General features: G+C 46.3%; 1 protein-coding gene and 2 long non-coding RNA genes across 4 annotated transcripts; 1 reads left to right on the top strand and 2 right to left on the bottom strand.

Annotated features, from left to right (window-relative positions):
- The first annotated feature begins 10,992 nt into the window (after nucleotides 1-10,992).
- Nucleotides 10,993-54,936, top strand: LOC140604638 (uncharacterized). The gene is made up of 2 exons (XR_012007457.1): nucleotides 10,993-11,168; nucleotides 54,489-54,936. It is a non-coding gene; the product is annotated as an uncharacterized lncRNA (long non-coding RNA).
- Nucleotides 18,642-26,636, bottom strand: LOC140604644 (uncharacterized). Of its 2 annotated transcripts, XR_012007464.1 has the most exons (3): nucleotides 26,278-26,636; nucleotides 25,564-25,823; nucleotides 18,642-21,107 (listed from the first exon to the last, which is right to left on the bottom strand). It is a non-coding gene; the product is annotated as an uncharacterized lncRNA (long non-coding RNA). The 2 variants fall into 2 exon arrangements; XR_012007465.1 differs by lacking the exon at nucleotides 25,564-25,823 and having other exon boundaries at nucleotides 18,674-21,107.
- On the bottom strand, nucleotides 45,208-68,002 carry LOC140604539 (cell adhesion molecule CEACAM21-like). Its single transcript, XM_072775767.1, has 9 exons — nucleotides 67,834-68,002; nucleotides 66,672-67,031; nucleotides 63,455-63,730; nucleotides 52,245-52,520; nucleotides 47,875-47,995; nucleotides 46,642-46,694; nucleotides 46,284-46,315; nucleotides 45,814-45,855; nucleotides 45,208-45,547 (listed from the first exon to the last, which is right to left on the bottom strand). Exons 1-9 carry the CDS (start codon nucleotides 67,895-67,897, stop codon nucleotides 45,482-45,484), a joined length of 1,290 nt encoding a protein of 429 aa, XP_072631868.1. The 5' UTR covers nucleotides 67,898-68,002; the 3' UTR covers nucleotides 45,208-45,481.
- Between the last annotated feature and the right edge of the window lie 3,338 nt (nucleotides 68,003-71,340).

Here is a 71,340-nt window from a genome sequence, read left to right as displayed (position 1 = left end):
GTTCAGGCAATCCTTAAAAAAGAGTAAAATTGGGGGATCCCTGGGTGGCTCAGCGGTTTAGCGCCTGCCTTTGGCCCAGGGCGCGATCCTGGAGTCCCGGGATTGAGTCCCGCCTTGGGCTCCTGGCGTGGAGCCTGCTTCTCCCTCCTCCTGTGTCTCTGCCTCTCTCTCTCTCTCTCTATGTCTAAAATAAATAAATAAATAAATAAATAAATAAATAAATAAATAAATATTTAAAAAAGAGTAAGATTGGAGATCTCATGCATCTTGATTTCAAAAATTACTACAGAGGTAAAGGAGTCAAAATAGTATGGTTCTGGGACACCTGGGTGGCTCAGTGGTTCAGCATCTGCCTTCAGCTCAGGGCTTGATCCCAAGGTCAAGGGGTAAAGGCCCAACAACTTTGAAGGGATGGCCTCAGGCATTTGGTGGCCTCCCCCCATGCTGATGCCATGGCCCTGGGTCTACAGGTAATGGACTGTGACTGCCAGGTATAACACGTGGGTGACCTGACTCTATGGTGTGGTTTTCCTTATCAATTTCATATGTGTTTATGAGCTACTCTTATTGAGTGCACACAGTAGGCCTGGATATCAGACAGGGCTGCCGTCTCATCCTCCTAGATATTGTGGCTGGTGCAGTGTCAGTTCAGAAGACACACTGGGCACAAGGAGAGGACCATCCCCTCTCTCATCGGGGCTTAGGGCAGATGGCCTGCATCCTGGCTTCGCACGCTGCTCTCCCACATTGTATCTTGACAAAATTCGTCTTTTGTCCTCCCCTTGCCTTAGCACAGCCTCCCTGACGCAGACGTCTGGGCACTCTTGGCGCCTCCAGCTGACCAAACTCTGAGCCTCACATAACCGTCTTTGTGTTGGAGAAAAGGGCCCAGTTATAGGATCAGGGAAGCCTCCTGAGAAAGCGCCTCCAAGCTGAGGTGACCCCCATGTGCTGGGACTTGCATGTCCCATCCAGCTGCATCTTGTTGGGTGGTCATGGGGTCGGGGCAGAACCGGTGCGGGCTGTGCTCCGGAGCTCCAACCTGCTGCCAGTGAGAGCTGAGTGCGGGTCAGTGCTTTCAGAGCTTCTCAATCTTTGTGGACACTGCCTGTGGCCAGGAGCTGGAGGTTCTGGTGATGGTTGAGATTTAGCCACTCAACGGCACTGGGAGGAGGGCACACATGCAATCAGCTGCCAGTGCACATCCAGGAGAGCCCATGTCACCAGCCCCGCAGAGTCCAGAGGTGGGCGGGTGCTTGGTGAGGACATTGATAAAGCACTCCTCTAAATGGTGGAGCATCAGAGGCTCCCGTGGTTCAGAGGGGACCCAGGGTTGAAGGGCAGGGTGCTGCCAGCCCACAGGTGCTGGGAACCAGACCAATACTGGCCAGTCCTCAACTAAAGTCCATTTTGTGGAGTTTAGACTCATACTTAGGGAATGATGCCAAAGTATATGATTCTGAAGATACAGAGACACTCCTGGGATATAATGTATGAGAGAGAGAGAGAGAGAGCCTGGGAAGTGAGGGGAAAGGAGGGGCAGAGGGGGAGAGAGAATCTTAAGCAAGCAAGCCCCCCACTGGGGGCTGGGTCTCACCCCTGAGATCACGACCAGAGCCAAAATGAAGAGTCCGCCAACCAAGGCGCGTAGGCTTATGTCCCTGTTGAGATTTCTTCCAAATGAAGAGTCTCTACGACTGCACATTCATTGCTAAGATGCCCCTCAAATGGTGAGAACATCAGCGAACACTGTCTAAGGACATCGCATACAGATTTGTGCTCATGCGTGTTTCTACGTCCCGATGTCTATAGTTCTCCCTCAGCCGACTTGCCAGTATAACCCGGTGGGTGCCCTTCTGATTTGTGGTTACCCGCTTTGCAAAACCAGTCTTCCAGGTGGTGAGCCCTGGGCGGCCATAAATGAATCTCTGTTCAATATGCCTCCTTGGGAACCTGAATGTCCCTTTTGTCCAGGCTGAGCCCCACAGTCTCCTCTCCAGGGCGCTCTGCTCTTCCATCTGCAGGAGCAATCCACGAGGCGGCACCCACGGCCTTCCCTGAACTCTCGTCCACCTTTCCCATCTCCGGAGACAATTCTAAGTGTTTTCATTGCCACAACTACCAACTCTCTCAAATGCTCTTTACATTCACCCAGGGTGAAGTTCCTGGGATGGAAATAGGGGTCCCCAGAGAAGAATCTCCGATGGGAGGATGTGTCAGTATGGGCTGGTGACCTGGAACCAACCTTAGGTCCAGGGCATTGGGGAGGGGATGGTGCAGGGACAGCGGGCAATGTAGGCTGGACTCTCAGATGCTCCAGCCCCACGTACAGGCTCTGGGGGAATGACTGTGAGCCTGTGTCCCTAAAGGATCTGTGCCTATGGGTCTTGGCAGGGCTTCTGTGGAACATTCCAGAAGGGCTTCCTGGGTATTTCAAGAACCTTCTTACCTGGAAGAATCAGGAGACGTATGGCATTCACCAGGGCACAAGATTTCTCTGGGCCTGAGGGAGTAGGTGGTATCCAGGCTTCACCACCTCCTCTGGGTCAGGCCCCCAGATGTTGGGAGAGTGAGGTCTCACCTGGCCTGGTTCTGCAGGACACCATTGCTGGGCTGTGTGTGGGGAACTCGGCCTCCCCACCCTCTGGCTACAGTGCAGGAAAGAACCCCAAAGTCCCTTCAGACTTGGACAGTGAAGGAGCACACGTGAGTTTGGGCAGGTGGGTAAGGAGACTGTAATTCCTGGAGGTAGGAGTGGTTAGGTGATGGACACACACGTGGGACCCAGCCCGTGTGCTGCTGCAGCTGACTCACTAATGGAGAGGTTGTCCTCTGGAGAATCCAGCCTTTTCCTTGTAAACATTTGCTCACTTCCCACCGTGGTGCTTCCAGCCGAGGCACCTCAGTCCTGTTCCACAAGCCAGTCCTGCATCAGCTCCTTGTCCCCATCACACCCGGGCAGCTCAGTGTGCCCAGCTGTCCCGACCTCCCCAGTCAGTCATCGCACCTCTGTCCTCACCAGCCTGGAGGCTGTCAATCGTTCACTAGGAAATGGCAGCTCCCGAACAAAGGAGAGATGCAGGGACAATACTCTGCGTATCTGCAAATCCACATGTGGGACAGTAACCAGGAAAATGATGGAACTTCTTGCTAATTTAAACCTGGAGAGTGCTGCCTTGGGAAGTCCATGGTGATTGCCTGGGTATTTTCTTATTTTCTAGTCATAGGCTTTTGAGCTGGGAATTAGGGGATGTTACTGGCAACCTCTGTTCCACCATTTGGGGCCCGGACTACAAATTCCAGGGCCTAGTACAGGTTTGGTATTGGGGCTGAGACACTGGCAGCCTGGCCCCGGGGACCCTGTGTGCACAGCTGCTGCAGAGAGATTTGCTCTGTTGGGCACAATGCTGCTTCCCACCTGCATATCAGCACCCAGCTCCATGGTGCCCTCCAGCCTCCATGCAGGTCCCCGCTCCTCAGAGACACCTGCCCCAGGTACATTGTGTGGGTCATTCCCACACTGCAGCTGCCTGCCTGGAGCTGTCCAAGATCCTGAAGTTTCCCTGAGGGGTGTGTGTGTGTGTATGTGTGCATATGCAGGTCTGTGTGTGTGTGTGTGTGTGTGATAAATCTCTCCACACACATGAAATCTGACGTTGAGGGAATTTGAGATTCATTCAGTGAATACTTATTTTACATTAAAGGATTCATGGTAGGACTCCATATCAAATAAGCGAGGGTTCCTGTTGTATTGAATCCCTCTTCTTAATCTTCCTGCCTGCTCAGTGCTAGAGTGACCCACCCACACATTCTGCCCACACCCCTGCAGCTCCTCCCACTCAAAGGAAAGTGTTTATTACAGACTCGGCCATAGGAACATACACGCCAGGAATCTCTATTCCCAAAATTCACCCTATGTCATTTTCAAGAACACTGAGAATCTGAGAAATGTTTCCCAAAATAGTATAATTCTACTGATTCCACCAGTAGGACAGATCATTGCCACGTTGCAGTTTACAGGAGATTTAAGAATCAGTCCTCTTTATTCTAACCTGTTAAACTAAAGCAAAGAATCCCAAGTGTCCATTCTGGATGAATGGATAAAGAAAATGTGGTATGTATATAAAATGGAACATTATTCAACTGTTTAAATTTTTTTTAAAAATATTTATTTGAGAGAGAAAAAGCATGATTTGGGGGAGGGGCAGAAAGAGGAGACCCCAGCTTAGCAGGGAGCCCACACAGTGGTGAATCACAGGACCCCAGGATCATGGCCTGAGCCAAAGACAGACGCTTAACTGACTCAGCCACTCAGGTGCCGCAGAACGTTATTCAGCTATTAAAAAGAAGGAAATTTGGGGGCACCTGGTGGCTCAGTTGGTTAAGTGCCCAACTCTTGATTTCAGTTCAGGTCATGATCTCGGAGTCTTGAAACCAAGCCCCACATCAGACTCTGTGCTCAGCTCAGCTCGGCGTCTGCTTGAGATTCTCTCTCTTCTCCCTCTGCCTTTCCCCCTGCATGGGGAACCAGCTGCGGAACTTCTCTAGTCCTGGGCACACTGGGGTTATGTGAGGTCCTGAGTCCCACAGGGTGCAGAGCCTTACACGGGGCTCCATCCTAAGACCCCTCAACCATGACCTGAGCCAAAATTAAGAGTTAGACTCTCAACCTACTGAGCCACCCGGGTGCCCTGATAATCTCCCCCACTAAAGGTCAGCATATTAACACCCTTAATTCCCCATTGCCCTGTCCAGGCTGGGGAGTGGGCTTGGATATCTCTGGGTGTAACTCTTCTCGCATACTGACTCTTTACCACATTGTTCTCCAGATACAATTCCTTGCCCCCCTCCTTGAGTTAGTAGCCTAGTCTTTTACCCTTTGAAGTAAACATGTTTTTCTCTGCTTCCCAAAGTTAATCATTGCTATAGCCAACCTGCTAGCTCTCTTAATAAAAGCTGGAGGGGACAAAGCCACAGGTCCAAGTCCAAATCAGAGTCTCTATCTCCTTGTTGCCCTGGTGAAAATTCAGTGAGACTTCACGTCTTTCCTCATATGGTCGCATCTGACTATCCTGGCTCCATGGCACCCCTGCTCACATCTAAATAAATAATCTTTTTTTTTTTAAAGGAGGAAATCTTGCCATTTGTGACATCATGGATAGACCTTCAGAACAATAAGCTAAATGAAATAATTTAGAAAAAGACAAATACCATATGACCTCACTTATATGTGGATCACAAAAATAAATATTAAAAAAACAAGTTCAGGGCAGCCCCAGTGGCCCAGCAGTAGAGCGCTGCCTTCAGCCCAGGGCATGATCCTGGAGACCCAGGTTCAAGTCCTGCATCAGACTCCCTGCATGGAGCCTGCTTCTCCCTCTGCCTGTGTCTCTGCCCCTCTCTCTGTGTCTCTCATGAATAAATAAAATATTAAAAAAAAAAACCAAGTTCACAGATACAGAGAATAGAGTGGTGGTTGCCAGAAACAGAGCAGGATGGGAAGCATAATGGGTAAAAGTGTTCAAAAGGTACAAACATCTGGTTATAATAGAAATAAGCCCTGGGAATGTAATGCATAGCATGAGGACTATAGTTAGTAACACTTTTTAGCATATTTGAAAGTTGCTAAGTGAGTAGATCTTAACAGTTCTTATCATAAGAAAATAGATTTTGTAACATGTGTGGTAATAAATAAACTTCCTGTGGTGGTCACTTCACAAAACATAGTGTTGAATAGTTGTGTTGTACCAGAGACTACAATAACATTGTGTGTCAATTATAATTTTAAAAACAAAACCAAAATATATCATCAGTTATGTAGAGGTAACTGGAATCCTAGAGACAAAAAAATTACTTGTGGCTCTGAGCTCCCCTCAAAATATAGCAGAAAAGGATCATGGTTCAAGCTACTATTTCCCATCCTCCCATAGTGGGGACTTCAGACAAGGGTGTCATCACATATTCTGTTATTTTTGGTCCAGCTGGATCAACCACTCACAGGCTTGTTTCACTAAGGTAGAGGCCGAGTCCATAAAGCTGCTGGAACATGCTGGGTAGAGGATCATAGCAAGGCTAGCATGACATCTAAAGAGCTACATGGAGGAGGTCTTCAGGGAGACAATGACACAAAGGCTTGAGTCTTCATGACCTCACCACACAATGAAAAGAAATAGGATCTCCCCTAGGAATGAAAGGCTGGGGAGACCCCCCTCCCACTCATACCCACCTGCCCTCAAACCTGGAGCAGCCAATGTGCCTGAAGCCTGGGGACCCATCATGCAGGGCTTTGGGGGCCACATGGGGGACTCTGTGCCTTATTAGACAGGCCATCAGAAATCTCTAAAGAGATTGTTTATTTGTTGTTTGATTTTCTAGAAGTGACATGATCTATCTTACATGATGCTGTTCTAGTGGTATCGCTCTGCTTACCAGGTGGAGAGGGCCCCAGAGAGGAGACAGTGGAAACTGAGTGCGGTAGGCAGAAGAGTTACACCCAGAGATATCCAAGCCCACTCCCCAGCCTGGACATGGCAACAGGGAATTAAGGGTGTTAATAGGCTGACCTTTAGTTGGGGAGATTATCAGGGCGCCTGGGTGGCTCAGTAGGTTGAGAGTCTAACTCTTGATTTTGGCTCATGTCATGGTTGAGGGGTCTTAGGATGGAGCCCCATGTAAGGCTCTGCACCCTGTGGGAAGTCACCTTGGGAATCTGTCTCTCCCTCTGCCTCTGCTCCCCACCTCTTCTTGCCCATGTGCATGGGCTCTCCCTCTCTAATTCTCTGAAAGAAAGAAAGAAAGAAAGAAAGAAAGAAAGAAAGAAAGAAAGAAAGAAAGAAAGAGAAAGAAATTCATTATCTTGGGTGATCATGGCTGTAGTCTGATCTACAAACTCCAGGATTCACAAATGGTGCTGTTTTAAACCACTAAGGTTGTGCTACTTTGTTACAGCAACAGTAGGAGCCAAATCCCTGCAAGATGATTAGACCCACCGGGTCCACATAGGAAATGGCGATTTGGACTGTGATATTAGCAGAGAAGAAAGTGGTGGAGAAATATGAAAGATGTTGGGGCAGGTGGGCGATCCGCAGAGGTTCGGGTGACAGATTCTACATGGGGCAGGGGGGACCAAATATTCAGTCGTGACTCTCATGATTCTTGCTGCAGCAGCCACATGGCAGGAAGACCTTGGATAGAAGGAGCTGTGTACAGGCTGAGGCTGAGTGAAGATCAGAGGTGAATGTTTGAATCGTGTGTGAGCTAAGGTGGCTAGGAGGGGATGCAGGGAGTGGTTCATCTCAGCTTATGTGAGAGGCCAGAGAGGAGATGTGGATGCAGTTCATGTAGTGGGACACCATCCCTATGAGGACCCTGGAGGTCCTCAGCCTTGCTGGGGTGTATTTGGGTGGGCAGTGGGGCAGCTGACGGAAAGAGACAGCTGTCAGGGCTGTGCCACGGCCTAAGAAACATGGTAAGGTTTCTCTGGTGACCAGCAAACCACAGAAATGGCTGGGCTCAGATTTCAAACAAAGCCCACCTCCAGGGCACCTACCTGACTCTGTGGGTCCTCTTGTATAACGTTCCTTCAGATGAATGGAATTTAGTCTAGATTTCTGAGACTCCATGGGCAGGGGTCATACCCAGTGAGTCTGGAAGTATCATCTGGACCAAAGAGTCATGCTGCCAACGGACCATCAGCTGCCTTCTTTCTGACAATGACACTTAGCTTGTTGCTTCTGAAACAAAGTTTAAAGGTTGGATTTTCCTGTCAACTAATTCATGGAAACACTAGAAGAGTGTATGAATTACCCTATTTCCCCCAGCATGGGTGCCTACCGGGAACATTCACTGCACTGCTTCACTCAGATGTCTCATTTTGATCAAAATCATTGTCACTCCTGTTTTGAAACAGCCCCTATTATCCTTGAAAGTAACCCCACTGACGAGTTTCCTAATAATCCAGTAATCAGAACTCCCAGGATAAACTTCACAGGCCATGGAGTTCTGGAAAATCATCCATCGAGCCCCTGTATCCCCCCACACACTTAGAAAGTACATTCAGTGGTGCACCTGGGTGGCCCAATCCACTGAGTAACTGACTCTTGATTTCAATTCAGGTCATGATCTCAGGGTCATGGGATTGAGCCCCATGTCAGGCTCCATATACAGCAGGGAGGCTGCTTTAGATTCTCTCCTTCTCACTCTGCCCCTTCACACACCTACCGACTCACTTGCATGAGTTCTCTCTCTAAAATAAAATAACAGGGATCCCTGGGTGGCGCAGCGGTTTGGCGCCTGCCTTTGGCCCAGGGCGCGATCCTGGAGACCCGGGATCGAATCCCACGTCGGGCTCCCGGTGCATGGAGCCTGCTTCTCCCTCTGCCTGTGTCTCAGCCTCTCTCCTCTCTCTGTGTGACTATCATAAATAAATAAAAAAAAAAAATTAAAATAAAATAACAAAAAGAAAAAGAAGAAAAGTGCATCCAGAATGCAAGCCTTCACTGCTCTTTCTGAAGCTTTGGGCTTGTTCAACCCAGAGGGAATAGAGGTCCTAGTTTGTGATATGGGAAACTGTGTATTTTAGGGGAAAACACTTGGAGAAAAATTAACCCAAGAGCTGCCTCTTGTACATAAAATGTTGACATGTCTATTAGATAGCTCAGCTCTTCTGAGACTTGTTCTTTGGGGTCCTCACTTGCTTTGCCCCACTGATGGGCTAATTTCTCTCAGTTTCCCCCACCTGTTATTTCCCCAGTCTTTGGTCCACTCTAAATACCATCTTCTCACTTGTCTCAATATTTTCCAAATCCTTGAACCTTTACAAACCCAAGTGATCCTCTAGAAACCACAGAGCCCCTGTTATACACTTTCTTCTAGCCCTCATCCACCATATTGTCATTACTTGTTTCTATGTGTTACCAAAAGTAGTATTCTGACATTCGTTACAGACGGTGAGGCACACTTTGTTGAGGCAGACTACTGCAGTGGTTTTGCAGTGTGGGACACAGATTGGACTCCACTTCAAATCAACAAGAAGAGTGGGGAATTAGAGCCAAAGGGCAGCATGGAGTGATGGTCAGTAGATGGAAAGTTACCAGGAAGGGAGAGTAATTCTTGCTAAACTGACCTAACAGGGCTTTTACTGAAGACAGGCCAGAATGATCACAGACTACCTAGGAAATGTTGGGATGTGAGGAATTTGGTCAGATATTGATAGTGGGAGACCTGGCTCCAGTGACTTAGCAGGTTTCTCGTTCAATCTGGACCTAAAGCACATGGTCAGGCCTAGTCAAGGAAGAGGCTTGAGAACTTGACTAAAGTCTGTCCAAGAGAGAATCTTTGTTGTGAGTTTCCTTCTACCCTGTACCATTCACCACTAAACCAGAAACAGAGAGTGAGGGAGAGAAAAACAAAGAAAGGGATCAACGTAGAGGCACCTGGATGGTGCAGTTGGTTAAGTGGCCAACTCTTGGCTTTGGTTAAGGTTACAATCTCACAGTTGTGGGATAGAGCCCCATGTTGGGCTTCCCACTCAGCAAGGAGTCTGCTGGAGATTCTCTCTTCCTCTCTCTCTCTGCCCCTCCCTCCTCAAGAAAATAAATAAATTAAAACAAAAAAGCAATAAAGGGATCCATTGATATATTGATAAAAAATTTTAAGGACTTATCATGGAGATACGAAAGAGATTGTAAACATTGTCAGAGATGACCACAAAATCTATGTCAATATATTTTCAAATATGGATGAATGAACAGTTCTCTAGATAAATGTAAATCACCTAAGCTGACCTCAGAACAAAATGGATAATATGAGTAGAGCAATAGCCACTAAAGAAATGAAAATGAGAGCCACTAATTACCCTCCACCAAAAAAATAGTACCAGGCCCCAAGGTCTTTATGAGCGAGTTAATAAATCTTCAAATAAGATAATCCTCAACAAACCCCTCCAGGGAATAAAGCAGTAAAAGGAGATCACTTCCTAACTCAGTTTATGAGGCTGGAAAACCAGGCAAGAAATTACAGGCCAATTTCACTCACAAATACATATATAATCAAAGGAAACATTAGAAAACAGAATGTAGAATTAATAATAACAAAAAAAGCATAGAGATAAAAAAGTTATCATGATCAAGTAGGCTTCTATCAGGAAAGCAAGCGTGTTTTTAAAATAATGGGAGTGGGGGAGGTGATGGTCAGTTGGGTGGCTCAGTTGTTTAAGTATCTGACTCTTGATTTCAGCTCAGGTCATGATCTCAGGGTCATCAGATCGAGCCCCATGTTGGGTCCACACTGGGTGTGGAGCCTCCTTCATATTCTGTCTCTCTACCTCTGCCCCACCCTGCCCTACTGCACTTACTCTTTCTCTAAAAAGAAGAAAAAAAAGGAATGCAGATGTGTTTCAATATCAGAATGTAACTCTCCACATCAACAGAATAAAGGAAGGGATCCCTGGGTGGTGCAGTGGTTTGGCGCCTGCCTTTGGCCCAGGGCGCGATCCTGGAGACCCAGGATTGAATCCCACGTCGGGCTCCTGGTGCATGGAGCCTGCTTCTCCCTCTGCTGCTCTCTCTCTCTCTCTCTCTCTCTGTGACTATCATAAATAAAAACAAAAAACAAACAGAATAAAGGAAAAAAATACATATCTCAATAGATTTAGTAAAACTATTTGATCAGAGTCAACCCTAATTAAAAAAAAAATCCTTTTGCAAGAGGAAACTGGGAAAGGGACACATTCACATCCTCCTAGGTTGCCTGAAGACTAAAGTAGCCCATATCAGTCCTGCACATACACCTGGCACTCGTCGGGCACTAAACAAATGGGTGCATCTCCCCAAGCACTTCTCTCTCACACACCCCATCTTTGTTCCCAGATTCATGGTTGATTTCCTCAGTTGTATCTTCCAGATCATTTGGTTTTTTTCATCAGTTACAGTCCAGTTATTTAGCAGTCACGCTCCACCTTTTTTTTTTTTTTTTTTTTTAATTTCTGGGAAGTCTTTCTTCATCCCTTTCCACGGGAGTTCATCAGCCATCTGCCTGAATCCCTGGGTGTCAGAAGAATGTTGAGAAGCTTCTATCTGCACTTTTACACGGGGTTTCCAGCAGTCACAGGTTCTATTTCTACCTCGGGCGATGGCTCTCGGACCTGCCTCCGCTGGCTCTCCTCAGATGTGTGTGCACTGGCCACCTGTTTTACCCTTCATTCCTCCCTTTTCCTATGTCCTTATGGATTCTTCTCAAATGTGTTATGTTTCTAGGTTGTAAGTCACATATTTAGTAAGACTTGGTTGATTATTATAGGCGTAGGCTCAAGGTTTGCTCAGTATTTGTATGAGTCTATACTGGGGCCTTTTCTTCTTCAGCTGACAGCAAAGACCTTCAAACTTTTTCTCGTCTTCATTCTGAATATTGGAGATATTCAAAGTAATTTCTTATACCAGCTGTGCTGGGTGTGGAGAGCAATAATTTATTAAAAAAAATTTTTTTTTTATTTATGATAGTACAGAGAGAGAGAGAGAGAGGCAGAGACACAGGCAGATGGAGAAGCAGGCTCCATTTACCGGGAGCCCGACGTGGGATTCGATCCCGGGTCTCCAGGATCGCGCCCTGGGCCAAAGGCAGGCGCCAAACCGCTGCGCCACCCAGGGATCTCTGAGAGCAATAATTTACAGAAAAAGCCTCACTCTGTGTCTTCACTCAGCTTAAGGAAGGAGAGAACCAGCACCCCACCACTCCTGTGTTCCCAGCCAGTCCAACCCCCAGTCCACTCCACGCCCAGGTGCATTTTGCAAAATATGCCCCATCCCTACAGTTCATCCTTTTTTAATCACACACTTTCTTCTTAAAAACCATATATTTCATTTCGAGTGTTTTTGACTTTCATAAAAATGAAATTACACTGGATTTTCTGCTACTTGCTCTGTTCAGTCAAAATTACACTCCCCAGATTTACTCTTGCCGGTTCCTTGCTGCGGGTTGGACATTTTCATTGCTATATGGTCTCCCACTGAATGAACTTAGCACTTCTCTTACTTTCCTATTGGCTTCTGATGAAAATTTGGGATTCTTTTTGTTTTTGTTCTCTTGCGGTACTAGCGGTGCCTCTATGAATGTTCCTCTGTACATATCTGCTCACACACACACACACACACACACACACACACACATTCCTGGCGGTGACCCCTTCAGCTTTTCTCTTGGATTGCCTTTTCCTTGTTGCATTGTAAGAGTCTTTACATATTCTGGATGCCTTCTTTGCCAACTCTGTGATCTACACTTCTCCCAGTCTGTGGCTTGTCTTTATTCTTTCCTTAGAGTGTACTTTCCTAAGGAGATACTAATTTTAATATAGTGGAATTTATCTCTTCTCCCTTTTCATTAGTGCTTTTTTGCTCTACTTTAGAATATTTTCCCAAGGCTGTGTGTATACACGACCAGTTTTTCACAATCATTTGTGAGAAAAGTGCCTCCTTTGCCCACCTTACCTGTCCAGCCACCTCCCTTATGAAGTTTCTCTATGCGTGTAGGAGGGGTTCCTGAGTTTGTATTCCCTTTCCTAGAGGAGACACAGCACCAGTTTGAAACAGTGTGGCTTGTGATCCATCTTGAAATCTAGCAGGGCAGTTGCCACATAGTTCGTTACTCTTCTTTGAGGCCCTTTATTATGCTATTTAATTTTAGAATTGGCTTGCCTAGTTAAAAGAAAGCAACTACAATGCTATTGGAGATTCATAATTGTCCAGAAAATTTGGGGAGAACAGCTATTCCACCCAACTAAGTCCTAAGTCCTTTACTGATACTCCCTGGTATCTTTTCCTTTCCTTTCTGTTATTTATCATCTTTTACCTTATTGCTAACTCACACCCAAACTTTCACGTTCAGCCAAGTTTTCTGTTCTAAATAAAGAAGGCCTTTCTTCGTTTCTTTTCAGGTTGCCATTAAAAATATTATTTAAAATCACATGTGCAGGCAGGGTGCATGTGACTGGTTCAGTCAGTTGGGCATCTGCTTTTGGCTTGGGTCATGATCCCACAGGCCTGGGATCGAGCTCCCCTCAGCCCCATGCACCCACCCGGGTCCCTGCTTCTTGGGGAGCCTGCTTCTCCTTCTTCCTCTGCTGCTCCCCCTGCTTTTCTCTCATTCTGTGTTGCTCACTCTCTTTCTTAAATTAACAAATAAAATATTTTTAAAGAAATCACAGGTGCTCTTATAAAGCCATGACATTGAACCTCAGATATGGATGCTCCTACCTGGCATTCTTGGTTAAACTACAGTTTTGATTCTGATAAAATTGTCAGATTCTTTTGAATTTTCGATCTAGGCAATGATACTGCCTGTGAATTAGGACATTGTTTCTGCATTTTTTCCTTGTCAGACCTTTCCTTTTCTGTTTCTGCCTTGCTGTATCAGAAGACCCCCTACATACTCTTCCAGGAGATGGTAGCCCCTCAGCCTTGCCCCCTGATTTTAATACCACATTTGCTGTGACATTTTGGAGATATTCTTTATCAGATGAAGGTAGTTCCTTTTAATTTCTGGTTTACTGAGTTTTACCACCAATGGAGCCTGAATTTTAGGTAGCGGGTTTTTTTAAAAATGCATCTTTCAAAAAACCCACACGACTTTCCTCCTTTAAACCATTAATGCTGTGAATTACACTGATTTTCTACTGTTTAACTATATTCCTAGAATAAACCCTACATATTATGCATATGATCTTTTAAATTCATTGCTGCATTGTGTTTCCGAGTCCTGGAGGATGTTTGTATGTGCTGACTTGGGCCTGGTATTTTCCTTGCTGTATTTTTTGTGGTTTGGGGGTCAAGGTTACTGTGGCACCACAATAAGAGCTGAGGACATGTTCTCTCTTTTCTGGAGGAGTACGTGTCATATTATAATGGAGTTTATGAACGTTTAAAAATCTCTCCTATCAGTTTAAATAGGTTCCAAAACAGTAAAACTCAGTTTGTTGGATGGTTCATATGGCTACTCAAGCTTTTCTTCCATTTTGACCCTGTCTGGTCCTTTTTTGTAGGTAATCACTCCACAAATGAATACCAAAGCTTGAAATCAGAATGTTCATCATCTCTTTCCAGGGCATCATCCTTTTGTTTTTCTTTTTGATTCCTAACATTGCTTTTTGCACCTTGGTTCATTTTTTTTTCTGATCACGTGGTTAGAAAATTTTGAAAGAACCATCTCTAGAATTTTATGTTTCTCGCTCACCTCTTATGTTCTTTCTCCTTTGAGTTTGTTCCTTCTCTTACTTCAACCAGTGGCTAATTAGCTCAGAAACATCCAACCTTTCATTTTTTTCCTATTAAGCAACTTAGTGTTTTAAATTTGCCCACAAACCTGCCTCAGTTGCATCCTGTGTGTTCTAAAGAAGGTTGTTTTGTTTTGTTTTGAAGTAGGTTCCATGGCCAGTGTGGAGCCCAAGGGAGGCTTAACTCAGGAGCCTTAGATCGAGACCTGAGCTGGGATCAAGTGTCACTTAACCCACTGAGCCACCCAGGTGTCCCTATGAAAAGTATTTTTACTTTTAGTTCTAGAGATTTTGAAATGGCCATTACCATTTCTCCTTCAAGCACAAGTTCTTTAAGAGGTGGTTTCTATGCAGATGGTGATGTTCTGGTCCCCCTTGTAATCGGTCTTCTGACTTCATAGCACAGTGTTCACAGAGCATTCCATCTATGAGAATTTATTGAAATTTGCTCTTTGGTGGAGTATGTGGCAAATATTCATAAAGTTGCCTTGTGTGCTTTAAAAACTGTATTGCAGTATTTTATGTATATACAGGCTAAGCTGCTTTCACTGCTCCAATATTCTATAGCCTTCTTGTTTAGCTTGCCCTCTAATTACTGAGAGACATAGGCTCAAATCTTCTACCAAAAGAGTGGATTCCAAGTGGCTTTTTCAAGAGAGGTACTTAACCTAGTCCATGTTTGTCCCCTGAAGCCCACAAAACTTCTATAGTGAAAGGAGAGCCACCAAGAGTTACTGAATTTGGGGATCCCTGGGTGGCTCAGCGGTTTGGCACCTGCCATCGGCCTGGGGCATGATGTTGGAGTCCCAGGATCAAGTCCCACGTCGGGCTCCCAGAATGGAGCCTGCTTCTTCCTCTGCCTGTGTCTCTGCCTCTCTTTCTCTCTCTGTGTGTGTCTATAATGAGTGGATAAATCAAATCTTTTTTAAAAAAGTTACTGAATTTTGTTTCCAACAGCAACAAATGGTTTTCCTCACACTTTGTATTCTGTGAACTTGTTCTCCTAAGGCAAGGTGAAGAGTGTGTAGTATCTAAGATCTTACTACATGACCAAGTGTGGTAGGATCTGGGAAACTAAAATTCTTCTATTTTCATGATAGACGTGTGAATTAGTAGAACCCTTCAGAGGAAGCTTCTGGAAATATCTATTCTCATGAAGGATGCCCTTGCTCCAGAGCCAGCAACTGGCCTTACTTTGGGGCATTAATACAGCCCAGAGGGAAACTCGTCAGCCTGTATGGAAGAACACATATTCCAGGATGCAGAAATCTTGCTATGATAGCAAAACCAATGGTTTCAACTTACTGCCTTTCAGTAGGGCAATGAGTTTATTCCTATGGTGGGATCCTAGCCAGCAGTTAAAATGAAGGAGACTGACATGTAACAACAGGGATATATGTGGGGCATCTGGGTGGCTCAGTGGTTGAGCAGACAGTCAGGTCCTTATCCCGAGGTCCTGGGATCCAGTCCTCCATTGGGTTCCCTGCAGGGAGACTGCTTCTTTCTCTGCCTATCTCTCTGTTTCTCATAAATAAATAAATAAATAAATAAATAAATAAATAAATAAATAAAATCCTAATGAAAAAGAGGGGATATGTGTAAAAATGAGGCCAGAGTTTTTGAAACCAGTCACAAAATATTGTCACAAAAATACCTATGTTTGGCTAGGATATATGTAAAAAAGAAGATAGGGTTTATTGAAGCCTTTCACAAAATCTTGTCACAAAAAATATGTATATTGGGTCAGGATATATGTAAAAAAGAGGACATGATTTCTTTGTATTTTTGTTTGTTTGTTTCTGAACTTTAATACCGTTAGTCTTATGTTCTGTTTTGGGGATATTATACGTGGAAAAGTCTATTTTAGGTGACATTAAACATTGCAGTATCTGTGCCACAAGAATCAGGATTTTGCAGTGGGAAGTGGCTAGTACTCAGGTTGGGAACATGGCATTGGAGTTCCAATTTGTCCATGAAGAAATTTACCTCAAAGTGCTGCCCTATTTTCATTAGGTTTCCTGGATGAGTCAAATGCTGAGAAAATGTAACTTTATGTTAACAAAGGACATGATTTTTTGAAGCCTGTCACAAAAAAATTATCACAAAAATACCTATGTTCAGCCGGGATATGCATAAAACAGAGGGCAAGGTTTTTGAAGTCTTTCACAAAATATTGTCAAAAAAAATCTAGGTTCAGTCAAGATGTGTAAAAAAAGAGGACAGGGTTTTTGGAAGCTTTTCACAAAATATTGTCACTATAGATAGACACCTGTATTTGGCCAGCTTATGTGTAATAAAAATGACAGGGTTTTTTTTTTTTGAAGTTTTTCACAAAATATTGAAACCGAAAATACCTATATTTAGCCAGGATAGGTATAAACAAGAGGACAAGGGTTTTTTTCAAGCCTCTCACAAGAAGCAATGTTAGGAGGCATAAGGGAAAAAAAGGACAATGGCTTTGATAGAGATCATGAACATTCTGATTTCAAACTTTGGTATTCATTTGTGGAGTGATTATCTACAAAAAAGGCCGAGACTGAGTCAAATCGGAAGAAAATCATGAGTAGTCATATGAACTTACCAACAAACTGATTTGTACTGTTTTGGAATCTATTTCAACTGGTAGAAGAGATTTATAAACATAAATGATGTAATTCTAATCTGGCACATACTCCTCCATGAAAGAGAGAGAGAGAGAACACGTCCCCAGCTCCTACTGTATAGCAGTGACTATTAAAGGCTGGCTCTCTAGGCTTCATATCTTCTTTGGGACCGAAGAAGACAAGGGGACACTGCCTATGTTCTGTAACAGGTCAGTTACGGTCAATATCAAACTTTGGTTTACAGAATTAATGGTGGAAGTTGTAGCTACCTTTGTCCTGGGTTAGATAAGAATTTATGTTCCTGCATTGTCATTGACTATACTGGAGAACCAATGGAAGTTCCTGGGTTGTTTAAAAGAGATATGCCAGTTTATGGTGAAGAAGACCCTTATTTATGTCCTGAGTTCTCTTGCGTCCATTATACACAATCTAATTGTTGGAGAAATCTTCATCAATAAGCTATATTACTTTCTACACAAAAAGATGGTTTCTGAACCCACAGCTGTGGTTGTCATTTAGCTACTCTTACACCTACTCACCCTGCAGTCGTTGGGGGATACTTGGCACCCGGAGGAGAGCAAAGGACTTTACTCGCTTATCTACTGCCACTGGAGGCTTGTGTGCACGTTCGGCTCTCTCCCCGAGCCTGGCCCATTCTATCCTCTCACAAAGAACACTGGCTCACAACTGTGAGTGGAAACATTGATATTGAATCACTAATGTTCAGCAGTCCTGACATGGAGGCCGGAGACCAATGTAGAAGTTGATCTTATCCGCTACCACGTCCGGATGTCGCATGAACTTGCAGCCTGTACCAACCGAAACACAGCTCCGTTCTGCCACAGTTGTCAAGAAGGAAGCTTTTTTCGCCGAACTGCACCCAGCAACTACCATCTCTATATAGCAAAGCAGGTTATTTATGCTGCATTGATCCTAATTTCCTCAGAACATCTCCAAGCCTATGTTGTTACCTTCATCAACTGTTGCCCCTCCGCCCCACACCCCTCAGAGCACATTTGATTCTTTTTGAATCTGTGTCTCCCAGATTTCAATACAGTTTGGTTTTGCTTGCAGCCTCGGTTCTTTCTTATTTCACACAACTAAGCAAATAAAGTTAGTATCAAGCAATGGAGTCTCTGCAGTCCTACTGTCCCATTCTAGGCTGCCTTTTTTCTAGCCCTTTGTGGCTTAGAGTCTGTGGCCAGGATCTGAGGAAGAGGAGGGAAAAACCAGTGTGATGAGAAAGAGCGCTCCATGGTGTGATGTGGGTTGGGGAGGGATGGGTGCACAGCCTGGGTGAGATTTGCTGAGTGGAGGATGGGGCTGGTGGTGGTTTCCGAAGCTAATATTCTGGGACACAGCATCCCAGGAGGTCTGGAGATGTGTCCTCTCCCCAGGAGAATGTCAAAGTGAGAGACATCGAACCATGAACTGGGTGAAGGCATCCTTACTACTTTCAGGGCATATATCCCAAATTTTGCCAGAGTAGGGCCACCTGGGTTGAGGACTGAGCTGGTAGAAAGGTCAGCGCTCCCAAAGCTCATGTTTCAGAGGACCCACATTGGGGTAGGGTGGTGGTTAAACTCAGAAGACTCAGGAGAATGCTCCCCTTGGGTCAGGAGAGACCCTGTGGAGGGGAAAGGATGTAAGTGGAACCACCTTCCCTGGGATCTCTGAGGTCCTGGGGCTGCCCTGGAAGTGTGGGCTTGCCTCATTGGGCTCCCTCCCCAGCATGGAGTCAGCTTCTACCTCTCCTTTTGCCCCTTACCCCTCTCATGCCCTCTTTCTCCTGAATAAATAAATAAAATCCTTTAAAATATTTTATTAATTTATTCGTGAGAGGCACACACAGAGAGGCAGGGACATATGGAGAGGGAGAGCATATGTAGAATCTGATGTGGGATTCTATGCCAAGACCCCAGGATCACGACCTGAGCCAAAGGCAGACGTTCAAACACTAGCCACCCAAGTGCCCCTAAATAAATAAAATCTTTAAAAATCAATAAAATAAACAATGGGCAAAAATCTTGAAGAGACATTTCTCCAAAGATATACAGTGGCCACCAAGCTTCTGAAGAAATGTTCAACATCACTAAGCATTACAGAAAGCAAATCAAACAACAAAGACATATCATGTCACACCCATTAGGATGGGCACCATCAACAACAACCAAAAGGACCCCAAACCCAAATATCATAAATTAACGTGTGTTGGTAAAGATCTGGAGAAATTGGAACCCTGGCACAAAGTTGGTGAAAAGTAAAATGGAATATCTGCTGTGGAACATGGTGCCAGGTTTACTCCAAATTAAGAAATAGACTTACCATGTCATAGAGCCATCTCCCTACTAATTTTACATCCATAAGAACAGAAAGCCAACAGTATGAAGGGATCCCTACTCATCCCCATTCATCGCAATGTTGTTCACAAGAGTCAAGATGTAGAAGCAGCCCACGTGTCCACGCACAGAGGGATGAAGAATGAACATGGGGCATCCAGATCCAGTGGAACATGGTTCAATCTTAGAGAAGAAGGTAGTTCTTCTGACCCTCTGCCACGTGAAATGAGCAGGTCACAGAAAGACAAATACCCTATGATTCCACTTTTACGTGGTACATAAAGTAGTCAAATTTATAGAAACAGAAGAACTGTGGGGCTGGTGGGGGTGGAGAGGAGCAAACACAGGCTGTGGATACAGACTTCCAGTCACAAAATGAACAGGTGCTAGAGATGTGTTGTACGCTACTGGGAATATTGATACCCCTGCTCAACTATATCCTGGTTCCTGGTAGGAAACGTAATGTTATGTGTTTTTCATTATAATTTTTAACAGATTTAAGGGAGAAATTGGGGTGAAGGACCCTGGGGTCCTTAAACCTTCCTGCCTTCCAAGAGGAAGCTCTGGGTGTGACCAATACAAAGTATTGGTGGGTGATGTTCCAGTTCCCAATCACCTCTTTTCAACCTTGCATGGCAACCTGTGGGGTCCCTGAGCCCCTCAGTCCATAATAGGAAAGAGGCTCAAAGCTCCAGGGATTACCAGGAATTGAGGGGCCAAGGTGGGAGAGGAAGGGTTGGGCAGGGATGGAAACATGGGTAGAGGAGGCTACTGTGTGGGAGGGGGGCAGATCAAGGCCAAAGAGTCAAAGTTTGACATAAAAGGAAAGAAAGAAAGAAAGAAAAGAAAGAAAACAAAGAAAAGAAAGAAAGAAAGATAGAAAGAAAAGAAAGAAAAGAAAGAAAGAAAAGGGAAGATAAGAAAAGGGAGCACCTAAGTTGCTCAATACCTAGAGGAGGAAACTCTTGTCTCAGGATGGTGGCCTCAGGCCCCACATAGAGTTTACTTTAAAAATAAAAATAGATGTTTCTGGCGACTCAGTTGTTGAGGCGCCCAAGTCTTGAGCTCAGATCAGATCTTGATCTCAGGGGTTTTGTGTTCAAGCCCCCTGTTGGCCACTATGCTTGCATGGTGCCAATTAAATATACTTTTAAAAATTAAAAGTAAAATAAAAACAAATATAAATTAAAAAAAGAAGAATGAGGGCAGGATATGATAGGGAGGGAGATACTTTAGATGAGCAGGTTGGGAAGCTCCTGAGTCCAGTGTTCTGTATGGCCATTGAAGCTCCCTTGTGTTGAAGAAAACCTTTGCCTTTTCTGAAGATATAAAATGGAAATAGTGCCCTACAGGTGAAGCATCTAGTTGGAAGTGCAGAGGAGAGAGGAGGAGAGTCATTCATGGCATTAACAGATGGTTAGGACAAGGAGAGCACACGTGCAAAGGGCACAAAACATGTCTCCTGGTGATGTTCCTCCTACTTTCAGGCTCCAGGACAGGCCTCAAGGGAACTCCTCAGAGGGAGTAGAGCTTCAGAGTCCTGGGAAAGGTACCAGAGCAATGGCTCCTTGGAATAGCATCCATCCTTACCCAAGAGAGCCAGATGGTGCTCTGGGGCCTGTCCTCGTTCTGGACTCCAGGGTACCATTGGGGTTCACACGAAGAGACAGGATTTCGTCCCAAATTTTTGACCCTCAGGCAGTCCTGGGCCACAGTAGCCACACTGGGCTTGTTGAGTGGAGCTTCCCTTTATCTAGGAGTCTGTGTAGCTTGGGTGCCTAAAGCCCAGGCATCCCCAGCTGCTGGTGTCCTGAGACAATTTTCTTGAAAGCGCTGCCCTCCCAGGTACATGTGGGCAGGGATGAAGGTACGTGATGAATCTGAAGTCCAGGAGGAAGGACCCTGGCTCAAGAGAGAACATATAGGGGAATGGGTGTGAGAGGAACAGGCATCATTCAAGATGACGCTGGAATCTCATGTAAAGAGCTACAGGGAACGCAGTCTTTAGGGAGACAATGATCCTGAGGTTGTAGTCTACATGACCTCACCACACAAGAAAAAGAAATGGGATACAGTCCAAAGAATGAAAGAACCTGGAGACCCACTTTCCGTACTCACACCCATCTGCCCTCAAACTGAGCAGCCAGTACGCCTAAAGCCTGGAAACCCATCATGCAGAGGTTTGAGGGACTCTGTGCCTTATTCTATGTATCATCAGAAGGCTCTCAAGAGACTGTGTATCTGCTGATGGATTGATTTGTTTTCCAGAAGTGACATTATCTATTTTACATGATGTTATTCTAGTGATACCACTCTGATTGCTGGATGGAAAAGGCTCTAAGAGATGACACTGGAATCTGAGGGCAGTAGGGAGTGTCCTCCAGAGAGTTCCACATCTTGCTCTCTAGAGCCTGTGAATATGTGACTGGACATGGCAATGGGAATTTAGTTTGTTAATTGGCCTTTCTTTTTTCTTTTTTTCTTTAAGATTCTATTTATTTATTCATGAGAGACACACATAGCCAGCGACACAGGCAGAGGAAGAAGCAGGGTTCTTACAGGCTGCCCAATGCAGGACTTGATCCCAGGATCATGACCTAAGCCGAATGTAGATGTTCAACCACTGAGCCACCCAGGCATCCCTTGGGTGGACTTTAAAGAGTGAGATTGGGGGATCCCTGGGTGGCTCAGCGGTTGAGCATCTGCCTTCGGCCCAGGGCGTGATCCTGGAGTCCTGGGATCGAGTCCCACGTCGGCCTCTGGCATGGAGCCTGCTTCTCCCTCCTCCTGTGTCTCTGCGTCTCTCTCTCTCTCTCTCATAAATAAATAAATCTTTAAAAAAAATAAAGAGTGTGATTACCTTGGGGGATACTTACGGCTATATCTGTGTCAGGCTTCTGATCTAGCAAACTCTAGAATTCAGCGATTGTGTTTTTTTAAGCCACTAAGGTTGTGCTAATTTGTTACAGCAACAGTAAGAACCGAACCCCTGCCAGACTGAGTAGAACGAACTAGATCCACATAGGAAGTTGCGATTTGGACTGTGTCTCAGTGGAGAAGAAGGTTTTGGAGAAATATGAGAGATGTTGGGGCAGGTGGGAGACCTGCAGAGGCCCTAGTGACAGATCGCACATCAGCAGGGGGATAAAAGGTTCAGTAGTGACTCTCATGATACCTGCTGCTGCAGCTACGTGACAAGAAAGACCTTTAATAGAAGGAGGTATGGGGGCAGCCCAGGTGGCTCACCAGTTTAGCGCCGCCTTCAGCCCAGGGTGTGAACCTGGAGACCCGGGATTGAGTCCCACGTCAGGCTTCCTGCATGGAGCCTGCTTCTCCCTCTGCCTGTGTCTCTGCCCACCCCCCCTGTTTCTCTAATAAATAAATAAAATCTTAGAAAAAAAAGGAGGTATGTGCAGGCTGAGCCTGAGTGAAGACCAGTGGTGTATTATGAATTTTGTGTGAGTTAAGGTGGCTGAGAGGGGACGCGGGGACTGGTTCAGCTTGGTCTCAGCTTATGTGAGAGGCCAGTGGGGCAAGGAAAAGAAATGAAAGGCATCCCATTTAAAAAGAAGGAAAATAATCTTTGTTCGCAGATGACTTGAACTTACACATAGGAAACACTAAAGATTCCACGCAAAAAAAAAAAAAAACTGTTATAACTAATTTAGCAAAGTTGCAAGATAATAGATTGATACGCAAAAATCAGTTTTATTTCTACACACTAACAATGAATAGTCCTAAAAGGAAATTTTAAAAACCCTATTTACCACAGCATCGAAAAGAATAAATTACTTAGGGACTAGTTTAACCAAAGAGGTGAACGTTTTAGACACTGAAAACTACAAAGCATTGCTGAAAGAAATTAAAGACATAAATAAATGGAAAGATATTCCATGCTCATGGGTTGGAAGGCTTAATATTGTTAAGATGACGATACTACCCAAAGTGATCTGCATATTCAGTGCAATCCTGATCAAAATCTCAATGATATTTTTCTTTGCTGAAATAGAGAAATCTATCCTAAAATTCATATGGAATTTCAAGGGACCCCAAAATATCCAAAAAATTCTTAAGAACAAAAGGTGGAAGACTCACATTTCCTGATTTCAAAATACTACAAAGCTACTGTAATCAAAATAGTGTGGTACTAGCATAAAGAGAAACAAATGGACCAAGAAAATAGAATAGAGGTCCTAGAAATAAACCCTTACATACATGGTCATACCATTTTTGACAGGGGTGCCAAGACCATTCATAATGGAGAAAAGTCAGTCTTTTCAGCAAATGGATGTTAGGAAAACTGGATGTCTAGGAAATGAATTGAACCCTTAACACTACAGATAAAAAAATTAACGTGGATCAGAGACCTACATGTAAGAGTTAGGACTATAAAAACTCTTAGAGAAAACACAGGGTGAAGCTTCATGACTTTGGATTTGGCAACAATTTTTTGGAGATGAAACTAAGAGCATAGGGGATAAAAGATAAATTGGACTTCAATTAAAATGAAAACCTTTTGTAGATCAAAGGACACTATCAACAAAGAAAAAGACTACCCACAAAGTGGAGGGAAATATTTACAAATCATGTATCCAGAAAGGGTTTAATATCTATAATAGAGAACTATAACTCAACAACACAAACCTAATCAAAAATAGGCAGAGGACTTGAACAGACACGTCTCCAAAGAAGGCACCCAGATGGCCAACAGGCACATGAAAAGATGCTCAGCATCACTCACCATCCCCTAATGAAGATAAAAACTACAATGAGATATCACCTGATCCCTGTTAGGATGGCTATTATTAAAATAAAACAAAACAAAATGGAAAACAAGTGTTGGTGAGGATGTGGAGAAGCTGGAAGTTCCTTGCATTTGCTGGTGGGAGTGCAAAATGGTGCAACTGCTGGGAAATGGTATGGCAGTTCATCAAAAAATTATCATTTGATGCAGCATCTCCACTTCTGGGTCTCTGCCTCAAAGAACTGAAAGCAGGGATTTCAATAGATATCTGTACACCCATGTTTCTAGCAGCATTATTTACGACAGCCAAAAGGTAGAAAAAACCGAAAAGTTCATAGACAGATAAATGATACAAAATATGACACATACACATGAGGGAATATTATTCAGCTTTAAAAAAGGAATGGAATTCTGATGTGCACTACAACGTGGATGAACCCCAAAGACGTTACGCTAAGTGAAAAAATCCAGACACACATACACAAAAATATTATATGATTCCACCTATACAAGGTATCTAGAATGGTCATAGTCATAAGAACAGCTGGTAGACTGGTGGTTACTGGGCTTAGGGGCAGGAGTGTTTAATGGATGGTGGTGATGGTTGCACAAAAAGAAGAATGTAGTAATGCCACTGAACTGTACTATTTTTTTAAGATTATTTATTTATTTATGAGAGAGAGAGAGAGAGAGGCAGAGACACAGGTAGAGGGAGAAGCAGGCTCCATGCAGGGAGCCTGACAAGGGACTCGATGCCGGGTCTCCAGGGTCAGGCCCCGGGCTGAAGGAGGAGCTAAATCGCTGAGCCACCCTGGTTGCCCCTGAACTGTACTTTTAAAATAGTCAGGGATGCCTGGATGGCTCATCGGTTGAAGGTCTGCCTTTGACTCAGGGCATGATCCAAGGGGCCAGGACTGAGTCCCATTGGGCTCCTGCAGAGAGCCTGCTTCTCCTTCAGCCATTGTCTCTCCCTCTCTCTTTCATGAATAAATAAATAAAATCTTCAAAAATTTATTAAAATGTTTAAAGTGATAAAACTAGTCTAAAAAAAAAAAAACCCTAGTGTATATTTTGCCAACAACAAAAAATTGGTAACCGCGGAAGAAAGGAGTCTTGTGTGTCACACAGTAAATGCCAGAATTAGGATCAGAAACTAAAGGTATCTGATTCAGAGACTTAGCTCTTCATCACACTCCTGTTCTGTTTATGGAAATGGTCTCTTTTTTTTTTTAATTTTTATTTATTTATGATAGTCACACACACAGAGAGAGAGAAAGGCAGAGACATAGACTGAGGGAGAAGCAGGCTCCATGCACCAGGAGCCCGACATGGGATTCGATCCCGGGTCTCCAGGATCGTGCCCTGGGCCAAAGGCAGGCGCTAAACCGCTGGGCCACCCAGGGATCCCTGGAAATGGTCTCTTAATTCTATTTTTCTCTCCTGCGCTCTGGGACTTCTATCATTTTGCACATCACTAGTAGAGTTATCTTCCCCAGAAGATGTAACATGGGGCAAGGTGTCGTTTACCTTCCACATCCAGCCTGACAGGGTCACTTTTGGTGTCAAGAGGGTTTGTGTCAAGGCTCACTCTTTCCCATTTCCCGGTAGCCTTACCTCAGGGAGGCTCTGGTACAACTGGTGGCATAGTTTGGACACAATGAAGACAAGCTTCTCTGGTACCTTCTCTGTATGCCCTGTCCCACCACAGATGATTCAGAGCAGAGTCAGTAATAGGCGACCAGGAGCAAAAGGACCTCGTTCTCCCTCTGTGAGCCCCTCCACCACATGGGGTTTCCTGGGGCTGACAGACCCTCTTCCCACATTCCAGGCTGGACCCACGGGGCCATGAATCAGAGAGCAAGGGGAGGAGGTGCCTGCAGACATGTAATGGGAGAGTTGAGGGACAGATTTGGGATTTGCTCGTGACAAGCAAATAGGAAATAAATTTCTAGGCTCTTTTCTGAAAGGCAGGGAGAACTTCACCAAAGATGCCGAACCCTGGCAAATACCAGGGCTGAGCGTCCCCAGGGCCCTCCGAGTCTGGCGCTTATCGGTCAGGACCCCAGGGTGGTGGCAAGGCCAGGGTTTAGGGTCCCTGGGTGTGGTTCCCGTCAGGTTGCAAAACTGAGTCCCCGGTGAGGAGGCCCTTGGGACCCAGCCCCTCACTCCCCACTTGCAGATCCCGAGGCCGCCCCGTCGCTGAGCCGGCTCCCCCGCCCCGCCCGCCGCCCCGTCCCCCGCGGAGCCCCGTCCGCCCCCCCCAGGCCCCAGGCCCCAGGCCGCCGCTCCCCCGTCCTCCTGCCCCTCCCAGGGGATCGGCCCCCTCACCGGCCAGCAGGAGCTCCTGCCAGGGGCCGCGCCCTGCTCGGGGAGAGGCCGAGGGGGGCTCCATGGTGCCCGCTGCCCGCTCCGTCCGGCCGGGGTGAGAGCAGCTGCCGCCGCGCAGACGCTCGGGCCCCGCGGTCCGCCCCACAGCGCCGCGTCCTTCCCCCTCCGCGCGGGGCCGCCTCTGGGGGCGGGGCCGGGTCACGCGGGCCGGGCGGGGGCTCGCCGGCCCCCCCCCGACGGCAGGTCCCGGGGTTCCCTTCCTCTGTCCCCGTGGGGGTCCCCGCAGCTGCTGAGGCCTCCGGTCTTCAGCGGGGATTTCCCGGCAGACGCGAGCGCGCGCACACGGCCTGCTTGGCCCGAGCACGAGCCCGGGGCGTCGGGTCCGGGGCGCGCCCCGCAGCTGGGGGCGAGGTGCAGGGTCCGCGCCCCCACAGCCCTCCCTCCTGGCCCTGGGGCTTCCCCCTGCAGAGCGGGAGCCCGGGGCCGCCTCCAGAGCCTGTCCCGGGACGTCACCCCCACCGGGCCTGGGGATCACCTGGGGAACGTCATCAAGACTGCGGAGGCCCAGGTGACCCCTGGACAGGCTGCTTTAGCAGATGCGCAGCCAGGCTGAGACCCCGGGACGTGGCGCCGGGGCCGCCTCTGCTCTGCGCCCACGGAGGGAGGGTCCGCAGATCCTGCGGAAAAGCAGATCTGACTCGGCAGGTGTGGCGTGGACCCCGGAGCCTGCATCTAACCAGCTCCCAGGGGACGCGGATCCTCCTGGCCCTGGGGGGCAGGCTTTGAAGAGCCGGGCTGAGGGGGACCCGGCTCCCTGAGAGGGTGACCCTTGTCCCTTCCCTCAGTGGCCTGTGCTGTGTCCTGGCCTTGAGTCTGTGGGCACCACACACACAGCCCAGGGTCCCCAGATCCAGGGGATCGTTTCCCTTTGTTACAGGGAAGTCCTGCTGGGCCTGGGTCTCCCCAGTGATCTCACCTGCACTGGGGAGTTTGGATTTCCTCCTTGCAGCAAGGTCACCGAGAGGACTCTGGGGGTGAGACAGGGGCAGGCTGGGTGATGACTGGTGAGGGGAGTGTCCATCCCTGGGTGTCAGCAGCCTGGCCTCTGCTTCCAGGGTCAGAGCCCCAAAACCAGGTGTCTCATGAGTTCAGTCACGAGATAGGAAGGGGGTTTCCCTCGTGTCCAGGGAAGAGAAGATGGTGGTGGCAGATTAGGTGGCTTGAGGTTCTCTGGTCCGCAGAGAAGGATTTGAGGAGCCCCTCCCTCTCAGAGTCAGTTGGCTGGACTGTGGCCCAGAGACTGTTCATGTGCTCCTGAGTGTGCCGGCAGCCTGTGTCCTCTGCCTGGGGAACACTCCTGTGGTCACACCAGCTCCCCCTGGCTGATGGAGTAAAGTGGGGGCTGTACAGGGACCCCTGATGGATCGGGATACTCCAAAGTATTTGTCAGGACACAACAGGCACGTGGGAAGGACCAGAGGGTCTGTTGCAGAAAGGATTGAAATCAGGCTCCTGCTCCAAGTCTTTAGCCAAAGCCAGCTTAGGGGTTTCTTTTCCTGGGTGTTGCCTGGATGTCCCCCTGTCTCCTCCTGGAGGCACTGCCGGGGGCTGCACCCGGGATGCACCGGGCTCCAAAGGATGTGGGTGGCCCTGAGCCCTGGGCAGAGGTGAGGGCTGGTCAGCCCGGGGCCTGGTCCCTGTGGGTCCTAGACTGCCTGAGTCCATCCCAGGGCAGGGTGAGCCTGGGGCGAAGACAGGCACTGTCCAGAAGATTCCTGAGCCTGTGTCAGGAGGATTATCCACCCAGGTTTGTGTTCCCTCAGAGGAGCTCTCTGTCCTCCAGATTTCAAGGAATGACCTAGTAGTGGTCTATTCACACTTTGGAGGAAACGCACATGCCTGGGGGTCTGGGCACCAAATGCCCTCTCTCCCCATCACAGCCCAGGTTTGGGGGCACTGCCTCCTAGTCATCTGTGTCCCTGTCTGTCCTCTGCTCTAGGCGTCCCCAGAGGAACCAGGAGCTGGAGCAGCTCCACCCAGACTCAGCTGAGGGATCCCAGGGCTGCCTCTGGAAAGGGGAGGAGACCCTCAGCTCCTTGGATACAAAGGCGGATCTTGGGTTCTCCTGTCCCACCTGCAAGGAAATGTCGCCTGGTTCCCCAGGCCTCCATGGGCTGCTGAGAAATCTTCAGGGAGACACAGCAGGGGTCTCCACAGACCAGGGGCCCTCAGGATGAGGAGCCTGGGAGCCAAGCAAGGAGGACTGCATGTGTGTGAGACTGAGGTGGGTCAGGGCCTGCTGGGCTGTGGGGCCCTGAGCAAGGCTGTTGGCTACTGAGCAGCTCTGCCGCCCTCTGCTGGACGAGGAGGGAAGGAGGGAAGACAGTCCAGCCCTGCAGCTGGCTATTTTTAGAAATTTGTACTTTAAGTAATATTTCATTTATGTATATGTAATTTTAACAACGTTATTGAGATATAGTGGACATATAGGAAACTCTCCAGGGATGCCTGGGAGTTCAAGTCTGCCTTTGGCTGAGGTGATGATCTCCTGGTTCTGGATGGAGCGCCACGTGGAACTCCCTGCTCAGTTAAGATTCCGTTTCTTCTTTTGCCCCTCCCCCTTGCTCCTGCTCTCTCACCCAGTAAAGAAATAGGTTATACTCAACCTATGTAAAGTACACAGTTTATTAAGTTTTCCCGTGTACGTGCACCACAGACATCACTCCTACGGGAAGATAGTGAATATGTCCCTTCCACTCAAAAATCTCATGTCCTCTCTATTCTCTTCCTTTGGCCCCTCTTAACCCTCCTTCCACTGGTTCACATGAAACCTTACATTTGATTTTTGTTAGACATTAGTTTCAATTTTTAATTTTAAATTGAATTATATAATACAGTTTGGCTCCTGAGTAGTTCTTTACTTGTGTGGTTTAAAAAAATTCACCCATTGGTACATTTGTTTTGTGGATTCACAGTTTTTTCTCTTTACACCCTTAGTTGTATTACACTGGAAAGATGCAGAAAGGTCTTTTTCAAAAATTCATTCACTCACTTAGGGACATTTATGTTGTTTGCACCTCTGGACTATTACAAGTAGACCTGCCAGGAACTTTTGCGCAGCAGTCTTTGAGATGGGTGTGTGGTCTCATTTCTCTTGGGGAGAGTTGCACCTAGGAGGGCGTGAGGGGATCTTGAGGAGGCACATGTTTACTTTGTTGAAGAACATGCTAGATTGTTTCCCAAAGTATTGTAATTTTACTTTCTCACTAGCAATGTATGAGAGTGCCCGCTGCCCTCATGCTCAACAACACTAATCATGGACAGTCTTTTAAATTTTTTGCCAGTCTGATGTATGAGAAGTGGCATCTCAGGGTGCTGTTTGCTTTGGTTTCAACTGTGAAAACATTTATCATTGTCTTTTATCTTCCTTTTACTTTATTAACAGGTCATATGAGATCTAGCCACTTAATAGTGTTACATTTTACCTATATACTACATCCCTCTCAACCATTCATCTGCGTAGGACATTTAAGTTGTTTCCATATCTGGGCTGTTGGGAATAGTACTGTAATGAGCACTGGTGTGCTCCTGTCTCCTCAAGATATTGCTTTTGATTCTTTTGAAGAATTATCTAGAAGTGGGATTGCTGGATAGTATTGTAGTTTTATCTTCAATATCTTGAGGAACCTCCATACTATTTTCCAGAGTGGCTGTAGCAGCCTGCATCCCCACAAACAGTGTATGAGGGTTCCCCTTTTTCTGCATCCTCACCAACATTTACGGTTTCCAGACTTGTTAATTTTAGCCATTCTGACTGGTGTAGGGTGATAACTCATGTGGTTTTGATTTGTATTTCCCTGATGCCAAGTGATATGGAGCAGTTTTTCTTGTGTCTCTTGGCCATTTGTATGTCTTCTTTGGAGAAATGTCTGTTCATGTGTTCTGCCAATTTCCTGACTGGATTTTTTGTCTTTTGAGTGTTGAGTTTCATAATTTCTGTTAGATTTTGGATACCAGGCACATACTGAGAATAAATTTGCAGATATCTCTTCCATTCCGTAAGTTTCCTTTGAGTTTTGTTGTCTGTTTCTTTTCTTGTACAGAAGCTTTCTATCTTGATGCAGTCCCAAGAGTTCATTTTTGCTTTTCTTTCCCTTGTCTTTGGAGACATGCTAGCCCATTTAAAATCAGATAATTTGTTTGTTTCGTTTTTACTATGCTGTTGTAGGAGTTCCTTATATATGTTATATATAAACCCCTTATCTGTACATGTTCTGAAAATGTATTCGCCCATTTGCTCGGTTGCCTTTTCATTTTGTTCATGATTTCCATTGCTGTACAGAAACTGCTTAGTCTGATATAGGTCTACTTATTGATTTTCATTTCTGTTGCCTGTGCTTTTTGTGTCATATACATGAAGTCATTACCAAGAAGAATGTCATCAATCTTTTCCCCTATGTTTTCTCTTAGGAGTTTTACTGTTTGGGGTCTTTAAAAAATTATTTGTTTATTCATTAAAGACAGAGAGAGAGAGAGAGAAAGAGAGAGAGAGACAGAGAGAGAGAGGCAGAGACACAGGCAGAGGGAGAACCAGGCTCCACACAGGGAGTCCGATGTGGGACTCGATCCCAGGACTCCAGGATCACGCCCTGGACTAAAGGCAGGCACTAACTGCTGAGCCACCCAGGGATTCTCCACTGTTTAGGGTCTTATATTTAAGTCATTGATCCAGTTTGAGTTGATTTGTATATGTGTAAAGTAAGTGTGCCATTTCATTCTTTCGCATGTGGCTATCCACATTCCCCAGCATCATTTGTTGAAGAGACTCTACTTTCCCACTGTGTATTCTTGACACCCTTATTGAAGATCCTTTGATCATACACGCATGGATGTAGTTCAAGGCTCTTTGCTTTGTTCCACTATTGTTTCCCTCTGTCAATACTGGTACCTGGCAGACAACTGGTTCTGAACTGGGTTCAGCTGCTCACACCTCAAGAATCCACACTTGAGAGACAAGTGATGGTAGATGCACTCCTTGGAGTGCTGTCACTATGCCTTACTTCTATGATGATAGCAGTTTTGCAATGTAGTTTGACATTAAGGAGAGTGATGCCTCCAGCTTCATTCTTCTTGCTCAAGTGGACTTTGGCTATTTGGTGTATTTTGCAGTTCCATTGATAATTGAGAATTGCTTTTTTTTCTCTTTGAGAAATTCTGTTGGCGAGTTGATGGGGATTACATTGCATCTGTAGGTCATGTTGAAGACTATAGATATTTTAACACAAATCTTCCAACCCATGGACACGTGATATCTTTTCATTTATTTGACTGTGTTCAATTTTTTCATCAATGTCTCATAGATTTCAGTGTGTTTATCTTTCATCTCCTTGGTTACATTTAGTCGAAATTATCTGATTGTTTCTTTTTCTTCTTTCTCCTTTTCACAGAAAACTTTGAATTCTTTTACTTAGCTGTAAACAAGTTAGTTGCAACAAAATTTCTTTTCTGTGAGGATAGCTCCCAACATGTTCTTCAACACAGGAAAACATTTACTGTTCAATTTCATTGAGAGTCTTCCACAGAAAGCATACTGATAGACTGAGACTATCACAGTGTCTGTTCCACTCTATTATTTTCAAGTATACTTGCAATTTCAAAGGTGTACCAATTCAGAGGTGTAAGAAACTTCATTGGCTTAGATGCAGAGCTTAGGAGGGTGAAGGCTGTGAATGGCTCTTTTCTTTAGTGCATACCTGATTTTCCATTCTTCATACATAAACAGAGAGTGCCTGCTATTCCATGGACCAAAAAAGAGCAAATCTTCCAAGGAATGGAACTTACCCTGGCATTCTCTGAGGTATGAAACCAATCCAAAGCCAAATGCCAAGATACCAGCCAGTGTATTTTTGGGCAATGATCTAAACAACAGACTCTGCTTTCTTGATGATGGCAAATGGGGCCTTTGTCTTGCTTTCCATGAGTAGACACTGAAGCCACGTTGTCTATGTCTTTGCTTCTCTTGTAGTTGAGTGTACTCTGCTTATTCTTTGACCCAAAATTGTGGGGTTTGAGGATTGCCTCCCAGGCAGTGTCTCTGGTGCCCACAGAGCAGAGCTCACCTGCCTCTGCCACTACAGATGGACTATTGCCTGCCTGCAGGTGCCTGCCTCTACCCTTCATGGCACCAGCAGAACAAAGTATGTCATAGTTTCTGATACCTTTGTAAACGGGATGATTTTATTTATTTTCCAGATAGTTTGCCATATGTTCCTTGCAATGTATATTGTAAATGCACTGATATCTGTAAATTGATTTTGCATCCTGAAGCTTCTGTATTTGTTTATTTTTCTGACAGTTGTTCATGTAACCTTTAGTGTTTCTATACAAAGATCATGTCATCTACAAATAACGACAATTTTACTTCTTTTCCATCATGAATGCTTTTTTATTTCTTTCGCTTGTTTATTTGCTCTGGAAAATACTCTCAGAATTATGTCAAATAGATGTGGTGATAATGAGCACCCTTGTATTGTTTCTGATTCCATAGGGAAGCTTTCCTGAAATTAAAAAATCAATGAAATGAGATGCAATCCAAACTGGAGGTACTGACGATGAGGGTTAATGAGGTGGAAGAAAGAGTGACAGACATAGAAGATAAGTTGAGGACAAGGAAGGAAGCTGGGGAGAAAAAGAGGAAAACAATTAAAAGGCCATGATGAAAGGTTAAGGGAAATAAATAATAGCCTCAGAAGGAAAAATCTACGTATAATTGTGATTCCAGAGAGCGCCAAGAGGGACAGATGGCCAGAAAGCATATTTGAACAAATCATGGGGAGGAGGGGCAAGATGGCGGAAGAGTAGGGTCCCCAAATCACCTGTCTCCACCAAATTACCTAGAAAGCCTTCCAATCATCCTGAAAATCTATGAATTCGGCCTGAGAATTAAAGAGAGAACACCTGGAATGCAACAGTGAGAAGAGTTCGCGCTTCTTTTTTTTTTTTTTTAATTTATTTTTTATTGGTGTTCAATTTACTAACATACAGAATAACCCCCAGTGCCCGTCACCCATTCACTCCCACCCCCCGCCTCCTCCCCTTCTACCACCCCTAGTTCGTTTCCCAGAGTTAGCAGTCTTTATGTTGTCTCCCTTTCTGATATTTCCCACACATTTCTTCTCCCTTCCCTTATATTCCCTTTCACTATTATTTATATTCCCCTTCTATCAAGGTAGGAAGACGGGGGGGAAAAAGAAATAAAGAAACAAAGGCCTCCAAGGGGGAGGGGCCCCGCGAGGAGCCGGGCTGAGGCCGGGGTGAGTGTCCCCAGGACAGGAGAGCCCCGTCCCGGAGAAGCGGAGAAGCAGGAGCTGCACCAACCTTCCCGGGCGGAAAGGGGCTCGCAGGGAGTTGGAGCAGGTCCCAGGAGGGCGGGGATGCCCTCGGGCTCCCTGGGACAGTAACAGACACCTGTGCGCCCAGGAGAGTGCGCCGAGCTCCCTAAGGGCTGCAGCGCGCACGCGGGACCGGAGCAGCTCCGAGGGGCTCGGGCAGAGGAGGAGGCTCCGTGTGGAGGGGGCTGCACGGCCCCAGGAGCAACTCGGAGGGGCTCGGGCAGAGGAAGAGGCTCCGTGTGGAGGGGGCTGCACGGCCCCAGGAGCAACTCGGAGGGGCTCGGGCAGAGGAAGAGGCTCCGTGCGGAGGGGGCTGCGCGGTTCCAGGAGCAGCTCGGAGGGGCTCGGGCGGCGGCTCCGCGGAGGGGGCTGCGCGGCCCGGGAGCGCGAATCCACCAGCGCAGGCCCCGGAGCACAGGGCGCCGGGACACAGCGCAGGATCCCGCCTCCCCCGGGACAGGCAGAGGCCGGGAGGGCCCAGGACCGCAAGAACGCTCCTGCCCCGAGCTGAGCAGATCAGCGGCCCCGCCCCGGAGCCTCCAGGCCCTGCAGACGGAGACCTCCGGAGTTCCTGCGGGGGCTGAATCCAGGTTTCCAGAGCTGGCCCCGCCACTGGGGTTGTTCCTCCTGCGGCCTCACAGGGTAAACAACCCCCACTGAGCCCTGCACCAGGCAGGGGCACAGCAGCTCCCCCAACTGCTAACACCTGAAAATCAGCACAGCTGGCCCCTCCCCCAGAAGACCAGATAGACTGACTGACAACTTCCAGAGGAAGCCAAGGGACTTAAAGTACACAGAATCAGAAGATACTTCCCCGTGGTTCTTTTTTGATTTGTTTCCTTCCCCCACCCCCCCTTTTTTTTTCTCCTTTCTTTTTCTTTCTCTTCTTCTTCCCTTTTTTTTCTTTTTCGTTTTTTTTCTTCCTTTTTTTTCTCTTTCTCTTTTCTTTCCTTCTTTCTCTCCTCTCTTTTTCTCCTTTTCCCAATACAACTTGCTTTTGGCCACTCTGCACTGAGCAAAATGACTAGAAGGAAAACTTCACCTCAAAAGAAAGAATCAGAAACAGTCCTCTCTCCCACAGAGTTACAAAATCTGGATTACAATTCAATGTCAGAAAGCCAATTCAGAAGCACTATTATACAGCTACTGGTGGCTCTAGAAAAAAGCATAAAGGACTCAAGAGACTTCATGACTGCAGAATTTAGAGCTAATCAGGCAGAAATTAAAAATCAATTGAATGAGATGCAATCCAAACTAGAAGTCCTAACGACGAGGGTTAACGAGGTGGAAGAACGAGTGAGTGACATAGAATACAAGTTGATAGCAAAGAGGGAAACTGAGGAAAAAAGAGACAAACAATTAAAAGACCATGAAGATAGATTAAGGGAAATAAACGACAGCCTGAGGAAGAAAAACCTACGTTTAATTGGTGTTCCCGAGGGTGCCGAAAGGGACAGAGGGCCAGAATATGTATTTGAACAAATTCTAGCTGAAAACTTTCCTAACCTGGGAAGGGAAACAGGCATTCAGATCCAGGAAATAGAGAGATCCTCCCCTAAAATCAATAAAAACCGTTCAACACCTCGACATTTAATAGTGAAGCTTGCAAATTCCAAAGATAAGGAGAAGATCCTTAAAGCAGCAAGAGACAAGAAATCCCTGACTTTTATGGGGAGGAGTATTAGGGTAACAGCAGACCTCTCCACAGAGACCTGGCAGGCCAGAAAGGGCTGGCAGGATATATTCAGGGTCCTAAATGAGAAGAACATGCAACCAAGAATACTTTATCCAGCAAGGCTCTCATTCAAAATGGAAGGAGAGATAAAGAGCTTCCAAGACAGGCAGCAACTGAAAGAATATGTGACCTCCAAACCAGCTCTGCAAGATATTTTAAGGGGGACTCTTAAAATTCCCCTTTAAGAAGAAGTCCAGTGGAACAATCCACAAAAACAAGGACTGAATAGATATCATGATGACACTAAACTCATATCTCTCAATAGTAACTCTGAATGTGAACGGGCTTAATGACCCCATCAAAAGGCTCAGGGTTCCAGACTGGATAAAAAAGCAGGACCCATCTATTTGCTGTCTACAAGAGACTCATTTTAGACAGAAGGACACCTACAGCCTGAAAATAAAAGGTTGGAGAACCATTTACCATTCGAATGGTCCTCAAAAGAAAGCAGGGGTAGCCATCCTTATATCAGATAAACTAAAATTTACCCCAAAGACTGTAGTGAGAGATGAAGAGGGACACTATATCATACTTAAAGGATCTATCCAACAAGAGGACTTAACAATCCTCAATATATATGCCCCGAATGTGGGAGCTGCCAAATATATAAATCAATTAATAACCAAAGTGAAGAAATACTTAGATAATAATACACTTATACTTGGTGACTTCAATCTAGCTCTTTCTATACTTGATAGGTCTTCTAAGCACAACATCTCCAAAGAAACGAGAGCTTTAAATGATACACTGGACCGGATGGATTCCACAGATAACTACAGAACTTTACATCCAAACTCAACTGAATACACATTCTTCTCAAGTGCACATGGAACTTTCTCCAGAATAGACCACATATTGGGTCACAAATCGGGTCTGAACCAATACCAAAAGATTGGGATTGTCCCCTGCATATTCTCAGACCATAATGCCTTGAAATTAGAACTAAATCAAAACAAGAAGTTTGGAAGGACCTCAAACACGTGGAGGTTAAGGACCATCCTGCTAAAAGATGAAAGGGTCAACCAGGAAATTAAGGAAGAATTAAAAAGATTCATGGAAACTAATGAGAATGAAGATACAACCGTTTAAAATCTTTGGGATGCAGCAAAAGCAGTCCTAAGGGGGAAATACATCGCAATACAAGCATCCATTCAAAAACTGGAAAGAACTCAAATACAGAAGCTAACCTTACACATAAAGGAGCTAGAGAAAAAACAGCAAATAGATCCTACACCCAAGAGAAGAAGGGAGTTAATAAAGATTCGAGCAGAACTCAACGAAATCGAGACCAGAAGAACTGTGGAACAGATCAACAGAACCAGGAGTTGGTTCTTTGAAAGAATTAATAAGATAGATAAACCATTAGCCAGCCTTATTAAAAAGAAGAGAGAGAAGACTCAATAAAATCATGAATTTTATTCATGATAAGAATAGAAAGGAGAGATCACTGCCAACACCAAGGAAATACAAACGATTTTAAAAACATATTATGAACAGCTATACGCCAATAAATTAGGCAATCTAGAAGAAATGGATGCATTCCTGGAAAGCCACAAACTACCAAAACTGGAACAGGAAGAAATAGAAAACCTGAACAGGCCAATAACCAGGGAGGAAATTGAAGCAGTCATCAAAAATCTCCCAAGACACAAGAGTCCAGGGCCAGATGGCTTCCCAGGGGAATTCTATCAAACGTTTAAAGAAGAAACCATACCTATTCTCCTAAAGCTGTTTGGAAAGATAGAAAGAAATGGAGTACTTCCAAATTCGTTCTATGAAGCCAGCATCACCTTAATTCCAAAACCAGACAAAGACCCCACCAAAAAGGAGAATTACAGACTAATATCCCTGATGAACATGGATGCAAAAATTCTCAACAAGATACTGGATAATAGGATCCAACAGTACATTAAGAAAATTATTCACCATGACCAAGTAGGATTTATCCCTGGGACACAAGGCTGGTTCAACACCCGTAAAACAATCAATGTGATTCATCATATCAGCAAGAGAAAAACCAAGAACCATATGATCCTCTCATTAGATGCAGAGAAAGCATTTGACAAAATACAGCATCCATTCCTGATCAAAACTCTTCAGAGTGTAGGGATAGAGGGAACATTCCTCGACATCTTAAAAGCCATCTATGAAAAGCCCACAGCAAATATCATTCTCAATGGGGAAGCACTAGGAGCCTTTCCCCTAAAATTAGGAACAAGACAGGGATGTCCACTCTCACCACTGCTATTCAACATAGTACTGGAAGTCCTAGCCTCAGCAATCAGACAACAAAAAGACATTGAACAAATCATGGCTGAGAACTTCCCTAACTTGGGGAGGGAAACAGGCATTCAGATCTAGGAGATAGAGAGGCTCCCCCCCAAATCAATAAAAACCATTCAACACCTCGATATTTAATAGTGAAACTTGCAAATTCCAAAGATAAACAGAAAATCCTTAAAACAGCAAGAGACAAGAGATCCCTAACTTATATGGGGAGAAATATTAGATTAACAGCAGACCTCTCCACAGAGACCTGGCAGGCCAGAAAGGGCTGGCAGGATATCTTCAGGGTCCATGAGAAGAACATGCAGCCAAGAATACTCTATCCAGCAAGGCTCTCATTCAGAATAGAAGGAGCGATAAAGAGCTTCCAGGAAAGGGAGAAACTGAAAGAATATGTGACCACCAAACCAGCTCTGCAAGAAATATTAAGGAGGACCCTGTAAAAGATAGAAGAAGCCCAAGGAAATAATCCACAAAAACAGGGACTGAATAGGTATTACGATGACACTAAATTCATATCTTTCAATAGTTACTCTGAACATGAATGGGCTAAATGATCCCATCAAAGGATGCAGGGTTTCGAACTGGATAAAAAGCAAGACCCATCTCTTTGCTGTCTACAAGAGACTCATTTGAGACATAAGGACACCTCCAGCCTGAAATGAAAGGTTGGACAACCATTTAGCATTCAAATGGTCCTCAAAAGAAACCTGGGGTAGCAGTCCTTATATCACACAAATTAAAGTTTATCCCAAAGACTGTAGTAAGAGTTCGAGAGGAACATTATACCATAATTAAAGGGTCTATCCAACAAGAAGACCTAACAATCATGAATATTTTTTTAATTTATTTTTTATTGGTGTTCAATTTACCAATATACAGAATAACCCCCAGTATCCATCACCCATTCACTCCCAACCCCCGCCCTCCTCCCCTTCTACCACCCCTAGTTCGTTTCCCAGAGTTAGCAGTCTTTACGTTCTGTCTCCCTTTCTGATATTTCCCACACATTTCTTCTCCCTTCCCTTATATTCCCTTTCACTATTATTTATATTCCCCAAATGAATGAGAACATACAATGTTTGTCCTTCTCCGACTGATTTACTTCACTCAGCATAATACCCTCCAGTTCCATCCACGTTGAAGCAAATGGTGGGTATTTGTCATTTCTAATAGCTGAGTAATATTCCATTGTATACATAAACCACATCTTCTTTATCCATTCATCTTTCGATGGACACCGAGGCTCCTTCCACAGTTTGGCTATTGTGGCCATTGCTGCTATAAACATCGGGGTGCAGGTGTCCCTGCGTTTCATTGCATCTGTATCCTTGGGGTAAATCCCCAACAGTGCAATTGCTGGGTCATAGGGCAAGTATATTTTTAACTCTTTGAGGAACCTCCACACAGTTTTCCAGAGTGGCTGCACCAGTTCACATTCCCACCAACAGTGCAAGAGGGTTCCCTTTTCTCCACATCCTCTCCAACATTTGTGGTTTCCTGCCTTGTTAATTTTCCCCATTCTCACTGGTGTGAGGTGGTATCTCATTGTGGTTTTGATTTGTATTTCCCTGATGGCAAGTGGTGCAGAGCATTTTCTCATGTGCATGTTGGCCGTGTCTATGTCTTCCTCTGTGAGATTTCTCTTCATGTCTTTTGCCCATTTCATGATTGGATTGTTTGTTTCTTTGGTGTTGAGTTTAATAAGTTCTTTATAGATCTTGGAAACTAGCCCTTTATCTGATATGTCATTTGCAAATATCTTCTCTCATTCTGTAGGTTGTCTCTTAGTTTTGTTGACTGTATCCTTTGCTGTGCAAAAGCTTCTTATCTTGATGAAGTCCCAATAGTTCATTTTTGCTTTTGTTTCTTTTGCCTTCGTGGATGTATCTTGCAAGAAGTTACTGTGGCCGAGTTCAAAAAGGGTGTTGCCTGTGTTCTTCTCTAGGATTTTGATGGAATCTTGTCTCACATTTAGATCTTTCATCCATTTTGAGTTTATCTTTGTGTATGGTGAAAGAGAGTGGCCTAGTTTCATTCTTCTGCATGTGGCTGTCCAATTTTCCCAGCACCATTTATTGAAGAGACTGTCTTTCTTCCAATGGATAGTCTTTCCTCCTTTATCGAATATTAGTTGACCATAAAGTTCAGGGTCCACTTCTGGGTTCTCTATTCTGTTCCATTGATCTATGTGTCTGTTTTTGTGCCAGTACCACACTGTCTTGATGATCACAGCTTTGTAGTACATCCTGAAATCTGGCATTGTGATGCCCCCAGATATGGTTTTCTTTTTTAAAATTCCCCTGGCTATTCGGGGTCTTTTCTGATTCCACACAAATCTTAAAATAATTTGTTCTAACTCTCTGAAGAAAGTCCATGGTATTTTGATAGGGATTGCATTAAATGTGTACATTGCCCTGGGTAACATTGACATTTTCACAATATTAATTCTGTCAATCCATGAGCATGGAATATTTTTCCATCTCTTTGTGTCTTCCTCAATTTCTTTCAGAAGTGCTCTATAGTTTTTAGGGTATAGATTCTTTACCTCTTTGGTTAGGTTTATTCCTAGGTATCTTATGCTTTTGGGTGCAATTGTAAATGGGATTGACTCCTTAATTTCTCTTTCTTCAGTCTCATTGTTAGTGTATAGAAATGCCACTGATTTCTGGGCATTGATTTTGTATCCTGCCACGCTACCAAATTGCTGTGTGAGTTCTAGCAATCTTGGGGTGGAGACTTTTGCGTTTTTTATGTAGAGTATCATGTCATCAGCAAAGAGGGAGAGTTTGACTTCTTCTTTGCCAATTTGAATGCCTTTTATTTCTTTTTGTTGTCTGATTGCTGAGGCTAGGACTTCCAGTACTATGTTGAATAGCAGTGGTGAGAGTGGACATCCCTGTCTTGTTCCTGATCTTAGGGGAAAGGCTCCCAGTGTTTCCCCATTGAGAATGATATTTGCTGTGGGCTTTTCGTAGATGGCTTTTAAGATGTTGAGGAATGTTCCCTCTATCCCTACACTCTGAAGAGTTTTGATCAGGAATGGATGCTGTATTTTGTCAAATGCTTTCTCTGCATCTAATGAGAGGATCATATGGTTCTTGGTTTTTCTCTTGCTGATATGATGAATCACATTGATTGTTTTACGGGTGTTGAACCAGCCTTGTGTCCCAGGGATAAATCCTACTTGGTCATGGTGAATAATTTTCTTAATGTATTGTTGGATCCTATTGCCCAGTATCTTGTTGAGAATTTTTGCATCCATGTTCATCAGGGATATTGGTCTGTAATTCTCCTTTTTGGTGGGGTCTTTGTCTGGTTTTGGAATTAAGGTGATGCTGGCCTCATAGAACGAATTTGGAAGTACTCCATCTCTTTCTATCTTTCCAAACAGCTTTAGGAGAATAGGTATGGTTTCTTCTTTAAACGTTTGATAAAATTCCCCTGGGAAGCCATCTGGCCCTGGACTCTTGTGTCTTGGGAGGTTTTTGATGACTGCTTCAATTTCCTCCCTGGTTATTGGCCTGTTCAGGTTTTCTATTTCTTCCTGTTCCAGTTTTGGTAGTTTGTGGCTTTCCAGGAATGTGTCCATTTCTTCTAGATTGCCTAATTTATTGGCGTATAGCTGTTCATAATATGTTTTTAAAATCGTTTGTATTTCCTTGGTGTTGGTAGTGATCTCTCCTTTCTCATTCATGATTTTATTAATTTGAGTCTTCTCTCTCTTCTTTTTAATAAGGCTGGCTAATGGTTTATCTATCTTATTAATTCTTTCAAAGAACCAACTCCTGGTTCTGTTGATCTGTTCCACAGTTCTTCTGGTCTCGATTTTGTTGAGTTCTGCTCGAATCTTTATTAACTCTCTTCTTCTCCTGGGTGTAGGATCTATTTGCTGTTTTTTTCTAGCTCCTTTATGTGTAAGGTTAGCTTCTGTATTTGAGTTCTTTCCAGTTTTTGAATGGATGCTTGTATTGTGATGTATTTCCCCCTTAGGACTGCTTTTGCTGCATCCCAAAGATTTTGAATGGTTGTATCTTCATTCTCATTAGTTTCCATGAATCTTTTTAATTCTTCCTTAATTTCCTGGTTGACCCTTTCATCTTTTAGCAGGATGGTCCTTAACCTCCACGTGTTTGAGGTCCTTCCAAACTTCTTGTTTTGATTTAGTTCTAATTTCAAGGCATTATGGTCTGAGAATATGCAGGGGACGATCCCAATCTTTTGGTATTGGTTCAGACCCGATTTGTGACCCAATATGTGGTCTATTCTGGAGAAAGTTCCATGGGCACTTGAGAAGAATGTGTATTCAGTTGAGTTTGGATGTAAAGTTCTGTAGATATCTGTGGAATCCGTCGGGTCCAGTGTATCATTTAAAGCTCTCATTTCTTTGGAGATGTTGTGTTTAGAAGACCTATCAAGTATAGAAAGAGCTAGATTGAAGTCACCAAGTATAAGTGTATTATTATCTAAGTATTTCTTCACTTTGGTTATTAATTGATTTATATATTTGGCAGCTCCCACATTCGGGGCATATATATTTTTTTTTTTTTTTTTTTTTTTTCAACTTTTATTTATTTATGATAGTCACAGAGAGAGAGAGAGAGAGGCAGAGACACAGGCCGAGGGAGAAGCAGGCTCCATGCACCGGGAGCCCGATGCGGGATTCGATCCCGGGTCTCCAGGATCGCGCCCTGGGCCAAAGGCAGGCGCCAAACCGCTGCGCCACCCAGGGATCCCTCGGGGCATATATATTGAGGATTGTTAAGTCCTCTTGTTGGATAGATCCTTTAAGTATGATATAGTGTCCCTCTTCATCTCTCACTACAGTCTTCAGGGTAAATTTTAGTTTATCTGATATAAGGATGGCTACCCCTGCTTTCTTTTGAGGACCATTTCAATGGTAAATGGTTCTCCAACCTTTTATTTTCAGGCTGTAGGTGTCCTTCTGTCTAAAATGAGTCTCTTGTAGACAGCAAATAGATGGGTCCTGCTTTCTTATCCAGTCTGAAACCCTGCGCCTTTTGATGGGGTCATTGAGCCCGTTCACGTTCAGAGTTACTATTGAAAGATATGAGTTTAGTGTCATCATGATATCTATTCAGTCCTTGTTTTTGTGGATTGTTCCACTGGACTTCTTCTTAAAGGGGAATTTTAAGAGTCCCCCTTAAAATATCTTGCAGAGCTGGTTTGGAGGTCACATATTCTTTCAGTTGCTGCCTGTCTTGGAAGCTCTTTATCTCTCCTTCCATTTTGAATGAGAGCCTTGCTGGATAAAGTATTCTTGGTTGCATGTTCTTCTCATTTAGGACCCTGAATATATCCTGCCAGCCCTTTCTGGCCTGCCAGGTCTCTGTGGAGAGGTCTGCTGTTACCCTAATACTCCTCCCCATAAAAGTCAGGGATTTCTTGTCTCTTGCTGCTTTAAGGATCTTCTCTTTATCTTTGGAATTTGCAAGCTTCACTATTAAATGTCGAGGTGTTGAACGGTTTTTATTGATTTTAGTGGGGGGATCTCTCTATTTCCTGGATCTGAATGCCTGTTTCCCTTCCCAGATTAGGAAAGTTTTCAGCTAGAATTTGTTCAAATACATATATTGGGCTCCCAGTGCATGGAGCCTGCTTCTCCCTCTGCCTATGTCTCTGCCTCTCTCTCTCTCTCTCTGTGTGACTATCATAAATAAATTTTAAAAAATGTTCATATTCTGGCCCTCTGTCCCTTTTGGCGACCTCGGGAACACCAATTAAACGTAGGTTTTTCTTCCTCAGGCTGTCGTTTATTTCCCTTAATCTATCTTCATGGTCTTTTAATTGTTTGTCTCTTTTTTCCTCAGTTTCCCTCTTTGCCATCAACTTGTCTTCTATGTCACTCACTCGTTCTTCCACCTCATTAACCCTCGTCGTTAGGACTTCTAGTTTGGATTGCATCTCATTCAAATGATTTTTAATTTCTGCCTGATTAGCTCTAAATTCTGCAGTCACGAAGTCTCTTGAGTCCTTTATGCTTTTTTCTAGAGCCACCAGTAGCTGTATAATAGTGCTTCTGAATTGGCTTTCTGACACTGAATTGTAATCCAGATTTTGTAATTCTGTGGGAGAGAGGACTGTTTCTGATTCTTTCTTTTGAGGTGAGGTTTTCCTTGTAGTCATTTTGCTCAGTGCAGAGTGGCCAAAAGCAAGTTGTATTGGGAAAAGGAGAAAAAGAGAGGAGAGAAAGAAGGAAAGAAAAGAGAAAAAGAAAAAAAAAAGGAAGGAAAAAAGAGAAAAAAAGAAGAAAAAGAGAAAGAAAAAGAAAGAAAGGGAAAAAAAGGGTGGGGGAAGGAAACAAATCAAAAAGCAAAACAAAACAAAACAAAGCAACAACAAACAAACAAACAAACAAACAAAAAGAACCACGGGGGAGTATCTTCTGCTTCTGTATACTTTAAGTCCCTTGACTTCCCCTGGAACTTGTCCGTCTAGCTGGTCTTCTGGGGGAGGGGCCTATTGTGCTGATTTTCAGGTGTTAGCACTTGGGGGAGCTGCTCTGCCCCCTGCATGGTGCAGGGCTCAGTGGGGGTTGTTTACCCCGTGAGGCCCTAGGAGGAACAACCGCAGTGGCGGGGCCAGCTCTGGAAACCTGGCTTCAGCTCCCGCGGTAACTACGGAGCTGTCTTCTCCGTCTGCAGGGCCTGGAGGCTCCGGGGCGGGGCCGCTGATCTGCTCAGCTCGGGGCAGGAGCGTCCTTGCTGTCCTGGGCCCTCCCGGCCTCTGCCTGTCCCGGGGGGAGGCCGGATCCTGGGCTGTGTCCCGGCGCCCTGTGCTCCCGGTCTGCGCTGTTGGATTCGCGCTCCAGCCCCGCAGCCCTCTCTGCGGAGCCGCCGCCGAGCCCCTCCGAGCTGCTCCCGGAGCCGCGCACCCCCCTCCACACGGAGCCTCCTCCTCTGCCCGAGCCCCTCTGAGCTGCTCCGGGTCCTGCGTGAGCGCTGCAGCCCTTAGGGAGCTCGGCGCACTCTCCTGGGCGTGCAGGTGTCTGTTACTGTCCCAGGGAGCCCGAGGGCATCCCCGCCCTCCTGGGGTCCTGCTCCAACTCCCTGGGAGCCCCTTTTCGTCCGCAAGATTGGTGCAGCTCTTGCTTCTCCCTGACGGGGCTCTCCTGTCCTGGGGACACTCGCCCCGGCCTCAGCCCGGCTCCTCGCGGGGCCCCGCCTCCTTGGAGGCGTTTTGTTTCTTTCTCTTTTCCCGTCTTCCTACCTTGATAGAAGCGCGAACTCTTCTCACTGTAGCATTCCAGGCGTTCTCTCTTTAATTCTCAGGCCGAATTCATAGATTTTCAGGATAATTTGAAGGTTTTCTAGGTAATTTGGTGGGGACAGGTGATTTGGGGACCCTACTCTTCTGCCATCTTGCCCCTCCTCTCTATTCTTTTTTAAAGTAAATTCCTATGGGATCCCTAGGACACTGACCCAGCCAGGTGTCCCTGGGTAAATTTCTGCTAATTGCCATTCACACACACACACACACACACACACACACAAAGGGTAAAAGAAGGGAAGATTTCTCTTTATTCAGATCTTCTTCACATGTCTCTGGTGAGTCAGGGGTAAGGAAACTTTCCCTGGGAACATATACTTCCTGGGAGATGCAGGTCTTTGTTTCAGGCAAGCCTGTGGATCTCCAGAGAACATGTGGTATCCAACCCTGGGTCCATGTCCCTGATTGTCCTCAAGGCTTAGAACTGGTTCTCTGGCACAGGCTGCAGCTTCTGACCCCACCTAGGGTCTGGGTGATAGGAAGGAGAAGTGCCATGAGGTAATTAGGAAGCCACTTCTGCTTTGTGGTTGATCTGGCAGTAAATGTTTTTCTCAGGGTGTTGTAATTCCTGTAAAACAAGAAGAGGCCTCTGAGCTCCTGTAACCTTCTGTGAACTTATCTGTGTGACTTTCAGGTTCTAGTCCCACCTGGCCGCTCTCTGGGACCTTGGCCATGAGGCATGTTTCTGCCTCAGGCCCCTTCTTCCCCCTACTACCCCCTGTTCCCCTTGCTCTTCTATTTTCTGAAACTGAGAGCACAGCCTAGGGCAGGCTTGGGCAAACCCACGGCCCCTTTGGGCTTCAGGGACCAGAACATTCAATTGCCCACACTCACCTGGTACATAGGAACTGCTGCTGTGGAGCTGGGCAGGGAGTCCTAACAGGAGAGAATGGGTGTTGGTAGCAGAGAGGAAGGGTCATTTCTCTACAGGAGTGACCAGTTCTGCCTCTTGAACAGCATTCTACAAATCTTTTGACCCATAACCCTCTCCCAGACCACTCCCCACTGTACTCCCTGCACCATTCCTGTTAGCCCAGGACCCCTGGGGCCCACCCAGCCCATGGCTGGAATCCAGGGTTCAACTTTGGCTATCTCAGGGGAATAAGAAATCTCAGGCCGGGGGCGGAGGGGTGCTGGATCCTGCCTCAGAAGAGGTACATTCCTGGCCAGAATGGGACTTGCCTTGTCCGGGCTAGTCTAGGGGAGGCAGTGTATGCAAATGAAGCTAAATTGTTTGCTGGTCCTACCTTAAGCTGAGACAACCTGGATCCCAGTGAAAAGAGTAGGAGAAGGAGTGAACTTACCGGGTATGTGCACCTGCTGGCTGCACCATGGCCTGGGGGCAGAGATAGAGGTCAGCACCCAGAGTTGTAAAGAAGCTTGGGCCTACCATCCCAGGCAGGGACAGGTCCTGAGCTCTCAGGGTCCAGGGAAGAAGAAGCACCTCCCAGGGAGAGACCCATGGGCCATTTAGAGCACAGTGAATGCCAGGTTATGACCCATGATCCAAACTCCAGAAGTCAGGGAATATGGACAGTGGAGTTCGCCTGTGCTGAAGCCCCAGAGAAAGGGTCAGAAACCCCATGGGGTGACTCCAGGAGTGGACACTGTGGGGCGGGACTATAGAGCTCCTAGACATGCCTGGGCTGAAGAGATACTCACCGGGGGTGGATGCTGGGCTCCGGAGTTCTTTGAGATCACGACAGGCACTGACCCTAAGAAAGATCAGGCTTAAGTGTGAGGGTTGCAGGGCGAGGTCACAGTTTTGTTGTTATAGTTGGGGATAAGGAGGAGAGTCAATCAGGCATGAGTTACAGAAACCCTCTCTCCACCACTGTTGTTTAGCAGGGCAAGGGCCCAGGAGAGGGGATAAGGAAAGGCATTGGAGCAAGTCTGTCCTGGCCCAGATACGAAGCCTTAGAGGTTGATGGTATCTAGGAGAACGTGTTCTGAAAAGTGATGGACCACCCAGGAAAGATATAAAACATGAGAATTTGAATTTGTAGAAGGGGCAAGGCTGCAGCATCATGTTCAGGACATGTTGGGAACCCTGGGGATGCTGGATCCCTGAATGTGGGGCCCCTGCTGTGTAATTCCCTTGCCCCCTAAGGCCAGGAGATGCTGTATGTGACAATGACCCATCCTCTATCTCCATCTTCCTGGAAGAGGCATAAAGTACATCCCAGGACCTTCCCTAGGTGATCCCAGGTTCTCTGGTCTCACACAAGTGAGCGTGATGTTGTCATGGTTCCTGCATCTGCAATTTGGGGTGACCATCCCACGTGCCCTGTCAGGTTCTTCCACTCTGCTGTGTGAGCTTCCCCAGGACCTCCCTTACATCCTGAGGCTGCAAATCCCCCCCACAGGACTCGTGGACTTAAATAAACCATGAGAAATGCCCTTTATTGAGCCCTTACTCCTGTCAGCACTGCTGTAGATTTGCCAAGTGAACCAGGACCACCATGAGGAGCTGTTCCCCAATTGTGTCTAATTTACAACCAACTAGGGGATCCCTGGGTGGCACAGCGGTTTGGCGCCTGCCTTTGGCCCGGGGCGCGATCCTGGAGACCCGGGATCAAATCCCACATCGGGCTCCCGGTGCATGGAGCCTGCTTCTCCCTCTGCCTGTGTCTCTGCCTCTCTCTCTCTCTCTGTGACTATCATAAATAAATAAATAAATAAATATTTAAAAAAAAATTTACAACCAACTAGGCTGTGAAGGAAGCATCCAGGACTGCAGCTGGCGAGGAAGGAGCCAGATGGAATGAGAGGGACAATCCAGGGGGCAGTTGGGAGCCCTGGAGGAGCCACCGGAATCCTAGGTCAGGACTGGCTCTCCCTCCTGCCTGGAAGTCAGCTGTGGGACAGGATCAGCTGTGAGAAATGCCATCATACCTTCCACTCCTTGTGTGGAGCAGGAGACACCCCAGGGCAGCCACGAGTGCTAGTCCGAGCAGAACCCCGAGTGCAATGCCAATGATGGACCCCAAACGGAGGCCTGTGCTGTTTCTTTTGTCTGAAATATGTAAAAAGGGAAGGGAAGGTGTATGAGTAAAATCTGGGGATACCACGAGGGGCCAAGAAGGAAGGGCCTGCTTATGGAGGAAGTCAAGGCCACTGAGGTCTGGGTGGTTGTCACCAGAGTCCTCACTCCCAGACTGCTGCATCATATCTCTTTTCAGATGAAACCATGAAATTTCTCTAATTCTCATGTTGTCCCCCACCAGTACCACCATTCTGTTCATCTTCCTATCACAAAATGCTTCTCCCCTGTGTCTTCCCTTTCATTCTCATTGATGCTCCTACAGGGAGACCCTTATCTGTCCACTCAACACTGATTAAAGGGAATAACATTAGCTGATGACTTCTGAGGGCAGTTCTGTGTAAAGCACTTTGGATATACTTTATATTTAATCTCATCTTCTTCTCTGCTCTTGAGGGTGTAATCCCCACTGTGCAAAATGAGCGTCTAAGTGTGAAAGGGCTTAACTAAATCAGTGAAGGTCACAGACCTGTAATGTGAGAAGACAACAGTGAATCCCAATTCCACGTGATATTACAGCTAGTAACAAAAAGGTTAATGACAAAAAACATAATAGCTGCTAAATTTGATTGAGTCCAAATTTGTGTATGAAGCTGTCTCAGGATTTCATCTCATGAGCTCATATTAACAACCCTCACAACAGCCTTAAGATCCAGCTGTTGTTTCCACTTTTATAGATGAGAACACTCAGGCTCAGGAGCTTGAGTGTCTTTCCCAAGGTCCAACAGCTGGTACATATCAGAACCAAAAGGCTACAAGATTATTCTTAGTCTGGTTATCTTATCCACAAAGTCCTACAGGCCTACACTTCCTGCAGGTCTTTATCCATCCCATGCCAGGAAAATATACAGGAAGGAAAGTGGAGGAGTTGAAGGTCACTCATAGCTCACAGTCACTCTGAGGGGATCACTTTAGCTGGAACTAACCAGGTTGGAGACCTCACACTGGTAATTCCCAGCAGCCTCCCTCCTGACAGGCCTTATGGGCAGGGTACTGTTGACCCGAGACAGCTCTATCCACTCTATGAGCTTTAGATTCTGCCCACTGAAGAACCACTGGATGGAACCCCAGTGTTATTTGTGGACCAGATCAGGACCACAGAGTCTTTCTGTTCTATGGCATTGGCATTATGTTCTATGTCTATGGCATTTCTGGCCTAGAGAGAGGGCTGGTTCACTGGATCTGTGGAGAAACAGAGGTAATGGAAGGAGCATGAGCCTGGAGCTTAGGCCTATGCTCTTTCCTCTGAGATCTTGGCCAACCTAAGGCCACAGTGAGCTATGTAATAGTGACTCGGGGAATGGCTCTGCTATCTGCAGAAGGATGAGTGTCTTTGTTCAAGTGTTGAATGTAAGGAGAGGGCTATGCCTCCCCCTCTGGCCCTCACATTGCCTCATTCACGTGTCTGCTCCGACTGGACAGCTCTGTAGTATCAGCAGCAGGAACATCTCCTATATCCATGTGTCCATAATCCTCATAATCGGGTGGCATTTTCCCCCCCATGGATTCGTTTCTTCAATTTTTGTGACTTTAAAAGTCAAGCCTCTTTCCTTACATACCTTTCATGGGGGAGGAAGACTCATAACCCTTCCCTCTCTGTGTCCAAGGCAGCTTTATGGAAAATAGGGAAGGCAATTTACTAAGGAATGAGACAGGCTTCATAGCCTAGGATTCAAAACGTTTTCAATCTACAGGATTTCTCACTCTGAAGCTTTTCACTTCCAGATCTGTGGATTGACTCTCATGGCGAAAACCTCCTGTAGAGAAGTGGTTTACTGTATACAGAATACTAGCACCATTAGGAATACAAGAAACTACCACATCATAATAAAGATATATATGTAGGGATCCCTGGGTGGCGCAGTGGTTTAGCGCCTGCCTTTTGCCCAGGGCCCGATCCTGGAGACCCGGGATCGAGTCCCACGTCGAGCTCCCGGTGCATGGAGCCTGCTTCTCCCTCTGCCTGGGTCTCTGCCTCTCTCTCTCTCTCTCACTGTGTACCTATCATGAATAAATAAAATAAAATAAAATAAATTAAAAAATATATATATGAAATGCCCGTAGCTAGCATCATACTCTATGATGAAACACTGAAAATGTTTCTTCTAGATTACATAGAAGATACATATACCATTTAAACAAGGTGTAATCAACAGAGTTCAGAAATCCAAGTCAAAATAATTAGAAGGAAAAAACAGAATGCAACCAATTGGAAAGAAATAAGTACAATTATGTCTGTTTGCAGATGATATGAGATTATATGTCCAAAGACATAAAGATCCCCCTGAAAACTGTCAAACTCATAAATAATTTCAATAAATTTGCAAGATACAAAATCAACATACAAAATCTCTCTGTTGTTAGCATTAACAACAAACTACCCCCAAAAGAAATTAAAAGAAATGTCTGTTCATGTGTTCTTTACATTTCTTAACTGGATTCTTTGGTTTTTGGTTGTTGAGTTTGAAAAGTTCTTTATATATCTTGGATATTAGCCCTTTATCTGAAGTGCTATTTGCCAATACCTTCTCCCATTCTGTAGGGACTTTGTTGGGTTTTGTCAACTGTTTGCTGTGCAAAGCTTTGTATCTCAATGAAGTCCCAATAGTTCCTTTTTGTTTTTGTTTCCATTACCTCTAGAGATGCGTCTAGCAGAAAGTTCTGTGGCCAAGGTCAAAGAGGTTGCTGCCTGTGTTCTCCTCTAGGAATTTGATGGATTCCTGTCTCATGATTAGGTCTTTGATCCATTTTAAGTTTATCTTGGTATATGGTATAAGATAATGGTCCAGTTTCAATTTTTCTATATATGACTTTCAAATTTTCCAAACACCATTCCTTGAGGAGACTGTCTTTTTTCCATTGGATATTCACAAACAGACATTTCTCCAAAGAATCCATACAAATAGCCAACAGAGACATGAAAAAAAATGCTCCACATCACTTGGAATCATGGAAATACAAGTAAAACCACAATGAGATATCACCTCACGGCCATCAGAATGGTCACATTAACAAGTCAGGAAACAGCAAATGTTGGTGAGGGTGCAGAGAAAGGGGAAGACTCAAACACTGTTTGTGGGGATGCAGGCTGGTACAGCCACTCTGGAAAGTAGCATGGAGATTCCTCAAGAAGTTAAATATAGAGATACCTCATGACCCACCAATGCACTACTAGTTATTTCCCCGAAGGACACTAATGTTGTGATCTGAAGGGACCTGCACTCCAATGTTTACAGCAATAATATACAGAGTAGCCCAACTGTGGAAAGAGCCCAGATATCCATTGGTAGATGAATGCATAAAGAAGGTATTGGAAAATAGCATACAGGGATCCCTGGGTGGCGCAGCGGTTTGGCGCCTGCCTTTGACCCAGGGCGCGATCCTGGAGACCCGGGATCGAATCCCACATCGGGCTCCCGGTGCATGGAGCCTGCTTCTCCCTCTGCCTGTGTCTCTGCCTCTCTCTCTCTCACTGTGTGCCTATCATAAATAAATTAAAAAAAAAAAAAAGGAAAATAGCATACATATATATATATATTCATATATATGAATAAAAAGTTATATATATGTATATATGCAGGATGAAATATTACCGAGCCATCAGAGGGATGAAATTTTAACATTTATATCAATGGAGATGGAACTGGGGAGTATTATACTGAGCAAAATGAATCAATCAAATACAGACAATTATCATATAGTTTTACTTATGAAGAAATCCAGACACACACACACACACACATACACACACACACACACACACAAAACAAATATTGTTATGGTTCCACTTATACAAGGTACTTAGAATAATCACAGTCATAAGCGAGAGCAGGCAGGGTGGTGGTTACTACGCTTAGGGGCAGGAGTGTTTAATGGATGGTGGTGATGGTTGCACAAAAATACAAATACATCTCCCTGGGAAGATAACTCTACCAATGATGAGCAAATGATAGAAGGCTCAGAGGGCAGGAGAGCAGAATAGAATCAGAGACCATTTCAGTAAACAGAATGGGAGTGTGGTGAAGACCTAAGTCTCTGAATCAAATACACTTAGTTTCTAATCCTAGGTCTGGCTTTTACTGTGTGACCTTACACAAGATTCCTTTCTTCCTCGATAACCATTTTTTTTGTGTGGTAAAATATACGTAAGGTTTATCCTTTTAACCATTTTAGGTATACAGTTCAGTAGTATTACTATAACACAGGACAAGGTGTCATTTACCTTCCACATCCAGCCTGACAGGGTCACTTTTGCGAAACCTGACCGGATTGAAGACCTCACACTCGTATTTCCCAGCATCCTCCTTCCTGACAGGGTCTATGGTGAGGGTGCTGTTGTCCTGGGACAGCTTCTTCCTATCCGTGAGCATTAGAATCTGGCCATTGAAGAGCCACTGGATAGAGACCCCAGTGTTACTTGAGGAGCAGGTCAGGACCACAGAGTCATCTTCTGTGACTGTGGTGTTGCTGGCAGTGAGAAGGGGTTGGGACATTGACTCTGTGGAGAAACAGAGGAGGTGACAGCATGAGAGTGGGCCTGGGGTCTGGTGACCCAGGGAGCTCTGTCAAGGTGCCCCTGAGGATGGCCCTGCCTCCTGCACAAGGTTGAGTGTCTGTGTTCAGGTGGCAGTCTGTCAGGACAGGGCTGTCCCTCTAACACTGGCCCTCTGTCACGTGTCTGCTCTGCCTGGATATCTCTGTATCATCAGCACCAGGAACCTTCTAAATCTCCATGTGCAGCATCCTCAACATCAGGGGGAATTTTATAGCCACTGGCTTCCTGGGAATATTTTCTGAGCTTTCTGAAAAGATCAGGCCCTCTCTCTAGTATGGTAGCTTTACATAGAAAGGGAAGGCATTTATTTCTCTTTCGTGAAATAATTAATTAGAAAATGAGAACAGCCCAGCCAGTCTTTCTGAGCCTAGGTTTCGAGAAGCTCCAATCTAAAGGGATTCCCAATCTGAATAAGACTTTTACTTTCTGCCTGTGGATTGACTATTACAGGGAGAACCTCTTTAGAGTAGTGGTCACAGTTTTCACAGAAGGCTGGTACTCTTAGCTGTGGGCATAAATATGTACTTTGGCACTGCTCCTTCTGTGCCATGAAGGGACGTCATGGGGGCATCTACCTATATTGCAGTTGGGCACCATTATGCAGTGTTCTCTCAGTGGGGGATCAAATGTGCTGGGATCATACAGTGTTAGAGAACTGGGAGACTGCAGAGTCAGGACACAGTAGAGGGGCTGCGTCAGGGCTCTCTCTTTCCCGTTTCCCAGTGGCCTCACTGGATGGAGGCTCTGGTACAACTGGAGACACAGTTTGGCCAGATTACAGACAGGGGTGAATGGGAGGGTGGCATCCAGGTTGTTTAGTGGTTAAGTGTCTGCCTTTGACTCAGGTCATGATCTCAGGGTCTGAGGAAGTCTGGGGAACCACTGGGAAGAAAGAGTTTCACCAGGAGGAGGATATGAGTCAGGAGTAAAAGACACGAAATGAGCCCATCATCCTTTGGGGACTGCAAACCTGCCCCTACTGCCTTTGACTCCCTGGATGAGTCACGTCGAGAGTAGATCAAGGGACCACATGACCCTGTCATGTGTGTTCCACTTGTTAGTGTCATGGAGGGAAAGAGCCCTGGATGAGGGCACAGTGAAAGCTCATTCTCCTGGTGACCTGGGCAAGCTGGCTCCTCACGGAACCTAGCAGACACTGCTGCTCTGATTTCTGTGTCCTCCAGGCAATAGCCTGGGAGGGTGGGCCTGGTCACAGGGCTTAGCAGAAGAATCCAGGGAAGGCTTAAGGGTTGAGGGAGTTGCACAGAGCAGGACTAGTCCCAGCTGAAGAGGAGGAGGAGGAGGAGGAGGAGGAAGATGAAGGACATGGAAGGAGCAGGGAGCCAGAAATGTCCCAGGCTGTGAGCAGGGCAGGTGACAAGTGACTTCAAAGCCTCCAGGCAGAAAGAGACCACAACTGACCCGGGGCAGGGCCAAGGCAGCCCTGCAAAGCCTCCCATGGTGGAGCAACAACACAGGCATCAGGAGACTCTTCTCTGGGAGTGGCCTGAGGGGCTGCTGGTCAGAGGGACAGAACATGGCTCTCAGCCCCTGAATGGACAGGGAACAGGTATGGCCAGGACCTCCTATGACTCTGCACCCAGGGTCCAGATTTGAAGAGATTGGGAATCATTCATTCATTCCTTTTCTCCTTCATGAAAGAGCAATTGAGATGTTGGGCCCTGTGCGAGCTCAGGGTACATGGTCAGGAGAGGGCGGAGTCCTTTCCCTTACACGCCCGTGGGATCACACCAACACATCGGGAAACAGTGAGTCCTGGTCCAGTGCAGGAGCTGTGGATCGGCCACTGAGGGGAGGCTTGGGCATTCCCCGCACTGACTCTGATCGTTGATGAAGGTAATTTAGTTCTTGAGTAAAACCATGAATTCTCCATTTGCTCTCCCTTCCCAGACCAGAAAACCTGCCTTGAGCTGTGGATCCCTAAGAAGAAAGATCTGATACACCAGCTGGTCTCAGGGTCCCTAGATGCCTAATAAGGTCCCTTGGTGGAGGAGGAGGAGATGGGGCCGCAGCTGCGGACAGACCCTGTGGGATTGTGATCTGCCTGCTGCTCTGGTGTGTGTGACTCTGATTCAATGTCTGCATCGCCCTCTGCCTCCATTTCCCCTCAATCAAAATCAAGTAAAGGAGAAAAAATGTGTGGGAAATATCAGAGAGGGAGACAGAACATGAGAGACTTCTAACTCTGGGAAACGAACCAGTGGTGGTGGAAAGGGAGGTGGGCAGGGGGTGGGGGTGACTGGGTGACAGGCATTGAGGGGGGCACTTGATGGGATGAGCGGAGGGTGTTATGCTATATGTCAGCAAATTGAACTCCAATAAAAAAAAGTAAATGGCCTTCGATTAGCTGTGTTCTCTGTAATTAACCTGAAATCTTTCACAATTACATGACCTAAGGCTGGCTATAGAGGAGCTGCCCAAATAAACATCTGTTATTTGCCTCTGTGAGTGACGGTTCCCTGGGCCTGATCCCAAGTGCAGCAGTTACTGCCAGAATCATCTTCTCTCCTCTTCCTCCCTGAGGGTGCTGTCCTTCCTCTGGGGTCTCCTGTCCTCCAGGGTGTTCAGACCGTGTCTCAGAGACCTTGCCTATCTCTTCTCCAAAGAAGCCATACAAATAGCCAACAGAGACATGAAAAAAAAAATGTTACACATCACTTGGCCTCATGGAAATACAAATAAAACCACAATGACATATCACCTCATGGCAGTCAGAATGGTTAAATGAACAAGTCAGGAAACAGCAAATGTTGGTGAGGGTGCAGAGAAAGGGGAAGACTCTTTTGTGGGGATGCAGGCTGCTACAGCCACTCTGGAAAATAGTATGGAGATTGCTAAAGAAATTAAGGATAGAACTACCTGATGATTCACCAATGCACTACTAGGTATTTCCCTGAAGGACACTAATGCTGTGATCTGAAGGGTCACCTGCATTCCAATGTTTATAGCATCAATATACAGAGTAGCCCAACTGTGGAAAGAGACCAGATGTCCATTGGCAGATGAATGCATAAAGAAGGTATTGGCAAATAGTGTGTGTGTATATATATATATTTATATATATGTATATATGCACGATGAAATATTACCTAGCCATGAAAGGGATGAAATTTTAACATTTATATCAATGGAGATGGAACTGGAGAGTATTATGCTGAGCAAAATGAATCAATCAAAGACAGACAATTATCATATGGTTTTACTTATATGTGGAACATGACAAACAAGACAGAGGATCATAGAGGAAGGGAGGGAAAAATAAAATAAGATGAAATGAGACAGAGACAAACCATAAGAGACTGCACTATAGGAAACAAACAGGGTTGTAGGGGAAATAGGTGGGGGATAGGGTAGCAGGGTGATAGGTATTAAGGAGGGCACGTAATGTAAAACACTGGGTATTATATTCAACTGACAGATTACTGAACTCTACATCTGAAACTAATGGCACATTATACAGTAATTAATTAAATTTAAATAAGTTTAAAAAGCAAATTAAGAAAAACAATTCCATTTACAATAACGTCAAAAAAGATAAAATACTTAGGAATTAAGTTGAGACGCCTGGATGGCTCAGCTGTTGAGCATCTCCCTTCAGCTCAGGGCATGATCTAGGGATCTAGGGATGGAGTCCCATGTTGGGCTCCTTGTGGGAGCCTGCATCTCCCTCTGCCTGTGTCTCTGCTCCTCTCTCTCACTCTCTCTCTCTCTCTCTCTCTCTCTCTCTCTCTGTGTGTGTGTCTCATGAATAAATAAATATCTTTCTTAAAAAGCAATTGAGTTAATGAGTCAATAGACTATATGTGGAAATCTATAAAACATTGCTGACAAAAATTACAAAGCACACAAATCAATGGAATGGAATCCCATGTTCATGGATGATGAAACTTAATATTGTTAAGACGACAATGCTACCAAAGAAGATCTATAGATTCAATGTAATCCCTATCAAAATTTTTAAAGATTTTATTTTTTAAAAGATTTTATTTATTTGAGAGAGAGAAAACAAGAGAAGGAAGAGGGGCAAAGGGAGATGTACAAGCAAACTCGCCACTTAGTAGGGAGCCCAACTTGGGGCTCAAAGACAGGACCAATGTATTATGACCTGAGTTAAATACAGATGCTTAGCTGACTCTGCCACCCAGGATCCCTGTATATTTTATATTTATTTTTCAGTAATCTCTCCACCCAACAGGGAGCTCAAACCTACAACCCCTAGGTTTGAGATCCCCCCCTAGATCAAGAGTCCCATACTCCACCAACTGAGCCAGCCAGAAGCATCCCTATCAAATTCTTAAGGAAATATTTTACAGAAATAGGAATATCCAAAATTTCACATGGAATCTCAGGGACCTCTAACACCAAAAATTATTTTGAAAAAGAATGAAGTTAGAGGACTCCTACTTCCTGGCTGCAAAGTTACAGTAACCAATATAATGGGGATGTGGTATGAAGACAGACATAGAGACCAAAGGAACAGAATTGGCCCCCCAGATAGAAACCTGGACACTTGTGGCCCAATGATTTTCAATAAGGATATCATGACCATTCAATGGAGAAAAAACTGTATTCAACAAATGGTGTTGGGACCACTGGATATCCATGGATATTGACATATTCCAGTGTACAGAAATCTTGCTATGATAGCAAAACAAGGGTTTCAACCTGATGCCTTTGAGGAGGGCAACAAGTTTATTCTTACAGTGGGATGCTAGCCAGCAGACAATATAAAGGAGACTCACATATGACAATAAGGATACATGTGAGGCACCTAGGTGGCTCAATGGTTGAGTGTCTGCCTTTGTCTCAGGTCCTGATCCTGGGGTCCTGGGATCTTTTTTTTTTTTTTTTGAAGATTTTATTTATTTGTGAGAGACACACACAGGGAAAGACATAGGCAGAGAGAGAAGCAGGCTCCATGTGGGGAGCCCAATATGGGACTCGATCCCAGGAACCCAGGATTTTGAGCTGAGCCAAAGCAGATGCTCAATCACTAAGCCACCCAGGCATCCCTAAAGAAATAAAATCCTAAAAAACAATCAATAAAATAAACAACAGGAAAAAATCTTGAAAAGATATTTCTCCAAAAATGTACAGTGGCCCATAAGCTTCTGAGGAAATGCTCAACAGCACAAATCATTACAGAAAGCAAATCACAGATTTCCTTAAGGGAGAAATTTGGGCGGAGGACTCTGGGGTCCTTGAAACCTTCATCCCTTCCAAGAGGAAGCTCTGGCTGTGACCAATACAAAGTAATGTTGGTGGGTGAGGTTCATTTCGTTCCCAAACAGCCTGTTTCACCCTCCTGTGGCAGGTCATGAGGTCCCTGAGTTCCTAAGGAGACCCTAATGGAGAAGAGCCTTGAAGCTCCAGGGATTATCAGGACTTGAGGTGCCAAGGTGGGAGAGAAAGGATTGGGCAGGGATGGAAAGATAAGTTAGGAGGCAACTGTGTTTGAGGGGGCAGATCAAGGATTCAAAACAGCCAAAAGTCTAAGATGTGACATGAAAAAAAGAATGAAAAAGAAAAAAGGAAATGAAGAAAGTAAAAGAAGAAAAGGGAGCGCCCGGGTAGCTCAATACCTAGAGCATGAAACTCTTGTCTCAGGATGGTGGGCTCAGACTCCACATAGAGTTTACTTTAAAAAAAATAAAAATTGAGGTTCCTGGATAGCTCAGTTGTTGAAGCATCCAAGTCTTGATCTCAGATTAGGTCTTGATCTCAGGCTTGTCTATTCAAGCCCCGTGTTGGATGTTATGCTTGCATAGAGCCGATTTAAAATACCTTTTTAAATAAAAAATAAAATAGAATACAGATACAAATTAAAGAAAAAAAAGAATGAGGACAGGGGATGATAGGGAGGGAGACACCTTAGATGAGCAGGTTGGGAAGTTTCTGAGTCTGGTGTTCTGTGTGGTCTTTGAAGCTCCTTTATGTTTAAGAAAACCTTTGCCTTTTCTGATGTTAAATGGATTAGTGCCTAGAGGTATAGCGTCTAGTTGGCATTGCAGAGGAGAGAGGAGGAGAGTCACTCATGGCATTAACAGACGGTTGGGACAAGGAGAGCACATGTGCAAAGGTGACATTTCTCCCACTCTCAGGCACCAGGACAGGCATCAAGGGAACCTCTCAGAGTGGGTAGAGGCTCAGAGTCCTGGAAAGGTACCAGAGAATTGCTTCTTGGAATATCAACCATGATAGATGGCTGATCCAGATGGTGCTTTGGAGCCAGCACTCATTCTGGACTCCAGAGTACCCTTGGGGTTCACATAAAGACAGTATTTCTTCCCACAGTCATGACCCTCATGCAGTCCTGGGCAACAGTAGCCATGCTGGACTTGTTGAGTGGAGCTTCCCTTTGTCTAGGAGTGTGTGCAGCTTGGGTGTACGAAGCCCCGGCATCCCCAGCTACTGGTAGCCTGAGACACCTTCCTTGCAGGGGCTGCCCTCCCAAATACATGTGCACAGGGATGAAAGCACGTGATGCAGAGGAAGACATAGACATGGCCAACACGGACATGAGAAAATGCTCTGCACCACTTGCCATCAGGGAAATACAAATCAAAACCACAATGAGATACCACCTCACACCAGTGAGAATGGGGGAAATTAACAAGGCAGGAAACCACAAATGTTGGAGAGGATGTGGAGAAAAGGGAACCCTCTTGCACTGTTGGTGGGAATGGGAACTGGTGCAGCCACTCTGGAAAACTGTGTGGAGGTTCCTCAAAGAGTTAAAAATAGACCTGCCCTACGACCAGCAATTGCACTGTTGGGGACTTACCCCAAAGATGCAGATGCAATGAAACACCGGGACACCTGCACCCTGATGTTTCTAGTGGCAATGTCCACAATAACCAAACTGTGGAAGGAGCCTCGGTGTCCATCGAAAGATGAATGGATAAAGAAGATGTGGTTTATGTATACAATGGAATATTACTCAGCCGTTGGAAACGACAAATACCCATCATTTGCTTCAACGTGGATGGAACTGGAGGGTATTATGCTGAGTGAAATAAGTCAATCGGAGAAAGACAAACATTATATGGTCTCATTCATTTGGGGAATATAAATAATAGTGAAAGGGAATAGAAGGGAAGGGAGAAGAAATGGGTAGGAAATATCAGAAAGGGAGACAGAACATGAAGACTCCTAACTCTGGGAAACGAACTAGGGGTGGTGGAAGGGGAGGAGGGCAGGGGGTGGGGGTGAATGGGTGATGGGCACTGAGGGGGGCACTTGACGGGATGAGCACTGGGTGTTATTCTGTATGTTGGCAAATTGCGCACCAATAAAAAATAAATTTATTATTAAAAACAAAGAAAGCAGGTGATGAATCTGAAGTCCCAGAGGAAGGGCCCTGGCTCAAGAGACACCATGGAGGGTAAAGGTGTAGGAGGAAAAGGCATCATTCAAAATGACAATGGCAGTTTTCAGGGAGACAATGATCCTGAGATTGCAGTCTTCATGACCTCACCACACAAGAAAAATAAATGGGATATACTCCAAAGAATGAAAAAACCTGGAGACCCACCTTCCGTACTCACATCCACCTGTCCTCAAACCTGAGCAGCCAAGGCACCTGAAGTCTGGGGACCCATCATGCAGGGGTTTGGGTGCCACAGGAGGGGTACTGTTTCTTATTCGATGTGCCATCAGAAGACTCTTATGAGATTGTGTATTTGTTGATGGATTGATTTGTATTCCAAAAGTGACATGATCTATTTTACATGATGATATTCTAGTGATATCACTCCTCTTGCTGGATGGAAAAGGCCCCGAGAGTGAAGACAGTGGAACCTGAGGGCAGCAGGCAAAGAGTGACCCCAGAGATTTCATACCCTGCTCTCCAGAGACTGTGAATATGTGACTGTATATGGCAACAGGGAATTAAGGTTGTAAATTGGCCAGCCTGTAGGAGGGAACTTATCTTGGGGGATACTTATGGATATGTATGTGTCAGGCTTCTGATCTACCAAACTCTAGGATTCAGCAACTGTGTTGCTTTAAGCCCCTAAGGTGGTGCTACTTTGTTACAGCAACAGTAGGAACTGAACCCATAAAAGACCAATTAGACCCAACCAGGTCCACATAGAAAACGGCGATTTGGACTGTGATCTTAGTGATGAAGAAAGTTTTGGAGAAAAAAAAGAGAAAGTTTTGGAGAAATATGAAAGATGTTGGGGCAGGTGGGAGACACGCAGAGTCTCTGGTGACAGATTCCACATGGGGCAGGTGGGACCAAGATTCAGTAGTGACTCTCATGATTCTCGTTGCAGCAGCCACGTAACAGGAAAGACCTTTCTTTTTTATTTTTATTTTTTAAGATTTTATTTATTTATTCATGAGAGACCCAGAGAGAGACAGAGAGACAGAGAGAGAGAGAGAGAGAGAGAGGCAGAGATACAGGCAGAGGGAGAAGCAAGCCCCATGCAGGGAAACTGATGTGGGACTTGATCCCGGGACTCCAGAATTTCGCCCTGGGCCGAAGGCAGGTGCTAAACCGCTGAGCTACCCAGATATCCCCAGGAAAGACCTTTAATAGAAGGAGCTGTGTGCAGGCTGAGGCTGAGTGAAAACCAGAGGTGAACATTTGAATTATGTGTGAATTAAGGTGGATGAGAGGGGATGCGGGGACTGGTTCAGCTTGGTCTCAGCTTATGTGAGAGGTGGAGGGGCAAGTAAAAGAAATGAAAGACATCAAAATTAGAGAGAAGAAAAAAAAATTAGAGAGAAGAAAATGATCTTTGTTCACAAATGACATGAACTCACACACAGGAAACACTAAAGGGTCCACATAAAATATGTCTTAACTAATAAATGCAGCAAAGTTGTAAGATATGAAATTGATATGCAAAAATCAGTTGTATTTCTACACACTAACAATGAATAGTCTGAGGAGTAAATTACGAAAATTCTATTTACCACAGCATCAAGAAGAATAAAATACTTAGCAACTAATTTAACCAAGGAGGTGAAAGACTTACACACTGAAAACTACAAAGCATTGCTGAAAGAATTTAAAGACCTAAATAAATGGAAAGACATTCCATGTTCATGGGCTGGAATACTTAATATTGTAAGGATGACTGTACTACACAAAGTGATCTGCAGATTCAATACAATCTTGATCAAAACCCAAGACTCTTTTTTTTTTTTCAGAAATAGAGTAATCTATCCTAAAATTCATATGGAATTTCAAGGGACCTCAAAATATCCAAAACAATCTTAAGAAAGAACAAAGGTGAAGGACTCATCTTTCCTGATTTCAAAACTTACCGCTAAGCTACAGTAACCAAAACAGTGTAGTACTCGCATGAAGACAAACAAATAGACGAATATCATAGAGATTCCAGAAATAACCCTTACATACACGGTCAAACCATTTATGACAGGGGTGCCAAGACCATTCACATTGGGGAAAAGTCAGTCTTTCCAGCAAATGGGTGTTGGGAAATCAATATGTGCATGCAAAGGAACTGAACCCTTACTTAACACCAAAGACAAAAAATTAACTAAAAGTAGATCACAGACTTACATGTAAGAGTTAGAATAATACAAACTCTTAGAAAAAATACAGTGCGAAGCTTCATGACTTTGAATTTGGCAATATTTTCGTGGATATGAAAGTAAAAGCACAGGTAACAAAAGATAAATTGGGTTTCAATTTAAATTAAAAACTTTTGTACATCAAAGGACACTATCAACAACAAAAAAAGACAACCCACAGAGTGGAATGAAATATTTCAATTCATATATCCCACAGGGGTTTAGTATCCATAATAGAGAACTACATCTCAACAACAAAAAATCTAATCAGAAATAGGCAGAGGACTTGAACAGACACATCTCCAAAAAAGACATCCAGATAGCCAAGAGCCACATGAAAAGATGCTCTACGTCATTCATCATCAGGGAAATGAAGATAAAAACCTTCATAAGATATCAACTCGTGTCCATTAGCATGACTATTATTAAAATAAAAAATTCAAAACAGAAAACAAGTGTTGGTGAGGATGTGGAGCTGGAAGTTCCCTGCCTCTCCTGTTCGGAATGTAAAACGGTGCAATCAATGTGGAAATGGTTTAGCAGTTCATCAAAAAATGAACAAAGAATTATCATTTGATTCAGCATCTCCACTTCTGAGTCTGCTCTAAAGTACTGAAAGCAGGGGTTTCAATAGATATTTGTACACCCATGTTTCTAGCAGCATTATTCACAAGAGCCTAATGGTAGAAAAAACCCAAAAGTTCATAAACAGACAAATGATACACAAAGTGTGATACACATACATGAGGGAATATTATTCAGTCTTAAAATGGAACAGAATTCTGATGGGCACCACACCATGGATGAACCCTGAAGACCTTATGCTAAGTGAAGAAATCCAGGCACCGACACACACAAAACAAATATTCTTATGGTTCCACTTATTCAAGGTACTTAGAATAATCACAGTCATAAAAGACAGCGGGCAGGGTGGTGGTTACTGGGTTTAGGGGCAGGAGTGTTTAATGGATGGTGGTGATGGTTGCACAAAAATACAAATATACTACAGAACTGTATACCTAAAATGGTTAAAATGATAAAACTTATGTATATTTTACCACACAAAAAATGGTAGTTGAGGACGAAAGGAATCTTTTGTAAGGTCACACAGTAAAAGCCAGACCTAGGATCAGAAACTAAGTGTATATGATTCAGAGACTCAGGTCTTCACCACACTCCCATTTTGTTTACTGAAATGGTCTCTGGTTCTATTCTGCTCTCCTGCCCTCTGAGCCTTCTATCATTTGCACATCACTGGTAGAGTTATCTTCCCAGGGAGATGTAACACAGGACAAGGTGTCATTTACCTTCCACATCCAGCCTGACAGGGTCACTTTTGCGGAAACTGACCGGATTGGAGACCTCACACTCGTATTTCCCGGCATCCTCCTTCCTGACAGGGTCTATGGTGAGGGTGCTGTTGTCCTGGGACAGCTTCTTCCTATCCGTGAGCATTAGAATCTGGCCATTGAAGAGCCACTGGATAGAGATCCCGGTGTTACTTGAGGAGCAGGTCAGGAGCACAGAGTCATCTTCTGTGACTGTGGTGTTGCTGGCAGTGAGAAGGGGTTGGGACACTGGCTCTGTGGAGAAACAGAGGAGGTGACAGCATGAGAGTGGGCCTGGGGCCCAGGGACCCAGGGAGCTCTGTCAAGGTGCCCCTGAGGATGGCCCTGCCTCCTGCACAAGGTTGAGTGTCTGTGTTCAGGTGGCAGTCTGTCAGGACAGGGCTGTCCCTCTAACACTGGTCCTCTGTCACGTGTCTGCTCTTCCTGGATATCTCTGTATCATCAGCACCAGGAACCTTCTAAATCTCCATGTGCAGCATCCTCAACATCAGGGGGAATTTTATAGCCACTGGCTTCTTGGGAACATTTCCTGAGCTTTCTGAAAAGATCAGGCCCTCTCTCTAGTATGGTAGCTTTACATAGAAAGGGAAGGCATTTATTTCTCTTTTGTGAAACAATTAATTAGAAAATGAGAACAGCCCAGCCAGTCTTTCTGAGCTTAGGTTTGGAGAAGCTCCAATATAAAGGGTTTCTCAGTCTGAATAAGACTTTTACTTTCTGCCTGTGGATTGACTATTACAGGGAGAACCTCTTTAGAGTAGTGGTCACAGTTTTCACAGAAGGCTGGTACTCTTAGCTGTGGGCATAAATATGTACTTTGGCACTGCTCCTTCTGTGCCATGAAGGGACGTCATGGGGGCATCTACCTATATTGCAGTTGGGCACCATTATGCAGTGTTCTCTCAGTGGGGGATCAAATGTGCTGGGATCATACAGTGTGAGAGAACTGGGAGACTGCAGAGTCAGGACACAGTAGAGGGGCTGCGTCAGGGCTCTCTCTTTCCCATTTCCCTGTGGCCTCACTGCATGGAGGCTCTGGTACAACTGGAGACACAGTTTGGCCAGATTACAGACAGGGGTGACTAAAGGGGGGGGGCATCCAGGTTATTTAGTGGTTAAGTGTCTGCCTTTGACTCAGGTCATGGTCCCAGGGTCCTGAGATGGAGTCCTGCATTAAGCTCCCTGCTCATGTTCTCTCTCTCTCTCTCTCTCTCTCCCCCTAAAAAATAAATAAATAAATAAATAAATAAATAAATAAATAAATAAATAAATAAACAAACAAATAAATAAACAAATAAGTAAATAAATAAAATGTTTTCAGAGCAGGTGGTGACTGGAAGAGGCTCTGCTCTGAATTCTGTGTCCTCCAGGCAATAGCCTGGGAAGGTGGGCCTGGCCACTCAGGTTACCGGAAGAATCCAGAGAAGGCTGAAGGGTAGAGGGACCTGTGCAGAGCATGACTAGTCCCAGCTGAAAGGAGGAGGAGGAAGAGGAAGAACAGGGAAGGAGCAGGGAGCCAGAAATGTCCCAGGCTGTGAGCAGGGGGGGTTACAAGTGACTTCAAAGACTCCAGGCAGGAGAGCCAACAGCTGACCCAGGGGCAGGGGCCAGGGCAGCCCTGCAAATCCTCCCATGGTGTAGCAACACCACAGGCATCAGGAGACTCTTCTCTGGGAGTGGCCTGAGGGGCTGGTGGTCAAAGGGACAGAACATGGCTCTCAGTCCCTGGATGGACAGGGAACAGGTGTGGCCAGGACCTCCTAGGACTCTGCATCCAGGGTCCAGATCTGAAGAGATTGGGAATCATTCATTCATTCCTTTCCTCCTTCATGAAAGAGCAATTGAGATGTTGGGCCCTGTGCGGGTTCAGGGTACATGGTCAGGAGGAGAGGGCGGAGTCCTTTCCCTTACACGCCCGTGGGATCACACCAACACATCGGGAAACAGTGAGTCCAGGTCCAGTGCAGGAGCTGTGGATCGGCCACTGAGGGGAGGCCTGGGCATTCCCCGCACTGACTCTGATCGTTGATGAAGGTAATTTAGTTCTTGAGTAAAACCATGAATTCTCCATTTGCTCTCCCTTCCCAGACCAGAAAACCTGCCTTGAGCTGTGGATCCCTAAGAAGAAAGGTCTGATCCACCAGCTGGTCTCAGGGTCCAAGATGCCTAATAAGGCCCCCTGGGTGGAAGAGGAGGAGATGGGGCCGTGGCTGCAGACAGACCCTGTGGGATTGTGATCTGCCTGCTGCTCTGGTCTGTGTGACTCTGATCCAACGTCTCCAACACTCTTTGCCTCAGTTTTCCCCAAATCAAAATTAAGTAAATGGCTTTCGATTTCGTGTGTTCTCTGTAATTAACCTAAATCTTTCACAATTACCTGACCTAAGGCTGGCTATAGAGGAGCTGCCCAATAAACACCTGTTATTTGCCTCTGTCAGAGACAGTTCCCTGGGCCAGATCCCAAGTGCAGGAGTTACTGCCAGGAACATCTTCTCTCCTCTTCCTTCCTGGGGGTGCTGACCTTCCTCTGGGGTCTCCTGTCCTCCAGGGTGTTCACCACTGTCTCAGGAACCTTGCCTATATCTGCTCTCCACCCCATCTCTCAGGTGAGGGACCAGGCTCTGCCCCTCCCCAGATTCTGAGCCCTAGTGGGTGACCCGCTCAGGAACCTCAGGACTCAGGCACCAGGAGATCATTGCTCCCAGTCAGCCCTGCCAGGAAGTCAAAACCCAAACCTAGCACAGACTCCCCTAGCTTGGTCACAGGAGTCAGAAGCCATGAAACAAACTCTAGGGAGCGGCTTTCTGGCCTGAGCTTCTATGTGAGGATCCCAGGGGACCCATCATGCCTGGCGCTAACTGGGCCCTGCAGGGTCTTTCTCAGAGTCATGATCACAGACAGGGAGGAGCTCCAGGGGCTGGACTGAATCTGTCTCCCTTTGCTGAGTTACACCTGTCAGGCTTGTTCTCTTTCCAGGGAATGTCTGCTGGAATCCTGGAAGTGAATTCTGATCTTTGGAAATGTGTCTCCTCTGTGTGTCCTGCAGTAAATGCTTGAACCACTACAGGGACATAAAGCAGAGAGGGATGGAGGCCCAGTGCAGGCCTGTGAATCCTGTGTGTGTGAAGTAGAATTCCCCCCAGCCGACACCAGAGGTGAGAGAGGAATTACTCACGGAATACTTGGAGCTGTCCCCGTATTAGTGCAGTTTCAAATTTTTGGTTTATGATTTGTAGGATGTAGGATCCAGTGTCGTTCAGGGTTATGTTCTGGAACAGCAGGGATCCGTTGGGGTATATTGTCTCTCTGCCGCTGTATGCAGGCCCCGGGTTAGTGATTTTGGTGTCTATTACATATAATAGAATTTTATGGGTCGGCAATACAGTTTCCCCTTTGAACCAGGTAAGGCTTGCTGTATCCCCAGGCAGATTGAGGACCCGCAGAAGAGCGTCCTTCCCTTCAGCAGCATTGGGAGGCACGGACTCCACAGTGACTTGGGCAGTGGTGGGCGGGTTCCAGAAGGCTAAGAGTGAGACTAGGAGGAAAGAGACGGATCAGTGTTTGGACCTGTGTTTTGGGATAGAGAGCTGGGGCCCTGGACATGGAGCAGATTCTAATCCCCCAGCTTCTTGGTGTGGGTGTGTAAACATGCACACATACCTGGGTGACTGTTTATGTCTCCTGCTGGTCAAAGTCAGTGGAATGATTATGCTAATTCCTGGCCTCTGAAGGTAATTTCCTCTGTTTTGAATGCTCTCCCTCAGATGTCTGTGGCTCGGACTGCCCTCAGATACCTGCTCACACTCAGGGGTTCTTGGGAGAAGCCTGTCCTGACCACCTCCTTGACGACCTTCTGTCTTCATGTCCTGACCTTTCCCTGCTCTGTTCCCTTCAGGGGGCTTGTCCTTACCTGACATGACTTTCTAGATGTCTCTGCGGGTCTGTCTTCCTCCCAGAGAAGTGAGCTCAGGGAGCAGGGACTGGTCTGCTCTGTGCTGTCCCCCGGGGTGGCCCGGCTGCAAATACCAGGGCTGAGCGTCCCCAGGGCCCTCCGAGTCTGGCGCTTATCGGTCAGGACCCCAGGGTGGTGGCAAGGCCAGGGTTTAGGGTCCCTGGGTGTGGTTCCCGTCTGGTTGCAAAACTGAGTCCCCGGTGAGGAGGCCCTTGGGACCCAGCCCCTCACTCCCCACTTGCAGATCCCGAGGCCGCCCCGTCGCTGAGCCGGCTCCCCCGCCCCGCCCGCCGCCCCGTCCCCCGCGGAGCCCCGTCCGCCCCCCCAGGCCCCAGGCCGCCGCTCCCCCGTCCTCCCGCCCCTCCCAGGGGATCGGCCCCCTCACCGGCCAGCAGGAGCTCCCGCCAGGGGCCGCGCCCTGCTCGGGGAGAGGCCGAGGGGGGCTCCATGGTGCCCGCTGCCCGCTCCGTCCGGCCGGGGTGAGAGCAGCTGCCGCCGCGCAGACGCTCGGGCCCCGCGGTCCGCCCCACAGCGCCGCGTCCTTCCCCCTCCGCGCGGGGCCGCCTCTGGGGGCGGGGCCGGGTCACGCGGGCCGGGCGGGGGCTCGCCGGCCCCCCCCTCCCCGACGGCAGGTCCCGGGGTTCCCTTCCTCTGTCCCCGTGGGGGTCCCCGCAGCTGCTGAGGCCTCGGGTCTTCAGCGGGGATTTCCCGGCAGACGCGAGCGCGCGCACACGGCCTGCTTGGCCCGAGCACGAGCCCGGGGCGTCGGGTCCGGGGCGCGCCCCGCAGCTGGGGGCGAGGTGCAGGGTCCGCGCCCCCACAGCCCTCCCTCCTGGCCCTGGGGCTTCCCCCTGCAGAGCGGGAGCCCGCGGCCGCCTCCAGAGCCTGTCCCGGGACGTCACCCCCACCGGGCCTGGGGATCACCTGGGGAACGTCATCAAGACTGCGGAGGCCCAGGTGACCCCTGGACAGGCTGCTTTAGCAGATGCGCAGCCAGGCTGAGACCCCGGGACGTGGCGCCGGGGCCGCCTCTGCTCTGCGCCCACGGAGGGAGGGTCCGCAGATCCTGCGGAAAAGCAGATCTGACTCGGCAGGTGTGGTGTGGACCCCGGAGCCTGCATCCAACCAGCTCCCAGGGGACGCGGATCCTCCTGGCCCGGGGCGCAGGCTTTGAAGAGCCGGGCTGAGGGGGACGCGGCTCCCTGAGAGGGTGACCCTTGTCCCTTCCCTCAGTGGCCTGTGCTGTGTCCTGGCCTTGAGTCTGTGGGCACCACACACACAGCCCAGGGTCCCCAGGTCCAGGGGATCGTTTCCCTTGGTAACAGAGAAGCCCAGCTGGGCAGGGTCTCCCCAGTGATCTCACCTGCTCTGGGGAGGATGGATTTCCTCCTGGCAGCAAGGTCACAGAGAGGACTCTGGGGGTGAGACAGGGGCAGGCAGGGTGATGATGACTGGTGAGGGATAGTGTCCAGCCCTGGGTGTCAGCAGCCTGGCCTCTGCTTCCAGGTACAGAAGACCCTAGACCAGGCATTTCAGGAGCTCAATTGCCAGGTGTCAAGGGGGTTTCTGGATGTCCTGGGAAGAGAAGCAGTGGTGGGAGGTCGGTGACTGGGGCTTCCTGGTCCTCAAGGAAGGATTTGAGGAGACCCTCCCTCTCAGAGTCTGAAGGGGCAGGCTGGGTGATGACTGGTGAGGATCCAGTGTCCATCCCTGGGTTTCACCTGCCTGGCATATGCTTCCAGGGACAGAGCCTCAGGACCAGGTGTCTCATTTCAGTCACGAGATAGGAAGGGGGTTTCCCTCGTGTCCAGGGAAGAGAAGATGGTGGTGGCAGATTAGGTGGCTTGAGGTTCTCTGGTCCACAGCAAAGGATTTGAGGAGCCCCTCCCTCTCAGAGTCAGTTGGCTGGACTGTGGCCCAGAGACTGTTCATGTGCTCCTGAGTGTGCCGGCAGCCTGTGTCCTCTGCCTGGGGAACACTCCTGTGGTCACACCAGCTCCCCCTGACTGATGGAGTAAAGTGGGGGCTGTACAGGGACCCCTGATGGATCGGGATACTCCAAAGTATTTGTCAGGACACAACAGGCACGTGGGAAGGACCAGAGGGTCTGTTGCAGAAAGGATTGAAATCAGGCTCCTGCTCCAAGTCTTTAGCCAAAGCCAGCTTAGGGGTTTCTTTTCCTGGGTGTTGCCTGGATGTCCCCCTGTCTCCTCCTGGAGGCACTGCCGGGGGCTGCACCCGGGATGCACCGGGCTCCAAAGGATGTGGGTGGCCCTGAGCCCTGGGCAGAGGTGAGGGCTGGTCAGCCCCGGGCCTGGTCCCTGTGGGTCCTAGACTGCCTGAGTCCATCCCAGGGCAGGGTGATCCTGGGAGAGGACAGGCACTGTCCAGAAGATTCCTGAGCCTGTGTCAGGAGGATTATCCACCCAGGGATGTGTTCCTTCAGTGGAGCTCTCTGTCCTCCAGATTTCAAGGCATGATCCTGTATGGACTTTTCAGACTTTGGAAGAAATACACAATGGGGGTCTGGACACCACAACGCCCTCTCTCCTCATCACAGCCCAGGGGTGGGGGCACTGCCTTCAAGTCATCTGTGTCCCTGTCTTCTCTGCTCTAGGTGTCCCCACAGGAACCAGGAGCTGGAGCTGCTCCACCCAGACTCAGCTGAGGGATCCCAGGGCTGCCTCTGGAAAGGGGAGGAGACCCTCAGCTCCTTGGAAACAAAGGCGGATCTTGGGTTCTCCTGTCCCACCTGCAAGGAAATGTCCCCTGGTTCCCCAGGCCTCCATGGGCTGCTGAGAAATCTTCAGGGAGACACAGCAGGGGTCTCCACAGACCAGGGGCCCTCAGGATGAGGAGCCTGGGAGTCAGGAGGACTGTGCGTGTGTGAGACTGAGGTGGGTCAGGGCCTGCTGGGCTGTGGGGCCCTGAGCAAGGCTGTTGGCAACAGAGCGGCTCTGCCGCCTTCTGCTGGACAAGGAGGGAAGGAGGGAAGACAGTCCTGCCCTGCAGTTGGCTATTTTTAGAAATTTGTACTTTAAGTAATATTTCATATATGTATTTGTAATTTTAACAACGTTATTGAGATATAGTGGACATATAGGAAACTCACCAGGGATGCCTGGGAGTTCAAGTCTGCCTTTGGCTGAGGTGATGATCTCCTGGTTCTGGATGGAGCGCCACGTGGGACTCCCTGCTCAGTTAGGATTCTACCTCCTCTTTTACCCCTCCCTCTTGCTCCCGCTCTCTCTCCCAGTAAAGAAATAGGTTATACTCAACCTATGTAAAGTACACAGTTTATTACGTTTTCCCATGTGCGTGCACCACAGACATCATTCCTACGTGAAAGTAGTGAATATGTCCCTTCCACTCAAAAATCTCCTCATGTCCTCTGTATTCTCTTCCTTTAGTCCCTCTTAACCCTCCTTACCCATGTTCACATGAACCTTACATTTTATTGTTGTTATACATTTGTTTCAATTTTTAATTAAAAAAATAGAATTATATAATACGATTTGGCTCCTGAGTAAGTTCTTTACTTGGTGTGGTTTAAAAAAATTCACCCAGGGCAGCCTGGGCGGCTCGGTGGTTTGGTGCCTGCCTTGGGCCCAGGGCATGATCCTGGAGGCCCGGGATCGAGTCCCGCATCGGGCTCCCCGCATGGAGCCTGCTCCTCCCTGCCTGTGTCTCTGCCTCTTTCTCTCTGTCTCTCAATAATAAATAAATAAAATCTTTTTAAAAAATTCACCCATTGGTACATTTGTTTTGTGGATTCACCATTTTTTCTCTTTACACCCTTAGTTGTATTACACTGGAAAGATGCAGAAAGAAAGGTCTTTTTCAAAAATTCATTCACTCACTTAGGGACATTTATGTTGTTTCCACCTCTGGA

The sequence above is a fragment of the Canis lupus genome, chromosome 1 (genome assembly GCF_048164855.1).
Source record: "Canis lupus baileyi chromosome 1, mCanLup2.hap1, whole genome shotgun sequence".
Taxonomy (NCBI): domain Eukaryota; kingdom Metazoa; phylum Chordata; class Mammalia; order Carnivora; family Canidae; genus Canis; species Canis lupus.
The sequence above is the reverse complement of the archived record's forward strand: the minus strand, read 5'-3'. Positions and strand labels throughout refer to the sequence as shown.

Excerpts from the sequence above, each read along its gene's own strand:
- LOC140604539 (XM_072775767.1), bottom strand. The coding sequence starts at position 67,897 with ATGGAGCCCCCCTCGGCCTCTCCCCGAGCAGGGCGCGGCCCCTGGCGG. Across the intron at positions 47,996-52,244 it reads TGTCAGGCTGGATGTGGAAG|ACAAAAGAAACAGCACAGGC; the intron begins GTAAATGACACC and ends TACATATTTCAG. Across the intron at positions 45,548-45,813 it reads CAGCAGTTCCTATGTACCAG|GAATTACAACACCCTGAGAA; the intron begins GTGAGTGTGGGC and ends CTTGTTTTACAG.